This window comes from Prionailurus bengalensis, chromosome B2 (assembly GCF_016509475.1).
Source record: "Prionailurus bengalensis isolate Pbe53 chromosome B2, Fcat_Pben_1.1_paternal_pri, whole genome shotgun sequence".
Lineage (NCBI taxonomy): Eukaryota > Metazoa > Chordata > Mammalia > Carnivora > Felidae > Prionailurus > Prionailurus bengalensis.
Window position 1 is genome coordinate 114,901,573 of NC_057349.1, and position 72,089 is coordinate 114,973,661.

The 72,089-nt window shown below is 39.0% G+C and overlaps 1 protein-coding gene across 2 annotated transcripts; it reads right to left on the reverse strand.

Moving 5' to 3' along the window:
• Positions 1-3,970: 3,970 nt before the first annotated feature.
• Positions 3,971-48,827, reverse strand: SOGA3 (SOGA family member 3). 2 transcript variants are annotated; one of them, XM_043592284.1, is made up of 8 exons: positions 48,058-48,827; positions 44,946-46,141; positions 44,262-44,486; positions 42,076-42,234; positions 12,451-12,522; positions 5,712-6,887; positions 4,912-4,950; positions 4,191-4,281 (listed from the first exon to the last, which is right to left on the reverse strand). In XM_043592284.1, exons 2-7 carry the CDS (start codon positions 46,038-46,040, stop codon positions 4,939-4,941), a joined length of 2,739 nt encoding a protein of 912 aa, XP_043448219.1. In that variant the 5' UTR covers positions 46,041-46,141; positions 48,058-48,827; the 3' UTR covers positions 4,191-4,281; positions 4,912-4,938. The 2 variants fall into 2 exon arrangements, with proteins under 2 accessions (XP_043448218.1, XP_043448219.1); XM_043592283.1 differs by lacking the exon at positions 4,912-4,950 and having other exon boundaries at positions 3,971-4,281.
• Between the last annotated feature and the right edge of the window lie 23,262 nt (positions 48,828-72,089).

Consider the following 72,089-nt stretch of genomic DNA (forward strand, 5'->3'; position numbering starts at 1 on the left):
CAGTTTACAATGTTTGTTAAACAGACAAAGGATCTATGTAATCTGCTGCATTATCACATCTCTTGTGTATGCTTTCTCATCTTGGTTTGGATGGTAGAGTCAGTTGGCACTCATCATTCCCAGAGCGTTTGTAGTGCACCACATGGGAAGCTTTGTGGCAGAGATAACTGTATAAAAATCCACAAAATGGTAGATTGTCAGGGTGTATGTGTGGGGTCATCTTGAGGCTTTAACGGAGCGCATGCATGTGCCTATATCACCAGGTGTGTGCATGACCCTGCACATACACACTGCCCATGTTCATTTTCCTTTCTGTCATATATTATTCCTATTTGTCTACTCTGATTATGTATGTTGATTTTGAGAACCTGTATTTAGAGTTTTCTAACACTGCACCACTGTGGAATTAGAACCACTTTGTCATAGTGGCAAGGGCACATAATGAAACTTTAAGGTCTACTCAAACCTAGACAACTTTTGATTGTATATAATGGGTATCACATAGCTTACCCTAGCTTTGGTTTAAGCTGTGTGTACATATTTTAGATAACTCAAACATCTCAAGAAATGATTCTTCAGGGTTTAAGACAATACAAATACCTGGACTCAAAAATTCAGTTTCAGTTAGTGAGGTAGGGCCTCAATTTTAGAAACATACCAGGAATGCTGGTGTGCAGATAGGATTGAAAACCACTGATCTAGATACTTAGTTCTTGATCCTTCTTCTCACAATAAAGAAAGTTAAAATTCTCAAGCCTGTTTCTTAAAGCCACACAGTGTAGTTCATATCCATGATACTTCTGAAGTGAACATGTGCACTGCATATCATGCTTCATCAGAGGGACAATATTAACAATTTGGGTGGGACAATTATTTGAGATTATGACTCGTTTCCTCTTACTGCCAATGGAGCTTCTCCATCATTGTCACAACTTATAACACCTCCATTAACCACCAAATGTTCCATAAGTACCTGAGAATCATTGCTTTGGTGGATGTATCTGGCTTCAAAGGCAATAAACATTTCAGATACATTTCAGCCATTAAATATTTACTTTCAGTTCTGTTGACAAAATGGTCTCGCTGAGATGGCAGACTTGAGGCTTATCACGGATCTAACACACAGACTTTGATATTTAAAGTGGTTGTTTCCACTGAGATTTTTTTGTAAAGTAAACTTGAATGATTTGATCGAATCAGTGATTGAATGATTGATTAAATATAGCATGTACCTTATTTCATTTCTTCTTGTCATTAAGTTCTTTTTTTTTTTTTTAAGTTTATCCATTTATTTTGAGAGAGAGTGCATATGAGCAGGAGAGGGGCAGAGAGAGAGAGAGAGAAAAAGAACTCCAAGCAGACTCCGTGCTGTCAGTAAAGAGCCATACACAGAGCTTGATCTCATGGCTGTGAGATCTGAGTTAAGATCAAGAGTCAGATGCTTAACTGAGCCACCCAAGTGGCTCATGACGTTCTACCTAGCCTTTTGAAATTTGTTTCGTTTAATGTTTATCTATTTTTGAGAGACAGAGACAAGACAGAGAGTGAGTGGGGGAGGCACAGAAAGAGAGAGGGAGACACAGAATCTGAAGCAGGCTCCAGGCTCCCAGCTTTCAGCACAGAGCCTGATGTGGGGCTTAAACTCATGAACCATGAGATCATGACCTGAGCCAAAGTCAGGCGCTTAATTGACTGAGCCACCAGGCGTCCCATCTACCTAGCCTTTTGAATCTCTAAGATGAAAAGTCAGAAGTACATAGTGACAGATTCTGTTGACTACTCCTCACTCCAGATCTCTCTTCCTTCCAGAATAAAACAAAATAAAAACCAAAAAGAAATTTACAAACATGGAGATTAAGAGCAGTTATTTTTAGTACAATTCTGTGCTTTATAGAATTAAATGAAATTTAACATACAATTTTCAGTTCTCAATAAATGTTGGCTATTATTTATTATCATCATCTAGTTATTTGATTGTTAAAGTAAGATGTATTTATGTTCTCTTTCAGCATCATGTAGATAAAGGATTAGGAGCAGGCTCTGACCAGATCTGGCAAAGCTATTTCATGTAAATGGATTACCTTCACTGTTAGAAAGCTCTCTAGAGGAGGTCCCTTTCTTCAACTTACTATTTATTTTAATTATTAGTAATTTATACATATTGAGATTTCCCTTGTAAGTTTAAATATATATATATATATATATACATATATATATATCCATGTATTTTAAAAGGATGTGGTTTTTCACTTATTTTTTCTTTTTTTCCCTTTTTTTCTTAGTTTTTCTTTTCAAACTTTTATTTAAACCCTAGTGAGTTAACATGCAGGGCAATATTGGTTTGGGGAGTAGAATTTAGTGGTTCATCACTTTCATACAACACCCAGTGCTCATCATCACAAGTGTCCTCCTGAATACCTATCACCTATCTAGACCATCCCCCACTCACTTCCCTTCCTCAACTCTCAGTTTGTTTTCTATCTGTAAGAGTCTCTTATGGTTTATTTCCCTCTTTCTTCCCCCACCCCCCATATGCTCATCTATTCTGTTTCTTAAATTTCACAGATGAGTGAAATCATTTGGTATTTGCCTTTCTCAGACAGACTTATTTCACTTAGCATAATACACTCTAGTTCCATCCGTGTCATTGCAAATGGCAAGATTTCATCTTTTTGATGGCTAATATTCCATTCCATCTTCTTTACTCATTTATCAGTCAGTGGACACTTGCACCCCAAAGTTCAAAAGCAACATTATAAATAATAGCCAAACTATGGAAAGAACCCAAGTGTTCATCAACTGATGACTGAATAAGAGCAGTTATTTTAAACTGAATTGTCAACTATTGTGAAGTTTTTTCCCTTCTTCTTCCTCTTCTTCTTCTTTTTAATTAATACTCAAAGGGAAATGGAGGTACTGGGGGATGAGGATTCAGGAGATTGTTACTACAACCAATTTTCGTAGTAGAGCAAAAATTTTCCAATGTTATTCTTGATGCTGAAGTGCAAGATACCTCACTTTACCACAGATTTTCGTATTCACCAACCAACCTGCAAACATTTCTGAGTACATAACTTCCACGAATGTTGGTATTTCTGAATCTTGGTGGCAGTGGTGCATTCCAGCTTTCTATTGGGTAAATAGTCAATAAGATGGACAGAATAGGACATTTCAGATATATGGAACCTATCTGGGCCATTTTAAGGATGAGGAGAAAGGGGGATGTTCAGTTTCATCTGAGTTTATACTAGAGATCCACTCCCGCTGGAACTCTGCTACTGGCCTTGGATTGCGATTTAATGAAATTCTAGAGAATGACCATATTTTCCTTACTCAACTGTCTGCTATGGAAGCAGTTCTGTGTGGTAATCTATTTATTATAGAGGACAGAACTCCAGACAACACATCTAATCAGCAATGAATGTCCAAGTATAATAGGTAAAGGCAGAAATGGCTGTTTTGACTGGAACTGGTTAAATGCAGTAGGAGGGCTATAACCATTTTCTCAATGAACTAAGGCCTAATTCACTCTCATGCTTCTGAACACATCTTTTTAGACAGAATACCACCAGCATTGCAATAAACTATTGAGTTTCTGTGATGGTCACATTTCATTTGTTCACCATAGTTTTCATTGCCATTTACTGGATATCAAAACTAGTTAGTCTGATAGAATCTAGCAAAGTTACTTTATAAATCTGTCTATATTTTGAAATGTGACACCAACTCGTGAATGTCAGAGTCATTCTACTGACATTCAGTAGTCAGTACTGAATAGTCAACTACTGAGAAATAACTGACAGACTTAGTCAATTTTTACAACCATTCTTAGTCAACTACTGAGAAATAACTGACAGACTTAGTCAATTTTTACAACCATTCTTACGATTATTTATCAAGAAGAGTACAGCTTAACATGCAAAAGAAAAATATTACAATGACTTATATAAAAAAAGTCACAATTACGTCCTTACCTGAAATACTTTAATGCTTGGGCTTCTTATTGAATTTGGTAGTGGTAAGAGGTGTCTTTTTAAAGAAATAAGCAGTCTTCAGTGTTTTTATAGCATTGATTACTACAGAAATTATACTTCTTTTACTTCTTGTCTTGAAGGGTGAACAAAATAAACAAACTGAAAATACTACAATGAATGGTAAATGATGAAAGATTTACAGTACAAAAAACAGTGTAAAAAGGAAGACAAGTTTAAATATTGTTGTGTAAGAAAGTGATGAAAATAATACAAGAATGAGAATAAGTAAAATGATAGGCTGGAACATCTGGGAAGGTAAATGCAGAGACAAAGAGAAGAGTTAATTAATAATAATTTTTAAAACTTAAATTTATATTAACTAATCTAAGCATTCGTCCAATTTAAGATGAAGAACCCTCCCTTAAGCCTAGACTTACAAAATCTGAAACCTCTTATTATTATACACAGTGCTTTCTCCCACTCTGATCTCTATTTTTTCCCCCTGAAGGTACAATTGAAAACCCACATGCTCAACGTGTTCAAAAATCTGCTACAAGGAAACTAAAAACCAACTATTTGACATAATTAGAGAAAAAAAATAAGCTTTAACATTTCAAAATCCAACAAGTTGTATCATAAAACTTTTTCTTTCATAGCAAAGCAGAGCAACATGCAAGGTAAATAAGCAATAGGGTTGCAATTTTTCTAGTTGTGACTAACAGGCAGTTAATTTAATGTCATGCTTCTGTGTAGAGACTGATTTTTGAGTGTAAATCTCTTGCGTGTCTTAAAAGCCATGCATGCGCTTGTACTTCCGTGGCTTCTCCAATGGATACTGGACAGGAGGCTTGCCAGAGAGGTAGCAGTGCCTATGTTTTACAAATTCTCTTTTATGTGGTTAATTCTGACAAAATGCATGGGTCTTTGGCCACCATACCTGGCTAGAGCAGCTCAGTCCAATTCATCAGTTGTGCCTCTACAAATTAGGATGAAGGAAAAATGCTGGTTTTCCCTGTTCGGGAATAGTTATTACTATTTCTTTGAATTAGCGTTGTGTTAAAGCTAACGTAAAACACTCCTTCCCCAGTCCTGAGATTCTCAGCTAGAGAGCTGGCAGTGATGTGTTTCTAGAAATAATGATCATGTTACCACCATTCGTGGCAAAGGAGAGGCTTCCAGTTTTTCCTCTTGGTGGGGCTCTAGACACAATATCACCTCTCTTTACTGCGGGTTTGTACATCTGTCAGTAGTTATACAATACTCCTGGATATTTAGTAATGAAAAAAAAAATTACTTTAAACCCAACTTGAATCTTGGGTTTAATCTTGAACCTGCAAATCTACAGCTGAAGATTCCCATTTGGGATCTTCTTGCAGCTTGATCAGTTAGAATCAGTAGAGTAGTACCGAACATGCTGACAAATAATGATGTATCTTCAACGTCCTTTAATCTTGACACAAAAACTGAGGGGGTGTGTGCACATTTCCTTTTTAAACACAACAGCGGGGAGGTCGTTACTAAGTGACTGGGTTATGGAGACCTGAGGCCTGAAGAAGGACAGTGTGAGAAAACAGTGTGCTGTGGGGCCACCAAGCCCAGTGAGGCTCTGAGCGGGGGGAAGGGGGGGGGTCCCTAAAGCGGGGCATGGAGGTCGGTGCGCGGAGACGCCCCGCCAGGGACCACGAATCCGCGGACCTGCCTCGCCATCGCCGTGGCTCGCAATAGGCAGAACTGTACCTGACTCACGGATATGGGCTCCTCGGCGCCGCGGTCTTCCGCAGACTTGGGCACCTCCAGGCGGTCGATGAAGGTCTGCAGCTCCTTGCGGAAGGCTTTCATCTGCGCGTTGATGCGGTAGAGCAGCTCGTGCTCGCGGATGCGGCTGCCGTCGTCCTCCTCATCCATCAGTCCGAACAGGTCCCCGTTGGCCACGTAGATGCGGGCCTCGGTGATGATGGTGCTGGTGTCGGCGATGAGCCGGTCGATGGTCTTGCCCAGGCGCTCGGCCTCCGAGCGGATGTCCTTCATCTGCTGCCGGTCGGAGAAGCTCTTGGGCCAGGGCCCGGGCGCCGGGTAGAAGGAGCGGGTGGGCGTCAGGCAGCGGATGTTGCGCACCTCCTCCGAGTCGCTCTCGCCGCCGATGGGCCCTTCGCGCTTGCGGTGCGGCGGCCGCGAGTCGTCGTCGCTCTCCTTCTTGCCCGCGTCGCTCTCGGCGTCGCTGTCGCGGGGGCTGCCGCGGATGCCCAGGTGCGAGGCCAGGTCGTAGCGCTGCATGTTGGACATAAGCACGCGGTTCTCGTACTGCAGCTGCATGACCTTGCCGCTGAGCTCGTTGATCTGCAGGCGTGCCGCCTTCAGCTCCTCCTGCAGAGCCTCGGTCTTGGCGCTGTCGTGGTGCCGCGCGCTCTCGTGGCCGCCGGACTTGTACTTGTACTTGTTGAGCTCCGCCGTGATGCGCTTGTTCTGCTCCTCCAGGTCGGCCACGTTCCGCCGCAGCAGCTCCGTCTCGTCTTCCACCAGCTGCAGGTGCTGCCGCAGCTCCGACAGGGATTCGCTCTGCTCCCTCATGAGGGGGTTGGCCGAGCCGTTGAAGTCGTCCCCCCTCAGGTCGTCCAGTTCGGCCTTCAGGCCTCTGTTCTCCACCTCCAGTTCGACGATTTTCCTGCCCAGGATGTTGGCTTCTTCCTCCACCAGTCGCAGCCGCAGCTTGAGTTCAGCCTCCCTGGTGCTGGGAGGGCCCCCCGCTTCTCCTTTGGGCAGAGGACTGTCCAGATCCCCATAAAAGGATCTGTACTTCTGAAGCTCGTGTTCGAATCTGTCCTTTTCTTTATCAATCTTGGCCATCTTCTTTCTCATCAAAGCGGCTTCTTCCTTCACGAACTGCAGCTGGCATTTTAGATCTTCATTGTCCTCCTCATTTGAGGAAAAGAAGGGAAGAGGAATAGATCATTTTATGTAAATCGAGAAAACAAAGAGGACACCTGCAAAAATAATGGCTTTTTCTTGTAATTAAGATTCAACGAGAGAGAGACAAAGCGCGAGACAAAAGTAGATGACGTATACTTTCTACAAATCATTTAAAATTATTTGGTAGATAAAAAATTAGGACAATAGCACATCCTGGAAACAAACAGAGAAAGAAATATAAAAAGGGAAACACTGTGGTCATCACTATCCAGCGATTATCATATGTTGTAACTGCACACAACTGTTGGGATGTCATTTCAATAACGTTTGTTTCATATGTTTTACATGATATGAATTCCCCTGTCTATAAATATATGTGAAACCTATTCCCTGGAAGGAACGTGGACTTAACATGCGCTCACTGCCATTTACTGAGCACTGACTCTCAGCCATTTTCTGTAAAGTTCTTTATACATGTGACCTAATTTAATGTTAGTAAACTTACTAAGTGGTATTCATTGAAATACTTGGTTTAAAGATGTTCAATAACTTATTCAAGGTTACAGAGCTGGTAAGTGGCAAAAGACAAAGATGAAATTTGAATTCATTTCTGCCTGATTCTCAAGCTTATGATCACCCTAAATGGTCAACGAGGGTAATCTCTTCTTCCATCTTTATTCAAAGCAGAATTGCCTTTTAAAGGCGTTAAACTAAGGGAATTTTAACACCGGCCTGGCACGTCCAAGGAGAAACTGGACAGTGTTTCATCCAGATCACTTGAAAAGTAAAATGTATTCCCCATCAGCCTGAAATGGATAAAGTTGGTTCTGTCTGGTAAATGGACGGTAGCACAGGCTCAGAGCTAATATCAAAGCACATTTGTCCGTGGACACATCTCCCAGAGACAGTTTCCCAAAACTCTCTTCTAAGTACACACTTTGGGTCACTTATGTAACTTCTGTGGGTTTTGTTTTCCTCATGTTTAAATGGAAATAAAAATGCCTTCCTTTCCCAGCCATGAGTCAGCGGTGCTTGAGATGAGTTTTGCTAAAGTAGCAGCAACCACTGGTGGTGAAGGTGAGAATAATAAGCTTCTGCCAGAGATGCTCATTAAATATGAGATGAAAGAGATGAAAAGATGGAAAGAGATGAAAGAGATGAAAGAGATGGAGAGAGCAGGGCACAGGTCTCCTGTCCTCCCATCTGCTAATGAGAATTAGTACGGAAGGGTTGAGAGCTGCTGAGTGTGCAGAGCCTGACCATCCCATTCTTTATATTATTATGCCCTGACATTAGCCCTGTGAGGAAGGTGATCCAGGTCTACTTTATAGAAAAGGGAGATGAGCTTCAGAGAGGTTAGTAAACCAGTAAAGCACAAGTTAATAAGTGACAGAGCACATCTGTATTCTGACTGATTCCAAAACTCTTATTCTTTCCACTGTACATGTTGCCTCTAGAAAAGCAGCCCAAGAAAAGAAAATTAGGATATTGGGGCAAAATTAAAAAAAAAATTTAGATGTGTTGGCCTGTATGCTTTCCTCTAGAAGAGGTTTAGAAGAAAGGACAGAAGCACAGAGAAAAGACAAGAGAGAACCTCAGGAGCACAGCAAGAGAGAAGAATGAGAATGTATGTCACAGGAAGAGCTGACATGAGAATCCATTTCACAAGGGAAGAGAGAAGGTGCTTTGCAAGAGACTATGTGTTGGGCCCTCACACTAATTCAGTGAGGATAAAAGCAAGGACACATTACAATGTTTAATAGCACAGCAACAGGAGGAGCAAAGAGAACCCTGATGTTTCCAGCTTAGGTGTCTTGATGGATGAGGCCACTAATAACAGGGATAGAGAATGAGCCAAGAGGAGCAGGTATGAACACAATAGATCTAAGTGTATTAAACTGCTGTCTTTGAGGGATGTCAGTGGAGGGCCATCTAGTGGAAACATCTATCAACAGGCAAGTGGAATTTCAGGCCCAAGATGACAAAGATTATACTCTGACCCTGCAGAGACTTCAGGTCCGAAGGGGAGAACATGAGAATGCGTAGAGGTGACAGTTGAAGCTATGACAATGGCTTTGAAAGCAACCAAAGAGAGGAGGAAAAGAGAGACCCAGAAGAAATGGTTAAAGGTTTGGTGGGGGCAGGAGTCAAATATCATGTAAGAATTTGAAACGATGTTTGAATAGAAACGTGATGCAGCAGTATGCTTATCAAATATGATTTTATATAGACTAGGCTTTGTTAGGAAGTAAGAGTAGGGGAGACCTGGGGGTTAGGTTGAGCTACACGTATGATAGAACTCCTTGATTGCAAGGCAAGGCATTTATTTGCTAGTAAAAAAAAAAAAAAAAAGTAAAATGCTGCAGTTTGAATCTAACCCAAACAGCAGTGGATGTGATATAAGCCACAGATTGGAGCAGAGTAACACCTTACTAGGCTATGTTAAGCAAGTATAAAAAAGAAGGATATCTGATTTGTGTATATGTAAGCTCTCCTGCCCAAAGGAATGAAAACATAAATATTATTTTAAGACTTGGACATATACTACATGTAACAAAGTCACTATGAGGGAAGGAGAATGATGGGCAGGATAGTCACTATTTTTTATTTGTTTAAAAGAAATCTTCTCAAGATACAAAATGATAGTTTCTGCAGTGCTGAGAACTTAAGAACCCTGTATGCTAATGTGCCCTGCAGGCTCAGCCTGTAACCTAACTATTGTAGCTGCATTTGCAACTGAGCAGGGAAATACTGTATGTAAATGCTGAAAATGTTAAATCAGAGATGGTAGGGAAAGTGTCTGGCTGACAGTAACTGAGCAGTACATGCTTGCTCTCATTTTCCACAGTGAATGCTAGGCAAGAAACATTGTAACGCTTTGAAAGGAGCAGCACCGTTGCCTCTTATTTTTGTGTATGTTAAAGACATACTCTTGTTTTTAAAGTTGATTGATTTATTTATTTTGAGGCAGGGGGAGGGTCAGAGAGAGAGGGAGAGAGAAACCCAGAGTTTGCTCTGTCAGCATGGTGCCTGATGCAGGGCTCAATGTCACGAACCATGAGATCATGACATGAGCCGAAATCAAGAATTGGATGCTTAACCAACTGAGCCACCCCAGCACCCAAAGACTCACTCTTAAGAAAGCGCAAATGACCTGTGAAGAAGGGGAGCATAAAGATGATGAGGGGCCAAAAGAAGTGAGAGGAGTCTGGCTTTGACTCAGCCACTGCCAGAAGCTACATTACACTCTAAATGAATTACATGCATTAAACTCACTTAATTTGTACAAGAATGCTCTATTACCATCCCATTTTATAGATGAGGAAACAAAGGCATAGAAAGAATAAGTAACTTATCTAAGGCCATACAGCTGGCATGCTACTGTTCTTAATTGTCATGCAAAACCATTTCTCAGTAAAGTCACTGTGCTGCTGAAGGAGCATGTAAACAATTCATCAGAGAAGCTGAAGCAAATAAAAATGAAGTACAAAGCTGTACAAATAATAGGAGGTTGAACCATATGAAACTGCTTGGGTCAAAATCACAGCATGTTGACAATTTCATTTGGCATAACCTAGCAAAAGGGGACACAGGAGTATCCAAAAGTGCATATTGAACATGTGGCAGTGTCAGACACTAGATACACTGACAAGTTAAAGATGAATAACATGACCCATGACTACAATCTCCCCTGGCTAAGAATGGGAGCTGAATATGTAAACAAGAATTACAATAGAATGGGATGCTTGCAGTAATCTAAGAATCAATGGTCCTTAACCCTGACTGAGCAATAGAATGATCTGTGACTACTTTATAATTGAAATCTCCCACCCGAGACAGTTCCGACCAATCTGCTGGGGTGGGTTTTTAAAAACCCTACAGGTAATAATCTCTGAAAATAAATGAACCGGAAACACTAGCAGGGACTTCAAAGGCCACAACAGCATACTTAGGAATTTCCCAGGCATTTGGGCCATGACATAACAACTGGTGGACTGCAATGTTTCTTGACTGCTGTAAGATCCCAGGTCCCACTAACAAACTGATGAAAGCTGTGGATGTCTTTTACAGAAAGGTACCCAAGTGCACATGGAGTGGGAGGGTCATAGAGTTAGAAACAAACAAGTTAGAAACAAAAGAGTTAGAAACAGATAAGCATTCCTGGATAAGAGTATGGTTGAAAAAAATAAATAAACTTTAACACAGGAAGTATAAGAATAGGCCACATGTGGGTTTTTAAAAAAGCAAACTGCTGATTAAAGCTGACTTAGGATTTTAGAACAGGGAGAATATAGCCCCTTCTCCTTCAATGAGGTGGAGAGAATTGATGGCAACATGTGAAATGATCCTTAGCAAAATACATGGAGACAGGTGGCTAAAGTTATGGCAAAGACAGAGTGAGAAAGTTGTAGTGATAGAGCATATTTGCATTTATTAAGGAAACCATGAGAAAGATAGAAAGTGGAGTAATGATCTTAATATGAGACTGTCTGGGATTTTTGAACTGCTGAAGTCTATCAATGTCCTTGTGCCAGAACCAGGAGAAATATTAACCAAGAACAGAGCAGGAAGAGAGAAGAAAAGGAAAGATAAACATTCATTATGCTGTGCTTTAAAAAAATGGAGGTAAACTTTTTCAAATTTTGGATATTTAAACATTGCTTCAGGTAAAATTATTATCTAATGAGAAAATGCCTTGTAAGAATTTTTAAAAAAGGTATGCTATAGTATGAGATTCCAACTTATGCAATTAAAAGTCCATGACTAGCCAAGTGTTTTTAGAGAGCCATAATGTCACTTCTGCCCCCAAATATTTCCTCTTCTGGCTTAAAATCTCCTTCATTACATCCATTAGTACCTTCTGCTCACCCTGAAAGCAGAGCTTTCAGAGTCTTTTCAGAGTCTTTACTGTGGCTATATTTCTAAAGTTCTTAAGCCCATGTTGAATACATTTTTTAAAAGATTTTATTTTAAAGTAATCTCAGCGCCCTATGTGGAGTTCAAACCCACAACCCCAAACCCCAAGATCAAGAATCTCATGCCCCACTGAGTCAGCCAGACACCCCTGAATACATCTTTTAAGTTTTATTTTTATTCCTTTGTTTCCTTTTTTTTTTTTTTGCTTCTCTAATCACCGGCATAGATAATTACTTCCTTCTAGGGCTCTCATCACCAGCCTCTCTCTCCCCTCACCACCTCTTCCTACAACATTCCTTTCTTTACTCACTCCTAATGCTATAGGAACACCCATTCTATTGATTTTATTAATTATGAGTGAACAAGATTAGCCCCATGCGTACATTTCTCAAACACAGCAATACATAAGGTACAAATGGCATATTGCTATGTGCTTATTGTGTAAAAGCAATAATAGGGATGTTAGTTAGTGTTAACATTACACGCAACGATACTGAATGCTTTATACTGCCTGTATGTATAGTACATAATGGATGTAAACTTTCCTTTGCATGAGTGTATCTGGCTACCATGTCCACTTACAGACGAAGATCGTTATTATGTACATTTGCATAATACTTGATGTACCAGTTGAAATTTTACCTCCACATACCTCTGTGGGAGTCTGTTGAGTCTTTTTTTCGGATTTTGGCAAATCTTTGCTTCCTCTTCTTTTTAAGGATAGCTGAAACAAAGCAGGGATGTATTTAGTTTGGCGAACTATCATTTTAACTCCATGTTATGTTTTTAAGTGTCTAATGTCATGTGACCAAGCCAAGCCAAATAAAAAGTGTTAGTTCAATAATCATAAAGGAGGAAAAAACACCAAACCAGGTAGATTTTTTCTTTGGACTGGGAAATACTTCACAGTAGAAGAGTAAGTGGCAATCATCTAAATAATCTGAGGAAGGGCAGGAAATCTACCGTGGAGCTGCAGAGAACAACCTGGATAAAATTCAGACTGATGACCCAATATGCGATATATTCCAAATGAAAGCAAATCCTTGTTAGCATTCTACATCACCGAAGGGGGGAAAAAAAAAGAGGAATAGGGTATTTCCAGTCAAAGGCAGGTTTCTATAAGCTTGTAAAGACAAACTTTTACTGGGTTTGTGTAGAATTGGAACAATTTTACTCTTTCCTCACCACGCATCTACGCAAACAAATACAACACACAGATACTCATACAAACGTGTAGTATGTAGGGGATGGTTACAGTGAAATGGAGAGGACATGTTCTTTCTAAAGGAGCAGGCTGACTGGGTGACTCACTCGGTTAGGTGTCTCACTTTGATTTTGGCTCAGGTCGGGATCTTGCGGTTTGTGGGATCAAGCCCTGCATCAGGCTCCACGTTGATGGCACAGAGCCTGCTTGGGATTCTCTGTCCTCGCTCTCTGCCCTTTGCTCTCATGCCCCACTTGCATGCTCTCTCCCTTCTCTCTCTCAAAATAAATACATAAAGTTAAAAAAATAAATAAAGGAGCAGGCTGAGTGGGAATTAGCTCCAGCTGATTGGTACAATACAGGAATGTGGGCTTCTCCTAGAGTAGCTAGGAATCTGGATTTTGTATTGGTTGGCCCTAAATGAAATTCAGGCAAACAACACTTTGTAGGTCAAAAAATACATATCTAGTGCCAAATCCTTTCACGGAACAGCAATATATGATCTCTGGTACTCTGTTCCATTTCTCAGCACCAATATAATAAGAAGGGTCCTTCTGTATAAATAATAATCCATATGTATGAATACCTACCATATACCTAATATTGTACTGGATATCCAAATATCAATTAAATAGTACACTTATCAGGAAGCTCAGAATACACCATGGGAGACAGAGAAGCAAACAATTATACTGGTTGGTAAATGCCATGCTTTAGGTTCTGTGAAGCAGGGGCTTTGTCTTAGCGTGGCATCACCACTATTAGGATGGTACTTCATCACATGACAGAAATTGGGAAAAATATTTGCTGAACTAATGAACAAATATAAAATAGGAGGTTGAGAGGTCAAAGAGGAAGATGGGGACATAGAGCGAATATAAAGGCAGGAAAGGCTTCTCAAAAGAGGAGGCTTCATGAAATTTGCAAAGAACTTCAAATTACATTTTTCCCATGTTCCTTTCTAACCCATATCCAGTGTTCAATGTAGGCATATGTTCAGGCCCAGAAGGCAGAGGCTGCATTGCTGCAACTGTTTTCATTCAGTATGAAATTTAAACTACAGAGCCAAATGAATGGCCTGTGTGCTTATTTCCACTTCTTTACAGAAAGATGCTATGTTGCTTGTATAATCTTAGAAACAAAAGCTGTGGGGACTGATTCGCCATAACCAAAAGTGGTTTACAAACCAATCAGCAAAAACAGTCCCAAGAAAACCCAAGAATATAGCAAGCTGAACTAGGGAATCCTGGAACAGTCTGCGTAGGGGCTACCTACAAAGAAGCACTCAAATTCACTTTATTAAATATTGACTGAATACTTTTATTTTGAATATATTTTTATACATTTATTAGTGCTTACTAATGCACTTCATAAGGTACCTGTGATACAATAATAATAAAACCAGCATGATCACTGCTTATTATGAGGTTCCTAATTTACCTGGTAAATGGTCTTTTCGGTCTGCAATTTACAACAGTGTGATGAAAGCAATGATAATGTAAAGATGATATTAACTGTCATCGACTGAGCACGAATTCATGTCAAACACTTTACATACATTATATCAATTAATTCTTTTTTTTTTTAATTTTTTTTTCACCGTTTATTTATTTTTTTTGGTACAGAGAGAGACAGAGCATGAACGGGGGAGGGGCAGAGAGAGAGGGAGACACAGAATCGGAAACAGGCTCCAGGCTCTGAGCCATCAGCCCAGAGCCTGATGCGGGGCTCGAACTCACGGACCGCGAGATGGTGACCTGGCTGAAGTTGGACGCTTAACCGACTGCGCCACCCAGGCGCCCCTATCAATTAATTCTTAAAACATCCCTTCAATTTAACAAGCTCTCCAGGTGATCCTGAGGCATGATAAAGTTTGAGAAGCACTGGTCTGAAATCATTGCTTGATAAGTAGCAGAATCAGGTTTTGACCCAAGTCATTTTGATCTTTATTATACTAGATCATAAGGAGAAAGGCTTAAGTCATTCTGGGGAGGAGATGGTGTGGGGAGCTAAGGATAATTTCCAGAAAGAAGTAATATCTTATCTTGAATCTGGAAGAAGAGGAGTAAGCCAGTCAAAGAGAAGAGCGGAAAGGGTAGAGCAACGCCTTCCATGTGGAAAAACCATTTCTGGGAAACAATTCAGTATGTCTGTAACAAAATGTAAGGAGAATAAATGATGGTGATGGCATGAGTCAGATCTTGAAGGATACTGAATAGGGTTGTTTCAAGAAAAAAGCATCCATAATCAGACTGTCACAGAAGAAACATACACACAAAAGTAGAAGTTCCAATGGCCATGAGGTAAAGGGCCATCATACAAGGGAAATGAGGGGAGGTAGGTTCTAATTCTGAGAGCTTTTTGGAGGGGGTCTTTATTTTTCATTCATTCCATAGATATTTGTTGGGTTCTGGCATATAAATGATACTACATAGTTACACAAATATGACTGAGCAATATTTTATTCTCCTCCCCACCAAAGAGCTAACTTTATGATGGTTAAAAGCATGCAGATAATTAACTAAAACAGTAGACAGAATTAACTAAGGGCAATAAATGAAGAACAAAAGATCGAGAGGACAAAGAAGCAGATATGATCCCAGATCTGGAGAAATCAGAGGAAATCATCTAAGATGGCTGATCTTTGAAGGATGTACAAAATGTCAACAAACATAAAACCAAATAAAAGAAGAAGCAAAGAGTCAGGAGAAATAGGTGTGTCTTTATACATTCACTGCCTTTCTGACAAAAAGTAATGGATGCAGAGGCACTACAGAGGTGAGGCAGAAGAAGGCACTTACAGGGCTGAGGTCAGCTTGTGGAGCTGAGAAATTTAGACTTTATCCTGTGGGCAATGTTAAAATGAGCCCTCTAAATTAATATAGGAGAAATGCTGAAACCAGGCCACCGTTTCCTAAGAGGCATTTTCTATTTTACTTTTATTTGAATAGCAATCAAGCAAGGTGTCAAACCCACAGCCCTGAAAAAAGATTTCTTCCTGAATAAAGGTACACAGCCTTTAAGGCGCCTCTAGTTCAAGTACCTTTAATAATCACATTTAAATGTTCAATAAATATTTCATCATCTTTTCATATTCCAGCAAGTTTGTATTAACTTTCTGACTCCAATAAAACAAAGATGAGGCTCATCTGGATAGGGAAAGTTGGAGAAATAATGTAAATCCAGTCTCTTTCTTGTGAGTATAAATTTTCATCATCTCCCCCTCGTCATCTGGGCACCTCTTCAGGGAAGCAGTTTGGGATGCTAGAACTAAATCTCACATTTCATCTTTGCTCTCGAAGTAGGCGCTTCCTACTAGAGAAATATGTTGAAAGCATGTCTTGCCCATGTCTTAATTCTTTGCATTCCCTGCCCCAACTAGCCCAAAAGAGACTGCTGTTCTTTTTATCCATGTGAAGGCCAGGAATTCAAGACTTTTTCCCAAAAAGCATGTTTGCACAGCAATTATATAAAATGGGTTGTTTGTGTTCTAAACAAACAATTGTTTGTTTTGAGACTGCCCTTTTTTCTCGGTTGAAATTCGGTCCGCTTCTTAATAGGTAGCATCTTGATGTTCTCAGTGATTAAACAACCTGTCTGAAATGGCACTGAAAGACAGAGTATATATAAAAGTCTCCTATGTATTTGATAAAATTAAAGAGATCTATTTGTACAGTGATGAAATCAAGAAGGAAACCATAACTGTATTAATATCTAGGATTTATGAGCACTAAATGTCTGCTGTGCACATTTCTAATTGCTTAGTATGTAAGTACTCATTTGATCTTGCAACCGTCTTAGGAGTTTGGCACCATTATCTGAAGCACACCAAGGAAAAATCATCAGCTAGTAAGTGGTTGAATCCCGAGGTAAGTTATCCAGCTTCAGAGCTCTTGTTCTGAACAATGACGTTACAATGTTCCTCCAAAGGAAGAAAAGTACAGGGTTATATTATTTCTGAGCATATTCTTCTCTATGCTATTCCACCACTGCTGCATGGGCTTGGGGCACTAGTTTACATACATTACACACAATCAGTGTATTTTTCTATTTTTAACATAGGAGTCACCAGAAGTGACATACACACTCATTGATTCTCACAGTTGTCCTATACATATTGCGATTTAGGGCAACATTGGGAAGGAGACATGGGGATTACCAATTTAAGACTGGAGGAAAACTGAAAGAAGCAGGAACTTGGCTCTGCTATGGTCTGAATGTTTACGTACCCCCCCCCCGCCCCGCCCCCATCCAAATTCCTATCTTGAAATCCTCATGTCCAATGTGATGGCATTTGGAGATGGGGCCTTTGGGAGGTGCTTAGGTCATAAGGGGATGGATGGGTCATGGATGGGATTAGTGCCCTTACCAAAAGAGACTCAGAGAGCACCCCAGTCCTTTCTGTCCAGTGAGTATACAAGTCTGCAACCTAGAAGAGGGCCCTCACCTAGCCATGCAGGCATCCTGATATCAGACTTCCAGGATCCAGAACTGTGAGAAATAAATTTCTGTCATTTGTAAGCCACCCAGTATGTGGTGCTTTGTTATAGCAGCTGAAATGGACTAAAACAGGCTTCATCCCATTTTGAAGGGGAACAGGAGAGGCTCTAGGAGTCCTCCCTCCTTCCATCCTATTATATCCTGGATGCCTACCAGAGAGTCTGGCAGAGGATAGACTGGCAAGAGTGCCCAGAGATCTTGCTCACATTCTCCACCATCTCCCTTAAAAGGGTGAAGCAGGATCCCAAGCTCTATACGAAGACAGGATCTTGGGGCCCAAAAGGAATGTGGGTGAAAGAAGTGAGCTAGGATTATCTGGTCGTGCCATTCTGTGCAAAGTCTCCCAGCAGTTTTCCACCTCACTCAGTATCAGAGCCATGCTTTACTAAGGCACAGGAGACCTCAATTACACACTGAATTTATCCCGGTAATGTTTTAAAAAGACTTCACCAGACTTCAACCAAGACCAATTAAAATATTTCACTGTTGGGGCGCCTGGGTGGCGCAGTCGGTTAAGCGTCCGACTTCAGCCAGGTCACGATCTCGCGGTCCGTGAGTTCGAGCCCCGCGTCAGGCTCTGGGCTGATGGCTCAGAGCCTGGAGCCTGTTTCCGATTCTGTGTCTCCCTCTCTCTCTGCCCCCCCCCCCCCAACCCCGTTCATGCTCTGTCTCTCTCTGTCCCAAAAATAAATAAACGTTGAAAACCAACGCACACATGCACATAGCCACTAACCATACATCACACTCTGCTAACATTTAAAAAATATATATATATTTCACTGTTAGGCCCAGGCAATTTTTTTTTCCCCAAAGTTCCCACGGTGAGTACAGTGTGCTCTGAGAATCACTGTTCTGCTCCACGCAGACCCTCCGTCACCTCCTCCAAACAAGCTCTTCGGCCTCATCTGCAGCCACTCTCCTCCCCTGCTTTCCTTGCTCTAGTGTCACCAACATCCTTGCGGTTCCTCAGACATGCCAAGCATGCTCCAAAGAAGGGCCTTTCCTCTGCCTACAAGCACTCTTCCTTCCTACACTCCCATATCCACCCCAGCAACTCCTTCGGGGTCCCTAATCAGAGTCCTTCCCCAACCATTTCATACAAAAGAACAAATAACTCCATACAAAATACCTCCTCTAGTCTCTTGCTCCATGCACTGCTTGTCGTCCTAACCTCGCTTTATTTTTCTCCATAGCTCCTTTCACCATCTGACTTGTGTATTTGATTCATGCCTATCTCCTCATTCTGCAACATGAGCTCCACCCACGCAGGAACTATGTGTTGTTCCTTACAGCTCCGGCTCTTAGAAATATACCTGGAATGAAGTAGTTGCTCAGACAGTATCAACTGAATGCAGAGACGACCACTTAGACCTGGTTTCTTACACGCTTGTTTTCGAAGCATTCGAATCCAAGAAGTTGGTAGAAGGTTAAAACAAAGAAATAAAAGTCCAAAGTTCCATTTAAAGCTTATAAAAATAAAACTTTTCAATAGAAAAAACCTAAAGAGCAAAAATGTATGAGCTGAAAAGTATTTAAAATGGGACATACGATATACCTTCACGGCGCTCTAATATTTTTCTTGATTTTTACCAATCCCACTTTCCCCAGTGTCAAAAATTAAGATTTTGGCTCTCAAATTCATTTTGTAAAGGATACCTGATACCAACATTCTTTGGTTTTGTGGCCGATTTTGTGGTTTCTACTCAGCAGCTCCTCTCACACAGTTTGTCTTCTGGTGCTGACCTTCAAAGTCTCCAGAGCCTTGACTTCAAGCCCAGGTCTCCAAGTTGCTTTCTAAAGTGCCTTCTCTTTGCTCTCACTCATGGAAGGACCAAGTCAATGACTCTCCCACTCTTTCCCTTTTCCTCACCTTGGAGAAACACCAAGGTGAATATTCACCAATATTCACCAATGTGAATATTCTGATGTGAACTAAGTTATTTTCCGTGTTATCTAACCCACCAAGGGTTTACAAAAAATAGTCTGGAAATTTTCGGCATAAAGGCACCTAACCTTTGGGTTCCAACCACTGTCTATTATACGTTAGACTTAAGACTTACATTAGTGATTAAGGTTTTCCACAGTAAGACTGTTCACAAAACTAGTTGTATTTCTCCCTTTCCCATAGGCAGTCCATTTGCAATGTGCCCCATTAAGAGGCAGAGTCTCTTTCCGTGGCTCTTCAAACAGGGCTGGACTTGGGACTTGTTTGGAGTAATAAAATATGGCGGGAGTAAAATGTGGTAGGAGAGGTGACACTGACGCTACCCTCAAGAGATGCTTGCACACTCTGCTCACTGTATCTTGGACACACGCTGCCCCATGTGATAAGCCTGGGTGGAACAGTTTGCTGGACGGAAAGAGTCACATGGCCTAGTTATTCCCACTGACCTGGACGATAGTCAGCAAACTTCCAGAGGCAGAGCCTCTGAGCTGACCGTCAGCTGGCCAAAAGTCAATGCCAGGACCCAACTGAGACCACAATAATCCATATAGAGGACCATAGCATTATGGAAATAAATGGCTGTTGTTTTAAGCCACTAAATTTTGGGATGGTTTGTTACAAAGCAAAAGTGGATACGTTTATCAACTATGTTTCACCACTGGAATTGAAAAAGCCCCAGGTGATATTTATGAAAGAAAAAAAAATCCCTTATTCAAATTCCAGAAAAGCAAATGGCCCATGTAAAAGGTCAAGAAAAAGAGTAGAAGTGGGTTATCAAACACAGGAACTAATAAAGTTCAATGTACTTTCCTTGTTTTTATTTTTCCCCTGCCTTTGACAATATTTTGATTCCATAAAGTATTTTTTAATAAAACTGAGCTTTAAATAAATTGTTATAAAAGGTCACCTTTCAGTTCTATACTGCAGATGCTTCTTTTAATAAAAGTAGGTGTTCCATTAGCACCAAAGGTGTGATAGGAGTTAAACGCTAATAAAGTTCATCCTAACAGTCAAGTTTATTACACAGTCTGGCTCGGCACATTTCTGAAGTATTTTTTTCCATTTGAACTTAGCTTTTATTCTTCCTTTTAAGGAAGAAGTGATGTATAACATTTACAGTGCTTCCCTAGATCTAGGTTTCTTAAATATATCTGTCAATTCCACTAAAACTAAAGTTTCATCAAATTGTTTGTTCTTTTGTTTGTATAGCTTTCCCAGGCATGGGAAGAAAAATAACTTTAATTTTAAAAGACTTTCTACTTAAGCCAATTTACAGAATAGAAACATAAAGCATTTAAAGGAAGCTGTACCCAGACAATCCTTAATTGTAACGTAAGGATTAGATTTTGCAAATTTCTAATGATTGTTAGTTAAGAAGACCAGAATTCAGAAAAGAACAGAATGGAGAAGAGAGTAAAAGAAAGAAACCATTAATTCATTTATTCCAAGAAACAACGTTGGAAGATTCAGAAAAGGAAACCGATCAACAGTTTAAATTCGGAATTTGTTCCTATAAGATACTAATAAATTTAAAAAGCTGTGCACTTTTCATTCTTAGGAAAGATAGTGATCCCCTTCTGCATGTTGACACAGAGGTACGTGTCACAGAGGTGGAGAGATAGATCTGGCATACAGAAGTGTATATCATGGAGGCGGAGCCCCAGTTCTGCAGGAATAAATCAACCTTCTTCTGCCAGGAGGTTATCTCCTTTTCTATCCTACAAGCCCATTCCTATCTTCCGAGTTATGATGCTTCCAAACCTTGTGTTTTTCTTGTTGTTGTTGTTCATGTTTTTACCTCCAGTGAATGCCTAAATGAACACTTTTAAAAGCTGGAAAAGCTCCTTTTCTTGCTGTAAAACCTTAAACCAGTGCCAGATTTGTCTTAGTTATTTTATTTTTAAGTAAAAGAATCCAGTAAGTTTTCCTTTCCTTGACTCCTTCACCTTTCTCCCTTTGTGCTAAGGTAGATATCTACAGCAGAGGTCAGGTTGACTAGAGAGTTGTATAAATTCTTTATTGCTAGGGAATACTAATGAGTGAACTTTGTAGAGCATGCTAGGAAGCCAGGCTACCAATGAAAGAGAAACATTTGAATCTTTTTGTCTTTTTAAGAATCAGGATTATCTCAGGGCCACATGGCTTTGAATGGCTCTAGAGCTGCACAGTATCTTTCTTTCATGAAAGTCATGGTTTGGTACGAATAATTACTTTGGAACTCTTCTGCTTTTTTCCTAGCATATTGCTTGCTAATAGCGCTTCAATGTTTTTACATTGGAACTCACTTTCCATGATTACTAAGTACAGTGAAATTCAGGTAAGCCAGTAACTTGAAGAGCAAAATATTGATTTAATCCCAGAAAATTAATTTTGAATTTAATCCCAGAAATATTAGAGAGAGAGAAAGAGAGAGAGAGAGAGAGAGAGAGAGAGAGAGAGATGGAGGTTCATTATTTAATGGGATGTGGTTACTATAGAACCAGAGGAAGTGAACTTGGAAGGAAGTTGGAGTTCATATTGTAATAGTTGGGTCTTATAAAAAACTATTTTATGAAAAATATCCCTTTTAAAAGTTAGGTTTGGACCCAATAAGGGCATCTAGCTGGCTCAGTCGGTAGAGCATGTAACGCTTAATCTCAGGGTTGTGAGTTCAAGCCCACGTTGGGCATAGAACCAATAACTGCTTGTTATCCATTGCGTGCTTCATACCATATGATCAAAACAACTCCTGGATCCTTAGGAAGACTTAGTCTTTGTATTCTCTGAGCTACTGTAGGACCCCCAAGGGGCTCAAGGCTACTGTTGAGAGAGTTTCTTTTTTTTTTTTTTAACGTTTATTTATTTTTGAGACAGAGAGAGACAGAGCATGAATGGGGGAGGGTCACAGAGAGAGGGAGACACAGAATCTGAAACAGGCTCCAGGCTCTGAGCAGTCAGCACAGAGCCCAACGCGGGTCTCGAACTCATGGACCGCGAGATCGTGACCTGAGCCGAAGTCAGACGCTCAACCAACTGAGCCACCCAGGCGCCCCAAGAGAGTTTCTCATATAAGAAACTCCCACATCATTGTAGAAACCCTATTTTGGAGCAGGGTATAGGTTGTTAGTGGGTCTTCCAAATTATGATAGTAAATTGATCCCAAAGTAAGACCAGCTTGCTTTTAAAAAGCAGACAACATAATAATAAATGCTTCTCTGCTATTCGTATCATATATTACACTTGGATAGGAGCCATGCAAATGCCTCAGAAAGTCTCACACAAGCAATAGATTTAAGACACAAAGCTTTCCGAGTTGAGTTTATTTTTTTAAATCTGAAAGCCTGGTTAATCACTTTTGAAATAATATTTGTTAAAAAATTATTTTATGCCTTAAACCCTTAATCCACAATATAGTATACTTACTTAGTATACTTACTAAGCTATGAATATCTTCAGCAAATACAAAGCTTTATATTCACTTCTAATTTGCTATAGCTCATGAATTGATTTCTAAGCACCATTGCATTTGGCACCTAAAATGCATTTAGAAAATTATGGCTCTGTAGTGGTAGCAGGTCTTTATGGCCTTTTTCTATAATGACCCGAAGGGGGGAAACCTGCAGCCAGCATTTATAAGTTGAAATGATGATTTGTCCTCTCTTTTTTTTTTTTAATTTTTTTTTAACGTTTTATTTATTTTTGAGACAGAGAGAGACAGAGCATGAATGGGAGAGGGGCAGAGAGAGAGAGAGACACAGAATCAGAAACAGGCTCCAGGCTCTGAGCCATCAGCCCAGAGCCCGACGCGGGGCTTGAATTCACGGACCGCAAGATCGTGACCTGAGCTGAAGTCGGCCACTTAACCGACTGAGCCACCCAGGCGCCCCTGTCCTCTCTTTTTTATATGGCGTCTCAATAGCTTCTACCTTATTAATACAGAAGATTTTGTTCAGAATCTTGTGAGAAATATGCAGAAAGTGCATTACAATTGCCACTGAAGTGGCAGGATGCTAAGGGGTGAGTACTTAGGTACTTTAAAATGATTCTTTCTACACATTTAAGATATTTTATGATGAAATTTTAAAGGTCAGAATTCTCCATCATTCCTGAAATGTACTGAAAAAGAGCAGATGTAAATTTATGGAATAATTCCTACACTAGGTTAAAAGGTGACAGCCCATAGTTGTGCCTTAAAAATTTTGGAATGAGTTGCCAATTTTTAAAATGTGGACAATTTACATTTTAAAAATCAAGATCTCCAGTTGTGCTTGAAAAATCTGAAGGTCTGGTAAAGTTAGGTCTGATTATGGCATGACATCTTCGGGTTGGAACTAAATACTAAGACATACAATATCCAGTTTGCTCCATCACTCTTAACAAAGCAGCTTCCCTCATTTATATAACCTGCTTGGCCCTCCAGTGGCAGTGGACCTGGACCACTAACGTCACATATGTGAAAGGTGACTAAGAAAAGCAACCTGCCATTCAGCATCCTACAGGAATCCTTTATATACCACCTAGTCTTTTCTTGTGCTTTTCCAGGAGCTGGGCTTCTACAGGTGGCAAGTCACCCAATCCCTTTACAAATGGCTCTGATGGATAAAATGTCTGTATTTTGATCCCAAATCTACTTAAATTAAAAATCACTTAAAGTGATTCAAAGAATAAATCTACCTTTCCTTCTATATTAAATCCCCTCGAACATTAGAAGAGAGTGATCACATGTCAAGTATTTTCTTCTTCAGGTCATACATATTCAGTAAAACCTTGGTGTGCGAGCATAATTCATTCCAGAAACATGCTTGTAATCCAAAGCACTTGTATATCAAAGTGAATTTCAAGAACCATTGGTTCAGTTGTGATCATGTGACGTTTGGCCTCATGTACTACTCGTATTGAAAGACATGGCTCGTTTATCAAGTTAAAATTTATTAGAAATGTTTGCTAGTTGCAGAACACTCGCAGAACAAGTTACTTGCGATCCAAGATTTTACTCTGTGTGTGTCTGTGTGTATGTATCTATGTATGTGTGTATATATATACATACATAAATACTGCATGTATATACATATATATATATACACACATATATACATGTATATATATATACATATACATATATAAACACACTCTCCAGTTCTATTTTTTCATGTTTTTTTTTTTTTTTTTGAGAGAGAGACAGAGTGTGAGCGGGGGAGGGGCAGAGAGAGAGGGAGTCACAGAATCTAAAGTAGGATCCTGACTCTGAGCTGTCAGCACAGAGCCCCATGTGGGGCTCGAACCCACAAACCACGAGATCATGACCTGAGCCAAAGTTGGACGCTTAACCAACTGAGCCACCCAGGCGCCCCACTCCCCAGTTCTTTTAAGCATTCATCATATGACATGGTCTCACATACAGCTTTTGGTCAATGAAACTCCCTTCGCCTCTTTTTGTGTAAATAGCTATATTTCTATCCTTTTGTATTTGTGTAAATTAAAAAAAAAATCACATTATAGGACCTCCACATTTATTCATATAAATTTCATCTTATTAATGTGCACTCTCTTATGTTGACATCATTCTGATTGTCTTTGCCTGTATCTTTTTTTTTTAATTTTATTTATTTTTGAGACAGAGAGAGACAGAGCATGAACGGGGGAGGGTCAGAGAGAGGGAGAATCTGAATCTGAAACAGGCTCCAGGCTCTGAGCTGTCAGCACAGAGCCCGACGCAGGGCTCAAACTCACGGACCGCGAGATCATGACCTGAGCCGAAGTCAGCCGCTTAACCAACTGAGCCACCCAGGCGCCCCTGCCTGTATCTTTCTTGATTGCTACTAAGGAGGATTCCACTTAGATATGCTTTAGAGTATAATAGGTATTTATGACATAGTTGAAATAATGTGCAAACAAATGGCATAAGAAGAAAGACTAAGTTTAAAAAAAAGAAGACTGAGTTAATTTCTTTTAACGAATTTATGAAAACATGAAAATATTTATGACTAAAGCATGACAATCACAGTCTTTATAGTCTCTCTGATGTGCCAAGAAAATAAAAATCATGAATAAAGTATGATTACAAGAGTTTTCTCTGCAACTCTTAAATTGATTAAAAGAAAAATCTTGTTTCCATGGTTTAATTCAGTGACAATGAACTATTTCTGGGAACTGGCCCTTTTCCATTTTTAAGGACAGAGAAAGTAAGGGCAGAAGTAATTGGTTTAATAAAAAAAACACAGAGTATGTTTTAAAAAGCTTCATCCGAAGCCAGACATAATAGACATATATTGTAAGATTCCATTTATATGAAATGACTAGAAAAAGCAAATCAATAGATACAGGAAAAAACTGAACCCAAGCTCTTAAAATCAAATAATACATCCATGGAGTGTGTTTTGTGTTTATGTGTAGGTTCACATTCATAGAGCAAACGAGTATGAGTATGTGTGCATGTCCGTGTGCATATGTGAATATATGTATATATGTGTTGGAACATACATGTGTATATACGTATGTGTTTTAGGTCCTGGAAGGAATTCCAGCATATCTTAAACACTGCTCAGTGGATTATAAAACACAGGGACAAACAGAATCTCTGCAACTTCTATCTATATACCATACAATTTGAAACCTATTATAGACATCACTAGAGAACACATACTCATTGAAATGTTACAATCTGCTTTTACTTCATATTAAGAGGTACTGTAATATCCTTTGGAACTGTATTGTATTTGACCAAATTAGTTCATTTTAAAGTAATTTTGGAACAAATGGACAATCACTAGATTCCTGAAATTTGAATTTGAACAAAAACAAGGACCATACTCTAGGCTAAGTAAATCTACTTAGTCCCTTGATACAATCCTAAAGGATATACACATGTGGACATGCATCTTTTTTAGACATGAGAACAACTTAACAGCTACACACACAGTAGTGCCTTTATAAATAATAAATAAGTACCTTCCTAGGGGGAATACACGCATGAATATAAGAGCATGAGATATAAATGGAATAAAAATAAAATATTCCATATATTAAGGAAGTTATGGATAGGAATCACAGATGAACCAGATTCATTTCTTAAGGTATTATTATTTTTTAACTTTCTTTTTTCTCATGTTTATTTCTTTAGTTTTGAGAGAGAGAGACAGCACAAGTTGGGGAGGGGCAGAGAGAGAGAGGGAGACACAGAATCCAAAGCAGGCTCCAGGCTCCGAGCTGTCAGCACAGAGCCCAATGCGGGGCTTGAACCCACAAACTGTGAGATCATGACCTGAGCCACAGGCGGATGCTTAACAGACTAAGTGCCCCCTCAGGTATTATTTTTTAAAGAAAACTTACCATTTACATTGCTGGTCAATTAGAAAGAATTTAGGGTGAATATAAGGGTGCCTGGGTGGCTCAGTTGGTTAAGTGGCTGACTTTGGCTCAGTTCATGATCTTGGGGTTCATGGGTTCAAACCCATGGGTTTGAGCCCCACATCGTGCTATCTGCTGTCAGCATGGGGCCTACTTCAGACCCTCCTCTTCCCTCTCTCTCTCTCTCTCTCTCTCTCTCTCAAAAATAAATACAACAATAAAAAAAAGAATTTTGGCCAAATATAACACAAATTTGTCACTTTCTCTCTACTAAGATATACTTGAACACAAAGATAAAAATATAGATGCAGTAACACTGGTAACTGAGGTTAACAGTCAAGCATTTTCCAGAATCTGAGAAAAATTTCCTTCAACAGTAGCATCAGTGGAATTCAACAAAGAAACATAATGTATCTATGTGTAATCTTTACTGTCTGAAACAGAACTGGAAATGCAGACCAATCAAAACCAAACATCCCTGTTTCTTAAAAGGTTAAACACAAGTTTGCCATATGACTCAGCAATTCCACTTTCAGGTATATACCCAAGAGGAATGAAAACTTGTATTCACATAAGGATTTACACAAGAATATTCTACAAGCATTATTCATAATAGCTCAACCCAAATGTGCACCTACTGGTGAATGGATAAATAAAATATGGTGTCCATACAATACAATACTATTCAGCCAATTTTTAAAAAAAGGAATGGTACATCTGGGTGGCTCAGTCAGTTAAGCGTCTGACTCTTGGTTTCTGCTCAGGTCATGATCTCACAGTTTTGAGTTCGAGCCCCGCATCAGGCTCTGTGCTGATAGTGCGGAGTCTGCTTGTGATTCTCTGTCTCCCTCTCCCTCTGCCCTTACCTTTCTCTCTGTCTCACACCCTCTGTCTCTCCCTCAAAGTAAACAAATAAACTTTAAAAAGTAAAGAGGAATGAACTACTGATACATGATACGACATGGATGAATCTCAAAAACATTACGTGAAGTGAAAGCCAGATGTAATAGGCATATATTGTATGATTCCATTTATATGAAATGTCTAGAAAGGGCAAATCAATAGATACAGGAAGCAGATTCATGGTTGTCTGGAGTCGTAAGAGGGAGAGAAGGATGGGGTTTAACAGTAAGTGGGTATGAGAGATATTATGAGGTAATGAAAATGTTCTAAAACTAATTTATTGTAGTAATTGCATGCCTTGGAAAATTTACTTAAAGATCACTGAATTGCATAGTTGGAATGGTTTGATTATATGACATGTAAAAAACATGATTATATGACATGTAACAAACATGCCTCAAAAAAGTTATTAAAAAACAGACAACTAGCCAGCCAGCACTTCTATATCCCAACCCTACTTGCCCCAGCACATGCATAGATATTGCATAGGTACTGCTTTATCATGTATCTGGAGAAAGAGCTCGGCTCATTTGCAATCAGCAGCTCTCAGGCTGTTAAAACTGCAATACTCCAATACTCTAGCAGGGAAAGAGCTAGATGATTAATTGGGCAATGAATCATTAGATATATTTTTTTCTTTTTTTAAAAAAAATAATGTTTATTTTTTTTTGAGACAGAGACAGAGTGCGAGTGGGGGAGATGCAGAGAGACAGGGAGACACAGAACCTGAAGCAGGCTCCAGGCTCCAAGCTGTCAGCACAGAGCCCAACTCGGGGCTCGAACTCATGGACCAAGAGGTCATGACCTGAGCTGAGGTCAGCCGCCCAACCAACTGAGCCACCCAGGCGCCCCAGATGTATTCTTTCCCTACTCAGGGCTTCACGGGTAGAAACACAGGCAGAAAAGCCTTGGGAACACCCAAATTGGGGGTTGTTATTTTTCACATACTAAAGGTAAGAAAAGAACAACTACAAGATGCTTCAAATTTTTCTAAGATTCAAATTTTCCTCATAACATGCCTGAGCGCTACAGTAGTAGAATTTCTCATATTCCTTCAGAAAAGGCCAGAACTAGATAGATGTCTACCAGCCATCGGACGTTGGGTTTAGGGCTGTGCATATCAAGTTGTGCTATAGCTCTGGGTCTGAAAGCGAGCAGTGAGAGGAACGAAGCAAAAATTGCACAGTGAGTATCTGGAGCCAACGCTGAATTTACAAAGAAAGTTTGACATTCAACGATATTTTCTAAAAGGAAAAAGAAGTGGACAAGGAGATAAAAGTGCATTGGACAAAGGCATTTCAGTGGAGAAAGGATCTTTCAACAAACGGTGCTGGGGCGATTGGAGATCCGCATGCATGAATTCAGATGCCTAACTCACACCATACACAAGAGTTAACTCAAAATGGATCATAGGCCTGAATGTAATAGCCAAAAGTAGTAAAACTCTTAGAAAAACAGTAGTCATTTTCCTGCAGGTTAGACAGAGATTTCTTAGATATAACATGAAAAGCATAAGTGATATAAGAAAAACATTCATAAGTTGGACTTCATCAAAATAAAAACCTTTTGCACTGCAGATGGCATCATAAAGAAAGTGAAAAGACAAGCGACACAGAAAACATTGCAAATCACACATCTGATAAAAGACTTGTATCCAGAATATATGAAGTTTATATTAAAACTCAAGAATAAGTAGACAAACAATCCAACTAAAATGAACCAAAAATTGAATGGATATTACACAAAAGATGATACATGAATGGAACATAAGCACAGGAAAAGATGTTCAACATTATTAGAGAAACACAAATTTAAGCCACAATGACATGCCACATAAATAAACCTCAAAGGAAGAGCTGTAATAAAAAAGATAGACAATAAGATTTGGCCAGGGTGTTGACAAATTGAACCCTCCTCCTTTGCTAGTAAGAATGTAAAATGATGCAGCCACTTTGGAAAACAGTTTGGCAGTTTCTTTAAAAAGTTAAGCGTAACTGCATCGTATGACCCATAAATTCTCTTAGATACCTACCCAAGAGAAACCAAAACACAGGTCCACACAAAAACTTTTATGTGAATGTTCACAGTAGCATTATTCATAAAAATGGGGGGAAAAAACTAATGTCCATCGACTGATGAATGGATAAACAAAATGTGGTGTATGTATACATGTATATTCAAATATTATTTGGAAATAAAAAAGGAATCAAGTACTGATATACATTACAAGGTATGTGTAAACCTAAAAAACATTAGGCTAAGTGAAAGAAGCCAGATGCAAAAGGCCAAAACTTGTATGATTACAGTTGTATGAAATATTCAGAGAATACAAGGCTATAGATTTAGAAAACAGATTAGTGCTTGATTGCGGTTAGGAGTGAGAACAGGAGGTGACTGCAAGTGAGCACTATAGATCTTTTTGGGAGCAATAGAAATGTTCTAAAATTGTATTATGGAGATGGTTCCACAACCCTGCACATTTGCTAAAAAGCATTAAATTCTATACCTAAAATGAATTTATGGTATGTAAATTACATTTCAATAAAGCTGTATACAATAAAATATATTGGGGAAGGTAAGAGAAAGGTATTCAGTTAAAGAGAAAGGGGGGAAAAACCCAAAAAGTATATGTCTAAAAACTACTCTGGAAAACAGAAGATAGCTTTAGGAATATTGTATCCTTAATAAGATAATGAACATGGCCTCTATAAACTAAAAGTAGAAGACGATAGGGGAGATTAAGATCTGAAAAATAGGAAGGTGTTGGGAATAAGAAACCTCACAGAGAACACTCAGCTTCAATGCAAGAATCAAATTTTGCACTGGAGTCTTCAAACAGCACGACTGACATACCAGAAAATAAACTCCCTGATACTGAGAAAAAACTTGAGAAATTGTCCAAGGACACAGGTTAAAAGGACAAAAAGAAGGTGAATGGATGAGAAGATAGTCATAAGGGGCACAAAGTGAAGAAAATGTGAAGGAGAGAAAATAGAGTATGTGTGATTGACAAGCCTATACTACACGAACGCTCCTCTGAGATAATTAATAAATGTTAATTTTCAGATTAAAGAGTCCACAAAGACCATCACCTAGATATGTCCCGGCAATAATTTTGAACTGGTTATTCTCCTTAGCTATCCAGACTCATTCTTGCCCCTTCTCTGTCCTGCTCTGTGCTTCAGGAGGCTGCCCTCTGCATATATTTCTGCCCAGGCTCTCTTCCCTGCCACATGCCTTCTGGTTGAGTTTGGCCAATAGAAGGCACTGGCAGAAATGCTGAGCAATGAGGGTAGGAGGAGAGACAGTTCACAGTATCTCTCCTCACTCCCTCACTTTGTCAACACCATATCTTGCTGAGAACCCTCCAGAGGACAACTCCCACCGGGTAGCCCCTCCTCCACAGTTCCAGCTTACGCCAGCCCCTGTAACATCATTTCCTTGGCAGCATTTTTATATCTAGAGGTGGTGATGGTTTCTATGTGTTGCCAGTCTTCTCTGAATGCCTCACCAGCCCAAATTAAGAGCATGTTCCCTTAATCCTGCCCACACCACTGTGAGTAATCTTATTTACATGATCCATCTACTGGAGGATCCTGATTGATAGAAAGGGTAAAGACAAAATATCCATAAATATGTAGAGAGGAAACAATCTGACCCACAAAGGAATCAAAGTCAGACTAGTCTCATATTTCTTCACTCTAAAACAAATGCCAGAAGATAATGGAGCAGAGTATATGATGTGAAAAGAAAAAATTTTGACTCAGTAATGCCATCTTGTCATTCCTGTGTGAGGTCAAAAGTACAAAGGCTCTTTTCAAAAGTACAAAAACTCAGAAAAAGTATAACCTCTACAAACTTTTCCTGTTTAAGAAAAAAAAAGTCAAGATCATTACCTAATCAACTAAAGATTATTTAAAACTGAAGTTTCAGAAATTTAGTTGTAGTTTAAAATCATTGATAGTTAAGTATTGAAACTGAATGTATATTGTTTGAATTACATATGAAGCAAAAGACATTCTTTAAATTCAAACTATATACTGTAACAATAAATAATAGTAACAATCTTATCTTATAATCCTATGTTAACAAAGATCAGACAGTAATCCAAGGGGTTGGGCTAACTGAAGTAACTCTTAATTCCTTATTTTATTCTTGATTTTAGTAGTTGAGAAAATTGAGAATCATACATGTATTACCAAAAAAAAAAAAACCTCAAAAAACCCTTAGGGTTAATACTAGTGGAAGTAATAACAGAATAACTACCTTCCAAATCATTGTAGAACATAATTATTCTATTTTAAATGTAGCCATGTCTCTAAAGAAATGAACCTGAAAGCTGTATTTTATCCTTGAAAAACAATACTTTACATAAAACAGATCCTCTTGAATACACACAGGTGGCTACCATTTGATAAAGTTCAATGAAAATCTTTCTTCTATATGCGAGGGCGTGGTGGATACAACCACATACCAACATATTAGCCACTCATTATGCACTTGAATACAATAATCAATTGGGCTGTCTAGTTATTTCTGCTATTATTCAAGGTTGCTGGCCAATGTAATGGTAAGAACGCTTACTTTGTGAAGGAAAGAAAAAATAGTGTAGTTAATTTTATTAACCACTTACCACCATGATTAATTGGCTAGACAAATTGGAAATAACTGAGCTAGCCAGCAGATGAATATAGAATACTTTGAATTTTTAATTTTAAGCAGTTCTGAGTTGAATCACGCTGAATATAAATGACCCCATTAAGTGAAATACATAAGCATAAAATGGAAAATGTCAGGAGAGAAGCTAAATGACCTCTTTAAATGTCATCTTCAAATGCCATTTACCATCTGGATAAAGATCAGTTTAACTGACCCTGAAATGTAAAAATGGAATTAGAATGGAGACATCAAATAAGTGATTGTATTTCCATTAAAATGCAATGAAGTCTAAAATCTTCAAGATACAACTGAATTTTCAATTTGGAAAATACTTCCTAATATACAGCGAAATTGCATGGTATATTTACTCCAATGTAACACAAGTATTGGAAAACAAAGGAACCGAGTAAATTCTAATTTAAGAGCTAAAGATGAGCTCCCCTGACAGCAATCATATCTTCCTAAACACCTCTTCTCTTGGCCAAGCATTTACAGTTTTTGTATCTATAGCAGTCTTTGTGTGTGAATTAAATAGAAATACAGTTCTTAAATTCAGAGAGCATAGAATTTAGCTGTGGAGTCACTAAAACACACAAAGCAATCTAAAGTATCTTGAACCTGAATACAATAGCCCTCCTCTCTCTGCTAAGATGTTTCTCTGTAAGAAAAATATTTATAGAGCAGCAAAGGTAGGAGAGGCATTTATCCAGACAAATCAGTGGTCAGTCCCATTGGCGAGTGCCGGGGCAGACAGTGTAACTGCATTGTTTGCACCTCCCTTGAGACCTCTGCAAATGTAAGGTCCTGGATGGTGAAGCAGTAAGGACTAAGGACATGTCTTGTGGAAGACAGAACAGGATGCATAGAAGTTAGAATGGCTCTACAGTGAAGTGACCTATAAAGAGGAACTTCACGGTCATACACATTCATGGGGGAAGAGAAAGGAAAAGTGTTTCTAAGCCCATTGTAAAAGAATTAGACTCCTGGGTAAATCCAAAATTTCACTCTCATGGATTTAAACATTCTCTCTCAGAGTTAAGTTTTAATCAGCTCATCTAGAACTATGTGATAACAAGAACATCTGACGTCCACACGACCTTACGGTTTATAAAGCACGCCACAAATATTATCTTCTGTTGTCCTTGTGAATGGGTTGCCTAGGGAAAACATTTATTTTCCTTTAAGAGGTGGTTAAATTGAGAATCAGCTATTAAGTGACTTATCTGAAATAACACACGTATTAAGTCTATAAAAATAAGAGACAGCATCAACAGACCTGGAAACACATTTTTTAGACCTATGGTCCCAGTTTCTTTGTTCTCTCCAAAGACTTCCTTTCTTTCGGATAAAATAGAGTTTCCCTTTAGATACCTTGGAAGTCCTTGCTCCGTGCATTTTCTAAATGTGTGCTAGAGATTCAGGACTTGGAGATTCTAGGAGAATCGAGGTCTCTAAAGAAGGCATGTCATTTGTGGGTCAGGAAGATAGAAGTGGCTATGCGGAGGGGACTCTGAGTCCCAATAGTGCAGTTGTGCAGCACTGGCCGATGGAGACCATGGGCTTGGAGGCAGGGGGATCAGTATGGACCGTGCCAGCTTACTAGTGCCATTAGCCTTGTTGAGCTTTGAGTGTTTATCTCTAAAATGAAACTGTTAGCAACATAACTATACCTACAATATCTGGCACAGTGATTGGCACTCATCAATGGTAGCGGCGGCCCTGGGGTAATTTTCCTTAGTTCTCCAGTCAAATTAACTGCTAAATTGACTATCCCAACACTGAAGATTTAAAGCAAATAGTTTGGGAATGACAACACCTGCAGCCTTCTCTTACTCTCTAAAGCGGCATTTCATATTTTCGCACCAAAGGATACAGAAGTCAGATGCAGAGCTGAGGTCTAGGGTGTCAGAGTTGTCCTGTCATTTTTGAGCCCCTGTACTCATTCCCCATCCTGAGAAGCCTATAAGACCTTGTTTTAGGGAAGACTTGTTGTTTCTGGGGAATTACTGGGGTTTGGGAGAAGCATGGTAGAGGACTAGAAGTTTCCAAGAGATACCAGTATCAAGAGATCTCTAGTTCTGGAAGCAGAGTGAGGCTGGAGCTCCTTTGTAGCGTGTTTGTATTATACTAAGCCCCACAAAAAAAGCCTTGTTTCTGAGCCATAGTTCTTGTTCTCTCCACAAAACACCTCTCCTAACTACATTCTCTCATTCAAAATTATTTAGCGCTTATCAACTTTGTGTCAACAATTTCTGGTTGTTGTGGACACTATGATGAGTAAGACAAGATTCGGTTCTTACTCCCAAGGGATTTGCAGTCTAGAGTGGGAAAAAGATATATAAAAATTAAATATGGAATAACAGTTGTTATAGTATTACAGAAGAATGTGGTCTGATTACATGCCAGGTACTGAAGTGGATGTTGAGGGTGCCACAGTGAACAAAACAGGTGTTGGTCTCATCTACTTATAAGAGTTTCCCCTTCTGAGATCACAAACATCAAAGTATTCGGTACAGTAATGCATATGTGTAAATATTGTCAAAGTACACCTTCTATAAGTAATTAACTTCAGGTAGAGACTACCCTCATAGTTACACTGTTATCTTGTTATACGTAATATATATACACACTCAATAAATGTTTGCTAAGTTAAAGTCACATCAAAGGTTTGCTGAGACAGACAGCAGATGCTATTTTCTCCACCACTAGAAGCACAGCCCTTATCAGGCAGCCAAGGTTGCGGGGAGTGGTAGGGAATAGTGTTAACCACAGTCCCCAAAACTATAGGCATCACGGGAACCAGTTAGGTCACAGCTACACCCATCAGAGTCCCGTAAAGAAAAGACTAGGTTGTTTAATGGGGATCCGTTCTACATGAGGGTTTTTTCTGTCACACACATACAAAGGCCTAACGATCTCAAAGAGTTTTTTATTATGTTTTTGGAAACATAAAGACTTTCACCTTCAGAAAAATCATATTATTTCAATAATAGCAAAATAAAAACGTTTGGATGTTTCACTGATGACAGTACTCATTTAGTACAAAGTCTGTGTAATCAACACCCTGATATCTGTATTTTTGTATCCTCTGTGGTGTCTGTAGGCCATACTACAGTGGGTAATACGTTACTATTCAATAAATATCTGTTGGTTGAATAAATGAAAGAAAATAATTATAGTAATAAAATAATAGTAGTGAAACAGACTGGCATACCTGGCCATAAATAAAACTTACGGGGAGAACAGAGATGAGTAAATGACAAATCAGAAAATGACATTTTCACAGGAGCCTTTGAGAGTATTTAGTTTAACTTCAACATTTATGAAAAAAGAAACCGAAGCCTATAAATTTCAAGATATTTGCTCAAAGTCACAGTGTATGGGAAGTGGGCTTCAAAGTCAGTTTCTAGACTTCATGACATATGTGCTTTCTAACAAGCCACACTCAAATTCACAGCTAATGACAAGATGTCTAAATTTTATTTTCTGCAAAACTATAATTCTTAGTTTATTGATTCTATAAATGAAAATTGACAGTTGTTATGAAGGCTCAGCCATCCACTGGTTGTCCTGTGAGGTCTGTTTATGATTAATTTTGTTCATGATTGCTCTGAAGACCTTCTATGAAACTTGGTATTGCCTCCATATCCAGTCACAGTTAGGAAAGAGTTACTTTCAATATCTCTCTCCCTGCCTTGATTGCTCTTAAACTCAGAGCTGTTTCCCAGCAATGCATACCTCTTGGAGTAAGTGTTTCCTCATCTTCCCAGAATTCTTACTTGACCAAAATTTTAAACCCTGATTGCAACAGTTATGATTTTTTTGAGAACCATTTCAAATTCCTTTTTAAGGTAGGTGGGAGAAAGAAGTCAGAGAGGTGAACAACTCTTTAATACCTGTGTAGGTAAAGTAGCCCCATGGAGATATTTAAACATACATAAGCTGCTCATCTCTTACATGCAGATCACTCAAAGTCCAGCCTAGAGCCCCAGGACCCCTTTAAACTGGCAGAGTCCACGGCTGGAGACTTAGCTCTCATCAATATGGTTTATCAGCAAATGCAACAAACATTTCAACATGCATTTATTGAACATTTTCTGTGAAGCCATGCCATTGCAAACATTGAACTTAGTAAATATTTGAAATGGGAACCTAATATGTAACCAAAAGGAGATGCCTAATTAGGTAAGACATATTCATACAGTGCCCTACTGTTTTAAGAATGTGAAGTGCAAAATTCCAGCCAACACACAAACTGGCTGTAGGAAGAACCTTTACTTTCCAAGCTTTGAAACCCTTGTGCTCTTCACATAAATATACAGAAATTTGAAGTTTACAATAAAAGTTCTGTATGTCTCACAAAATACTCCACCAACATTGATTTTCTTATCTGTGTATACTACTTTGCTTTTGCTGGGAGCCTGGCATCTGGGTGAGAGAAAAGAGCTATTTACACAGGACCGAGTCCTGGGAATCACTTCACTGTGCATACAGCTGCATATGCAATTTCATGAAAAAAAAAATCCAACGGAGTTTATGAGTCCTAAATAAATACGACTTTGAAAATACAGTCACGACATACAGTAACCTGGAAAATGAACTTTCCTTTGTTTACCTGGCATATTATTTTTTGCTTTTAATTTAGTCTGTATTATTCATTCCTGTGTTATTCAACAAACTACCACCTCTGAAAAGATGTGACTAAAGTAATAGTGTTTAATTGATACATTTAAAAATATTTATGGTAATTTCATTTAAAAAGGTCAATGACTGTTCTTCTATTTTTCAAATTATAACTCACAGAACCAGGGGAAAAATATTTGAATGCCAAAGAAATTCCCCCTTAAAGGGCTGCGTCTTTGCTGATTTGTCACCCAGCTTTTTTTTTTTTTGCACTTTATAACTTAGATAAACATGCCCTATCAAAACCAAGTAAAGTTATACTCAATTCATTATTTTACATAAGAAAATAAATAGGCAATGGTAAATGTGCAAGACAAGCATTTGTTTATTAAAGTGTTCTGTCCATAAAGAGAGTCTGAGCAGACATATTCTTTTCAAAAAGAGAGAGAGAGAGAGAGAGAGAGAGAGAGAGAGGCTACTGTTGAAATTTATGGTACCAATTATTTTTGTGTTCTAGAATGAGAGTTCATTGTAATAGATAGGATATATTAACCAAGTACACAGAAAATAAATGTCCCAAGATAGATAGTGCTATTGCAGTAGGCAAGTTAAGAGCCCTCTAGAGCAAAGACCAGGAAAAGTTAAGAAGATTACTTTAAGACTTGCATGAGGTTAAGGGACAAAACATTACAAAGAGTATAGATTCTTAAAGTAAAAAGATCAAATAAACATTTGTCATCATTATCACAGTTAGTCTTTCTTCCTTTCCATCTTCAAAGGTCTCTACTGGTTATTTTTTTCCCTCAAATGTCTGTCATCAATGCTTTTCCAAGTGTCAGATCTTAAAGGTGACGTGAGAAGACCCCTCCCTTCGAAGAGAACAGTGTTTCAAAGCTCTCAAAGCAAAGTTTCTTCCTACAGCAGAAGGACTTCATGAAGGACAGTGACCTCCCATTAACTGTAGCAGAGACCCATGCCACACAGAGCTTTCTCCATATCCTTCCTCACTTTATGCTATTTGTACATTAACCTGTCCAGGAATTCAAACTGCAAGCTATTCATAATTTCCATGAAAAAACTTTTGCAAAAACCAGTCTCTGAGTGTTTGTGATGCTGAAATACCATCATTTTTGCCAGGTTATATAAAAGAAAGGCATTTTTCTACTGCAAGAAAGCATAGAGCTAGTAGCAATCAATGTTTTGTAATCGGATGAAAATACCATTAAGATTCTAAGGCAGCATCCTAAGAGGTCCCTCTTGTTTGCAGTTGGCAGACAACCAACTGTTTCAATACAAGCAATGAGTTGCAGTAGACTCAACTAATTATGTCTATCCTGCCTCTACACAACTCTTCTTACCCCCCAGTGCCTACTCCGTACTCTCAGAGGAAGAAGATAAGCAGATGGATGTGAGCAGGTGCACAGGACCTTGTGCAACCACTAGCCTTGAGAGCAATCGGTCAAAACCCTTGAAGCCAATTAAACTCTTAGTAAATGGTTTCCAAACTCCAGCAGATGGCCTATTGGTCCCAGTTGCGCAGTTCAACATCTATATGACTCCATATAAGAAACTAAAAACTGGGAGTTAGAGGATTGCTTCTCTCAAGTATATCCTACTTACCATTTTATAATTTACTCCATAACTTTTGTCTTTTCTTCATAATGCAAAGCTTGGCCTGATTCTATTTTCTTCACTGATTAGAATGCCACAAAGGGATGACAGTTGTGTGTTTAACCCTATCCAAGGACTTGAATATGTTTTCATTTTACAACCAAGGAAGCAGATGATTAACTGAAGCTGTCACAATTATACGAGGCCAAGTTAGGCTTCAAACTCACACCTCCTACCCCACAAAGTGAGCCACTTATTACTGAAACTCAGTTTCAATATTCATCTTCTTGGCAGATAACAAAGTTACCATTACAAACATCCCATTTTAATGAAACATTTTTGATTTCCAAATAAAACTACCTTTTCTATTCCTGACACTTTTCTAGACACTATGAATGTCAACTCAGATAAATGATTACAGAACTTTCCTGCCAGGATACTTTCCATTTTTCCTTTATTACATTTAGAATCCCCCAGATATTTATCTTCCACTCTCTTGTCCTTCCTCTCTATTTCTATGTTTTCCTGACTGCCACCCACCTTCTCAAGCTGGGAATGCTAGTTTAGAGCCCATCTTTTTAATAAAAGGTTACTTTAAATGCTGACATCCCGAATATATGTTCCTACATTCTTTATACTTTTCTTGTTGTAGTTTCCAATTAGGGATTGGAGTTTGGCTTTTATAACTCCAAGAGAATGTGAGTTTCCTTTTTGGCATGAACTTATACCCACATTGCTTGGTGCTGTAAGACTGTTTTCCCAAATCAGAGTTAGAGCCCTGAAGGAGGAAATAGTTATAAGGCAAAGCATAGGGAACAGAATCAAGGAAATGTATTTTTATAATGATTTTCCTGAGGACATTCTCAGGTTCCACCCCTTCTCCTTGGTAGCCAGATTATTTTGGCTTTATCTACAATGGAAGCGGTCCCATCTGTCTGGCTAATGGACAGCAGTCTATCGGCATTTCCCCCTTTTCTGGAAACAGAATAAAATCAGAAAGCTCTTATACCATTCTTAAATCCAACTTTCCAGATCTTCACTAAAAAACATTTACATGATATCAAATCACAAAGTATTTCTCTTTTATACTTAGTAATCAAATGAAGTTTGTTCTGACTTGAAGCCTAATGGAACTGACAATGAACTTTCTCTTTGCTTTCCTATAAGAAGAAAGAACTTTCTCTTTCCTTTGTTTAATTGCTATGGTTGAATTGTATCTCCTCAATTCACATGCTGAAGCTGTAACCCTAAGTATATCAGAATGTGACCTTATTTGGAGATAGGGTTTTACAGAAGCAATCAATCTACAATGTACAACCTAAAATTAGGTAGGCCATAATCTACAACGACTGGCGTCCAGAAAAGGGGAAATTTGGACATAGATATAGGGAGAATGCAGTGTGAACATAAAGATGACCATCTACAAGGAGACAGGCCTGGAACAGATCCTTTCCACACAGCCTTCAGAAGGAGTAAACCCTACCTACACCTTGATTTTGGACTTTCAGCTTCCAAAACAGTGAGGAAAACAAATTTCTATTGTTTATACCACACAACGTGTCGTGGTGTTTTTTTACGGTAGCCCTAGCAAACTAACATAGTCACCTACTTCATTTTTTTTTTCCTGCAAATTAAACTTTCATTTTTTGACACACTTCAACTCTACATTATTCTTTAAGAAACATATATTTGTACATATATAATTTCATATTTGATCTCTTAACTTCGGGAAAAAAAATCTGTGCTACTCTTTAAAGATAATGTTCTGGATTTGATGATAAAAGTCATGATAGCTTCAGGAGATGTTGAGAATCATTAAAACAACATTTTACAACTGAATAAACTGAGGCAAGTTAGAAACCTTTTAAAATCGCTCCATTGGTTATTGGTGAAGATAGTCACATGGCTCCCAGCTTCCATATTGGAGCATACAACCATCCTTAGGCATTAACCAAGAATTATATATCATGAAAATAGTTTTTCCCTAATTTGTCATGTTAAAAAATGTTTAAAATCAGGATAATATAACAACAAGTAGAAACTTAGATCACAAAATAGTTTACCCCACTGAAACCATCTTCTACAAATTCCTGACATATTTTATTTAAGTTTATGTCTTTAGAGAGAGAGATGGGGAAGGAAGGGGCAGTGAGAGAGGGAGAGAGAGAATCTCAAGCAGGCTTCTCACTCTCAGCACAGAGTCCGACTCAGGACTTGATCCCACAAACCCGTGAGATCATGGCTTTAGCCAAGATGATCAAGAGTATGTCATTTAACCGACTGAGCCACGCAGGCGTGCCCTTGACCTTAAGCAGACTTGATTATTTTCACTGTTACATGGTAAATATATATTTATACCATTTTGACATAAGCATAGCAATGAAAGGTGCAATATCTCATTTAGTCCATGGAAAGATTCAGATTTTCATTTAAATTCTTCACAGTTAAGCAGAGGAAAATGTCCAGAGGACCACATGTGTATCAGCTAATGCTCAATAATAGCTTCCACAAATGCACTGCATTCTCAGACGGTTTTCAAATAATATTATTTTAATTCAAATTGCTACTAATCACAAAGCTAATTACTTCTTCATAAATCTTTTCTGTGTCTTTTCTCCTCCAATTTATTTCCTTTGATACTAGTTTTGTTCTTTGAGAAGATCTAGGAGAAATATGGTAGAAACTTCAAACACCTAATGTGGAAGAGAACTCTTGACTCTTCTATACCAAAGAGAAACAACTAAGATGAACTGGCTAATGTTACAATGAAATAGATTTCAACTCAAAACAAAGAAAACCTTTAAACAGAGATACACTGTGACAGAATTGGATACTGCAAAAGATCTTAAAGGTTAGTCGCAAGAGATGTTTTAAGCATTAGATCATTTGGGGGCTTTGTTATAAAGAGGATTGAAGCAATGATTTGACTCAATTCGATTCAATGGTTTTTTATGGTCTTTTTACCCCAAAAGTCTGTGGTTCTATGAACTCATTAATAATCACAGTACCAGTTCTTCCTCTCAACTAACACAAGGCTTAGTCCTTCATACTTTTGACATCCTGCATGTCTGGTATAGCTGTGTAACTTCTTTAACACAAATTTGGATGACAGGATGAAACCTCAGTCAGAGCTCATATATTTTACACAAGAGGCAGGCCTGAGGTCAGTTTTCCTTTGCTAATTATTAATTAGTATGAAATCATGTATCTGTTAGCATATTGGGTGAGAACAATGAACTGTTCTATAATCATTAAAAAACAGAACTATTTTAACAGTCATTTTAGTCCTGGGGATTCTTTTGTAAAGAACTACATATATATGGGGGCACCTGGGTGGCTCAGTTGGTTAGGTGTCCCACTCTTGATTTTGGTTCAGGTCATGATCTCATGGATCCTTCCCCCTCCCCTGCTCACATTTTCTCTCTCCCCCTCTCAAAATAAATAAATAAACTTAAAAAAAAAGCTAAATATATATGTTGCATACCATGAGATAATCAAATACTAACCTCCTTCATTTTTTCCAGTTCATTCTGTAAAGCTTGTTTTGCAATCTCAACTTCTATAAGCTGTTGCCTCAGTTTTTCGTTTTCATCTTCTGTTGTGGTTCGCTTTTCTTCTACATTTTCCAATTCATGGTGAAGTCTCACAGATACATCCTTTGCAACCTAAATTGAAGAGTTTTAACAATAAAATATAGTTAAAGACAGTACAATAAGTGAGCTAAACTTATACTCACATTAAAAGTACTAAAAGCCAATACACAAATAGTTTCTATACTATACCAGGCATCTTTCCAGATGCTTTACATATAAGTCATTCACATATATAAATTATTTAACCCTCACAACAATCCCATGAGATAAGTACTATTATTATTCCTATTTCACAGGTGAGGAAAGTGAGTCTCAGAGATGTGAAGTAATACGCTCAAGGTCACACAGCTAACAAGTGGTCAAATAGTCTGGCTCTCCACTCTGTTTCCTCAACCTCTATACTACACCATGGTAATAGATGTTCAATCGTGCTTTATCATGTGTATAGAAATTTCACATATCTCCTCTAATTCTACAACAAAACAAGATGTTTCCATTATCACTCATTTTAAATACTGGAAAACGGGGGTGCCTGGGTGGCTTAGTCAGTTAAGTGTCTGACTTCAGCTCAAGTCATGATCTCGCAGTCCCTGAGTTTGAGCCCCGAGTGGAGGGCTCTGGGCTGACAGCTCAGAGTCTGGAGCCTGCTTTGCATTCTGTGTATTCCTCTCTCTCTGCACCTCCCCTGGTCTTTCTCTCTCTCTCAAAAATGAGTAAACATTAAGGAGTTTTTCTTTTAAAAACTAGAAAACAAAGTTTTCTAGTGGGAGTGGGACCTGAATTTTAATCCTATAATGTCAGGTGCTTACTTTTAAGGAATATGTCAGTCCTTGAGATTAAGTTTTTGTTTTTGTTTTTTGATAACAGTGTACCTTTTTGCCTTTTGTTTTGAGATTATCTTGGAAATTTAGGGTTTGGAACAAAACCCTATGGTGTAGTATGATGTAGTGGCTCAGGACATAGACTGTGGTTTTATACTGGGTGAGGAGACAGCTTGGCCACCTATTAGCCTATATCCATGGGTAGGGACTGGGCACTTATAACCTCTGTAAAAGGTTCAGCTACTGTATAAGATGATGATAGGATTACTAATCCTAACCTCATGGGTGCTTTTTTTTTTTTTTTAATCTTGAGCTAACATTTAGATAGATAACTAATGTTAATGTATACAACAATGCTTCCCACCGTGCTTGGGACATAGTGAGCACTCAACAAATGATAGGAAAAGAAAAAGAAAAAACAAAAAGAACTAATACAATGACTTTCATTAAATGTTTTCTCACATCTTTCTTTAAAACATAGGAAAATTGCACTTGATTTTTATATATTGATGAGGTTAACATAATTAAAATTATGTTTGGTGGTCCAAGGTTATGAAGATAACATTGGGTTTGCATTGTCAATGGATCTGCCTACAGTCAAACTGAACTGAACAGACCTCATCTACTTACAAAACTTATTTCAAGGTTAAAATTTCTCCACTGGGGGAAATTCTAAAGGAACAACTTCACATTAAAAAGGAGGTTCTTTCACTTACTGCACTCTTTACTTCTCCAAAAGGGGCGGCAAGTGGGACAGATTTCTTTTCAGGGAGTTAGCAAAGTGGTGAGTACAGAAAGGAAGGAGGTTAGGGAGACTTGCGGAGAGAGACCTTAACTCCGATATCGTCCCAATGCTGTTCCTATTCTGGGCTTTAATTCCTCTCTCCGCAGGAGTCTATATCCCGCTGCTCTCGATTTCACCTGGCCTTTACTTGGAAGACAGCCTCTGGAGGCCAGGTCGACGCCAGAGCCTGCGCTCTGCCACACCCGCGTTTCTGCTGGGGGGGAGGGGAGACGCCCTCTAGCACCGTCTCTGGAAGAGTCGCCGGGACTCCCTAGAAACCTCCCAGAGCTCGCTCTCCGCGAGGCATTCCACACACCCTAGACCCCTCAGACCCACTGGTCTGTTCTTTCCCTTCCCCTGCCCGGAACCTGATACTTTGTGGTCAGCGCTGCGAAACTCCGTGTCTTTGCCAATGACCACTGAAGGCCTTTCATAGCAAAGAGGTCCCCACTTGCTGCCCCTACCCCGCGCCTCCCCGCCCCAGCGCTGCAGACCTTGAGGTCCTGCTCCAGGCTGCGCAACAGCTCCCCGTCGATTTCCCCTGTCTGTGCGTAGCGGAGTCTTTTGCGCTCGGCTTTGCGGAGGCGGTACTGCAGGATCCGGCAGTTTTTGTTGGCTCTCTCCAACTCGTGGCGCATTTCCTGCAGTTGACAGGCATCCTCCTCGAAGAAAGTGTCCCTCATCTCGTCCATCTCGGTCCTCAGCTCATCAATCTCGTTCTGAAGCGGTGACAGGCCGCGGGTCATAATTAACCTCGCCCCCCGGCACTCGGACATGTAAAGTGTGCACCCCATGCCAACTCCAAATTCTCCGTTTTATTGCCCCCTCTCCATAAGACTGGAGTGTCAGAGCTGCATGAAGAAGAAACTATAAAAACGGGCCTTCTTTGGGCCTTCCCCAGCTCTCCTACTCAACCTCTCTCCATGAAAAAGTGGGACAACCCATGATAATTAGAGAAACGAAGGACCAAATTTGGATTTAAATTAAACCTAAGGCTACTGATACTCGGCTGCTTTAAATCTGGAAAAGGCCTAGGAACCCCCTCCTCTCATTTCCTGTTCCCTTCCCTCTTTAAGGCTCCCTAACATGTTAACAGCCTCTCACCCTCGCGAGACACGCCCTAATCCTCCAAAGCCCACACCTCCCCTCCCCCAGCCGGGTTCCCCCACCCTTCTCACCTTGAGAGTCTCGTTTTCCTCTCGGAGCTTCTCCATTTCCTCTTGCATTTCTTCCTGCTCCTGGAGCTGCTGCGGGTGCGGCTGCGACGAAGGAGGCGCCGCCGCCTGCATGCCCCCTCCAGTTGCGCTGCCCTCTGCGCTCTGCTGGGGGCCCTCCGCTGCCGCCGCCATTGGGGAGACGGAAGGGACTGCAAGAGGCTCGCAAATGGCAGGGGCGCCAGAGACCGGGGAGCTGCGGGTGCTGCTGCCGCCGTTCTTAGTGTGCATCTGAGCCGCGGCTGCCGCCGCTGCCGCCCGCTCTTTCTTGAGGTGGAACTGGATGAGCTCAGACTGCAGACATCCTTCCTTCCAGTAGCTCCCTCCGCCACCGCTGCCACCCCCCACAACACCGCTTCCGGAGTTTCTGCTGCCGGGGCCTAGGGTTTTGCCCGCAGAGGAGGATGGTGAAGGGGAGGCCCCCTCCCCGCCACTGCCGCCCCTCTGCTGAGCTCGTACGCCTTTCCCTCGCCAGCCCCTGGGCGGCGGCGGCGGCGGCTGCGGAGCGCCCCCCTCCCTTTCCCCGGAGCCGCTGCCGGCTCCTCCTCCTTCCCCACCCCCTCCTCCTCCTTCCCCTAGCGGAGGGGGTTCCCCGAGTTTAGCGGACACGGGCTCTAGCTCCCGGGGAGGCTCCTCCGTCGGGCCAGGCCTCCTGCCACCCACCGGGGCCAGGGTCGCCGCGGGGGCCGCTTCAGCACCAGCCGCGAGATGGACAGCTCCCGGCACGGCCCCTTTGGGCGCCAGGGGCGCAGCCTTCTCCGCCCCGCCTCCGCCTCCGCGGGCGCTGGCCGGAGGCACCGAGCGGCTCCCGGTCTTGTTGCCTTGCTGCTGCTGCAGCTGCTGCAGTCGAACAGAATTGAGTTTAGTGCCGGTCCCCACGGGGGACCGGGTGGTCGTAGTTGTCTGCCGGACCGAATTGTCCCTTAGTCTAGCAGGTGATTGTGCACGCTGCTGCTTTCTGCTGCTGCCCTCTGGGTGCAGGCGAGCCTCAGTGGCAGAGGTGGCGGCAGAAGCTGTAGCTGTGGCAGGGGCAGCGCCCCCCGTCGGTGGCTGACTCATGGCGGTCTAGGAAGAATCTATCAGATGAGTTTTAGAATGGTCCATCACCAGATCATTCTCATTCTCTTCCCTCCTCAAGTCCTCCAACCTTCCTTTCTAATCTGGGGTAGAAACAAAAGAAGGGAAGCACACAACATGTCTGCATTGTTACAGAGCAAAGGGTGATTTCCCTAGAAAAGAGAAATGCTAGAAAATAATGAGATTTTAAAAGCACTTAATAGAAACCCCGACTTCAGAAATAGGTGCAGAATTGTCAATTCTCATTTTGCCCAGGGAGGCGCCATCTCCATTTAATTCCATCTCAGTAAAATGGTGATGATCTGAAAGCAGCTTAATGTAACATTCTCATGGTTGCAGGTTCTGGCAACGCTGAGATATGGATCAGAAAGGAATTGGTAGGAAGGGAGATTTAGGGGAGAAAAAGGTTAGGGGATAAAGTCAGGCAAAAGCTTCAGAAGGAAAAGGAGGTGTCCACATGTTAATGGTGAATCCCCTTTTTTAACTTTGGATTTCCTCCTTATTCAATCTGTATTTTAAAGCCTAGTTTAGTAGAAAATGTTTTATTTAATTATTATTCTCAATTAGAGGAAAAGGGTCATGATGTAGGCTTCTAGAGAAAATTTTCCGTGGATATGTGGTACTTTTCTCAGACACCTTTAACTCTTCATGTTGTTCTTGGTTAGAGAAATGCACCCATTTTCCTTTAGACTAGAGCTAAAATAAAAGTAATGAATGACTTTAAATCAACTTCAGTTTCAAGAAAGTAATGGCATTGAGAATCACCTATATGGTGTAGTTATTAGTACCCCTAAAGGTATTCTTCTTTAAGCTTTGGCAAATAATTAAAAAATATGTATACTTTTGGAAAGGTTCATTGGTGGCTCTGCACAATTTCTTAAATTATAGGTGATGACATCTATATTTATCCAAATTTTATAGTTTTTGTGAGTCATTTTAGTTTTAAGTGTAATTGCTAAATAGAAAATATTTTCATTCTTAAGCATCTTATTACATGTTATATATCATAGATAAAGTTGTACTTTTAAAGTGCCCAGTTCCTTCTATGGAGACAAATTCTGAGACAGAATGACCCTGCACCCCAGAAACCTGGTGCATCCTCACTCATGGTGGTAAGATAAACCCTTATTTTATATATTTTTTACAAGATAAATCCATCACTGGCTTTTAAAATCTGGAAAATAGCAAGCCATTGCTTTATGAGGTTCTTCTTCCTAGTGATCCAACCACCTAGTTAGTCAGTTTGGTGCTTTTTCCTTAGAAATATCGTCTCTCTCTAACACACTGAAAAGAGTATGACTAGGCAGAAAGTTCTGCTTTAAAAAATTCCTCCGATGAGGAGAGGAGATGCTTGCCAGTTACTTTACTAGCATTATTCCTGTTATGGCCTATTTTAAGTATCATAACTTAGTCAACATGCATCAATTCCTCATTTTATGAAGAAATATTACTGGAAGTTTCCTTCTCCACCTGTCTTTCTTTTTCAGGGTCTCCTTCCAACTCCATTTGAAAAATAATAGTGAATAAAGAAGACATTAGGGGGAGAAAAGTTATCCACCAACTTATTTTCTATATGTTCTCTGGAGCCTCATGCTCCTAGAATGTCTGGCCTAGTTCATGGTCATGGGTCACACTAATATGGACCACCTAAACAAGTTATATTGCCAAAGCAACCTTATTTTTGTTTTGTATTAGGCATAATCACTCCGGAGCTGAGAGCCATCAGACAACGTTTAAACTCGGTTCTCAGACAGCTTTAACCCAGGAGAAAGCTCAGGTTCCAGGAACTCGTCTCCCACAATCAAAGGTACCACGCTGTCACGTGGTTCTCACAAAGTGACAAGATGCTGTGCCCCTTCAAGGCTTCCCCTGTGGAAATAGCCGACCACGCAACCCCGGATGAGCACAAACCAAAAATTTTAATCTCAAATTTTATCTGCCCACCGACCCACCCCATCTCTCATCCCCACCCTTTTAGAAATCCAGAAGAACTGCTCACTTCTCAGCAGACGCGATGTTTCGAAGTTGATGCAAATCAACAGCGCTTTCCTTCTGTTCTTCCGGCGACCTCAGGGTTTATTTTTATGCCTTTTAAAGACAAGGAAAGTTTAACTTCGTGGTATTATATGCGACTTTCTGGCTGAGCACGACTTTGGGCTGTCTTGCCTCAGTTCCACACCCAATTCTCCAAACAATGGCGTTAACGTGCAGACTCGGTGGCCCCCAGAGCCGGTTACTTCCCGCGGCCCGTGACTCGGTTGGAGCTGCGGCTCCGAGCAGGCGAACACGAGAGGTACCAAGCCGTGCCAGACGCTCCCCAGGAAGTGCACTGATATTCATGAGCTGACCTCACCGGACTGGGCAGGGGAGAGGGCGGGATTGCAAGGGAGGATAGCTTAGAAGTAACCAAAGAGAGGCTACTTTCAAGAGGAAAGAGAAGAAGGCGGGGACGGGCCGGGGGCGGAGGATGGTAGGGGAGGTGGCAGGAAGACAAACAGGCCGGAGCCACACCCGAGATGGAAGATCCGTGGCTGCGCTCTAAGTCCGTGCTGCGTTCTCATATCCCGTACTTGGCAGAAGATTCCAAAACCGCTCGAAATCGGATGCACTGGTTTTCTGCAAAGCTTTGTCCTGGACCGATCAATCTTCATCAATTATTTACTTGAGCTCTTTTCTCAGGGAGGCGTATTCGAACAGCCTTCCTGGCGTGACTGACGTCTCCTGATGCAGCTGCGAGGAGCTGGCGGACGGCTGCTGGGAGTTCTCTTTGTTCGCTCACTTCAATTCCGGTAGAGCTCTCCACGCGGTGCACCCTCCCCACCCCCAGCCCGGGCGGAGTCATCACACATCGCTTTCCCCAGTAGATAATGGTTGCCAGACCCACCGTCCCACAGACAAAGGGCTCTTGTGATGCCTCGACCAATTTAGTACAAACCGACTAAATATCCCTTTACAGAGATCGTTTACAGACGGGTTTGTCCTCGGTACATTTCCTTCTCTCCTTTATTGAGTTCTAATTTCAACTGTGAATACAAGGCGTAATTGCTAGCATCCATAATCTTTACCGTAGTGCATGTGATTAACGGGAATCATCCAATGTGTTTATAAAATGTGAGATTAAAGGCAATTCATGGGGAAAGGAGGTAATTCAGAATATATGTCTTTACAATGTACACTAATCCATACTGTTCCACAGTAATATTTTTAAAAATCCGAATAGAAATTCTTTTCCTGTTTTTTTTTTTGGGGGGGGGGATGGTTGGCATGAAGATCTCCCTCCTACCTCAAAGGATTCCATTGTGAACTTGGTGATTCTCATCTTCAAGGAGAATAAAAGTAAACACTGCTTTAGAAAGGGTATTTTTTTGTTTTAAAATTTTCCCATATTCATATGTGATTTTGTAGGTATAAGGAGCTCAAATATGTTGAACTAATAATTTTTTATGCTAACATGAATTTTAGTATAAGACATTTCATTTTCTGAGCGTAACATCTAGCACTAAAAATAAAATAAAAACAATTTAGGAATAGTTTGCATACAAGTAACATAATTACAGCAAAATAAAAAGATGTTCAAGTCCTGGTGATTAGTATCTCCAGCCATCTATAAGACAAATGTAGTATCAGGACAAAAACATTCATGTATTTATCTGCTCTAGAATAGAGAAGTCCTTAGTATATGCTGGGCACTGTCCAAGGTGCTAAGTATGCAAAGATTAAAACAAGAAACGAGGCTCCAGCATATTGAAAGGAATTAGGATAATTTCCATATAATCCTTTGAGTACTTTCTGAAAGTGGAAATGCAGTATCTGTGACATCTATAATGAATAGTTCAGACCTCAACTAGGGTACTAAATATAAAGGGAAAAAAAGCAAAGTAAAATGCAATCACAATTTATTTGGAATTTATAGTAGACAATTTGTCATTATGTACCCAAACTTGAGTTGTAGTTTCCTTAAGAAATACCAAGATCATTCAACCAAACTGGATAAATTGGATAAAAATATTTTTTCACATTAATCTTTACAAATAAAATAATATCATTAAAATTTTTTTAATGTTTATTTGTGAGAGAGAGAGATGGAGCATGAGTGGGGAGGGGGCAGAGAAAGAGGGGGACACAGAATCCAAATCTGAGCTGTCAGCACAGAGCCTGACAAAGGGCTTGAACTCATGGACCATGAGATCATGACCTGAGCCGAAGTCGCATGCTTAACTGACTGAGCCACCCAGGCGTCCTGGTGAAGGTAATTATTATCACAATGCATGGCACATGTACTAATCCTAACAAATTATAAGTGATAACTACTATGTGCCTAGCACTGTAAGCTCTCATTAAATGTTAACTATTATTGTTGTTCGTATTTTCAGGATATTATTACATTAGTTTACACAAATTCTCCCATTCTTGAATTTCTTAAGGACACTTGGTTAGTCTTGGGTTATTTTATAATTGTCCATCCAAGGTAATGTAATATTATATGTTAACTATAATTATACTAAAAATTAATTGTAAATGTAGTAAATGTTTTCAAATAATACTCTTGTTTCTCTCATTATCTCTAGCACATAGTTAGTACAGGGGCTGGATTTTTATTCGTAGGCTTCAAGTGACAGAAGAAAGGTGATATTTTCAGATCCATCCTCTGTTTTTAGAAAGTACTTTACCTTGGAGATATGCTATTGTCTTGACCTTTACTGACATATGTATGCAGTCACAAGTCACATTTGTTCTCTGGACTACATTTCAGATAATGATTTATGAATCCTAGACTCCTTGCATTGTAAACATCATGATTCACATTTTTCCTTCTAAACAGATTATCCACCATATTATATATTGTGTTTAGTCTAATTTCTAGTCTACAATTTCTCAAAGTAAATATATGCATGTTGTAACTTAACATTGTGACCAAAAACTAGTAGTTTAATTCATATCTTGGATTCAGGCTGCTTTGTGAATGGCAGAAATTGCTACTCTACAATAATGCTTTAGTTACTCATGCATTTGCTGTTGTGTAAGTTTGCAGTTAGGTATTGCATACTCAAAATTCTGTTGCATTACTTCTATAAATGCTCATGAATATTCACCCTTGGTAATTCAAACCAGTGTCTAGGCACTCATCATAGCCAAAATGCTGTCAGATGTCTGATTTCAACATAGCCGCATTGTCAATCTTAATCTCAGTGGAAAATGTTAAGAAGTCTGCTAGTTATTATGCAAATGCTATACATATTTAAAATCACCATTAAATTTCCCCTAATATCAAAATCATTCATTTTTATAACAATGTCTTAATAACTCTTTACCTCACTCCTAAATCCTTCTTCATCAATAATTAAACTGACCTAATATAAATATAGTAGGCTAATTCTCATTATGCCAAACCAACAAGAATGGCATCCTAAACTACCTTACACTTCATTAGGAAATTTTAGTTCAAGTTTTTCTTTTCTACTTCCTACCTTCCCCCATGCTGTCTAAAAAGAGTATCTAAGTGTCTTCCTCTGCATAGACATAATAGAGAAAAGATTCTACTAATGGCAAATGGATTTGCTCTTTTTTTATGTTATTATATGCTGACTATTTGTTAAATAAGCTGCAAAAGTAATATTTTAACATTTATTTGATCCAGTTATAGAAAAATAAGGAAAATCCCACCTATATTTTATGTTCTAGTATCCAGTTTTTTGTTGTTCTTAAATGTCAGTGAGGTTTTTATTCAATGTCTAGTCACTAACGTTTTGGATATTATAATATGCTATGCAAAAATCAGGGCATTCTTTTATCTGATGAGCCTAGATTGCTTTGACTTGATGTATTCTTCACTCAATGGGGTTTTTTAAAATGAGATTATTTATAAGATGTAGATTGGATATAAGGGAAAACATAATGGATACTTCAATAACTTGGGGTTGGATACCAGGCTGGAGCTTTCCACACACTTTGTAAAAAAAATCAAGTTACCATCGACAATAGTATTAAAAAGATAAGAGAACAGAGTGATCATTGGAACGCAGAAAAAGAATTTTGTGTAGAGCATGCCACTTGAGAACAGTGATTTTCTTTTTCTTCTTCTTTTTCTTTTCTTTTCTTTCTCTTTTTCTTTTTTTTCTTTTCTTTTTCTTTTTTGTTTTTAGAGAGACAGAGCACGAGCTGGGGGGACAGGCAGAGGGAGAGAGAGAATCTTAAGCAGGTTCCACACTCAACATGGAACCTGACACCACAGGGCCCAATCCCACAACACTAGGATTATGACCAGAGCTGAAATCAAGAGTCGATGCTCAACCAACTGAGCTGCCCAGGTGCTCCTCCCACTGCCCCCTCCCCCCTTTTTTAAAGAGGAGAACAGTGATTTTTCTATTGGGTGACATAGTCAGCTCATGATGACCTGACTCTCCTCCTTGCCTCTGGTCTTCTGCTGGGGCTCTCCTTGGTTGAACCAATTAAATCCAGAGGACTATGGAAGTATTTGATGTGATCCACTCATGCCTGCTTCTCCTGGTTGGAGAGCAAATTCAAAGTAGTAAATATAAGATTCAGCACAGAGTAAAATAAGTCAGACAGAGCAAGAAAAATACCATATGATTTCATTTGTACATGGAATCTAAAAAAAAAAAAAAACGAAACAGAAATTGAGTCATAAATAGAACAAACTGTTGGTTGAAGGAGGGGGTAAAATGGGAAAATAGGCAAAAAAGGTGAAGGGGATTGGGAGGTATAAACTTCTAGATATAAAATAAATAAGTCACCAGAATGAAAAGTACAATATTGAGAATATAGTCAATGATATTGTAAAAGTTTTGTATGGTACAGATGGTAACTACACTTTATCATAGTGAGCACTTTGTCATGTATGTAATTGTCAAATTACTAATGCTGTACACCTGAAACTAATCAAATATCATATGCCAGCTATACTTCAATTAAAATAAAAGGGATATGATGGGAATGCAAGATGGTGCAGCCACTCTGGAAAACAGTATGGAGGTGCCTCAAAAAACTAAAAATAGAACTACCCTACGACCCAGCAATTGCACTACTAGGCATTTATCCAAGGGATACAGGTGTGCTGTTTCGAAGGGACACATGCACCCCCATGTTTATAGCAGCACTATCAACAATAGCCAAAGTATGGAAAGAGTCCAAATGCCCATCGATAGATGAATGGGTAAAGAAGCTGTGGTATATCTATACAATGGAGTATTACTCGGCAATCCAAAAGAATGAAATCTTGCCATTTGCAACTACGTGGATGGAACTGGAGGGTACTATGCTAAGTGAAATTGGTCAGTCAGAGAAAGACAAAAATCATATGACCTCACTCATATGAGGACTTTAAGAGACCAAACAGATGAACATAAGGGAAGGGAATCAAAAATAATATAAAAACAGGGAGGGGGACAAAACAAAAGAGACTCATAAATATGGAGAACAAACTGAGGGTTGCTGGAGGGGTTTTGGGAGGGGGGATGGGCTAAATGGGTAAGGGGCACTAAGGAATCTACTCCTGAAATCATTGTTGCACTATATGCTAATTTGGATGTAAATTTTAAAAAATAAAAAACAAAACAAGTTAAAATTAAAAATAAATAAATAAATAGATAGATAGATATGCAGCAAGTAAGCTGCATATCTCTCTCTCACTCAAAAATGGGTGAACAGGGGCTCCGCAGTCGGTTAAGCCTCCGACTTCAGCCAGGTCACGATCTCGCGGTCCGTGAGTTCGAGCCCCCTGTTGGGCTCTGGGCTGATGGCTCAGAGCCTGGAGCCTGTTTCCGATTCTGTGTCTCCCTCTCTCTCTGCCCCTCCCCCGTTCATGCTCTGTCTCTCTCTGTCCCAAAAATAAATAAACATTGAAAAAAAAATTTAAAAAAAAATGGATGAACATTAAAAAATAAAGTTTAAATATCAATATCTCATAAGGGATGTTAACTCACTTTGAATCATGGTTATTCTTTTTTTAAAAAATGTTTATTTATTTTTGAGGGAGTGCATACATTGGGAAGGGGCAGAGAGAGAGGGAGATACAGAATCCGAAGCAGGCTCCAGGCTCTGAGCTGTTGGCACAGAGCTGGAAGTGGGGCTTGAAATCATGGACCATGAGATCAAGACCTGAGCTGAAGTTGGATGCTTAACCAACGGAGTCACCCAGGCGCCCCTGTATCATGGTTATTCTTGACCCTCACACTTCACATACAAAAATCAAACTGCTATAATTCAAAAAGCAAATTGTAGGATTTTGATTGGCATTCTCTGAACTATTAATTCTCTATTAATTCGTTATAAAAATGTTTAAGATACTGAGTCCTCCTATTAACATTTGTGAATATCAATCTATTGGTTGACATAGGCCTAATATAATTTTTCTGAATAAGAGTTCATCATTTTCTTTAAAAAGGTATGCATTTCTTATTTGGTGTATTGAGATACATATTACCTATTTTGTAGGTATAATGATACATATCTTTTTAAATAATATTTTCTATTGGGGCACCTGGGTAGCTCAGTCATTTAAGTTTCCAACTTCGGCTCGGGTCATGATCTCACCATTCAGTGAGATAATTTTTTGTGGATACACTATATCAAGATGAGAATGTTCTCATTTATTCCAAATTTAGTAATATTCCATCATCACTATTTTTATTCAATATTGTACCAGAAGTCCTAACAAGTATAATAAGATGAAAAAAAAATAAATTTAAGGCAAAAGGATTGGAAAGAAGAAAATTGTATTCATTATTTTTACATAATATAATCATCTAATAAAAAATGGAAATGATAGAAGAATACAGCAAGACGTGTGCATATAAGGTTATTACACAAAAGTCTATTGCTATTCTATACACTAACAACACACAATTTTAAAATGTGCTTATAGATGGAGCTAGGGAGTATTATGTTAAGTGAAATAAGTCGGTCAGAGAAAGACAAATACCATATGATTTCACTCATATGTGAAATTTAAGAAACGAAACATATTAGCAAAGGGCGGGAGGCGGGGGAAGGAGAGAGTGGCAAATCAAGAAATAGACTCTTAACTAGAGAGAATAAACTGATTGTTACCAGAAAGAAGGTAGATGGAGGGTTGGGTTAAATGGGTCATAGGCATTAAGGAGTGTACTTGTGATGAGCACTGAGTGTTGTATGGAAGTGTTGAATCACTATTATATACACCAGAAACCAAAATTACACGGTACATTAACTAACTGGAATTTAAATAAAAACGTTTTTAAAATATGCTTAAAAAGAACACACTTTTAATAATAGCATAAAAATATCAAATACTTAGGAACAAATCTAATAAAGCATGTATAAGCTTTTTGGGAAAACAAAAAATTATTCATATTCAGAAAGACAATCTAATTAAATAAAAAGATGTACTAAGTTATTGTAAAGGTAAAATTAATATCATAAAATTATAATCTTTTCAATTGATTAATGTGCAATTCCAATGAAAATGACAATAGAGAAAATTCATTACCAGTGTTGAAAGTAATATCTCAAAATGTATGCTTTTTCTGAAAACGGAAATTTTAAGATTTCTATCACATATGAAAAATATGAGTTTGTGAGAAACAGTAATTTTAATTTTTTTTTTCAACGTTTATTTATTTTTGGGACAGAGAGAGACAGAGCATGAATGGGGGAGGGGCAGAGAGAGAGGGAGACACAGAATCGGAAACAGGCTCCAGGCTCTGAGCCATCAGCCCAGAGCCTGACGCGGGGCTCGAACTCACGGACCGCAAGATCGTGACCTGGCTGAAGTCGGATGCTTAACCGACTGCGCCACCCAGGCGCCCCGAGAAACAGTAATTTTAAAATCTTTGAGTTCTTGATCATATTGTTGCTTATTTGCTGCATATCTTTTTTATTTATTTATTTATTTATTTATTTTTAATTTTAACTTGTTTTGTTTTTTATTTTTTAAAATTTACATCCAAATTAGCATATAGTGCAACAATGATTTCAGGAGTAGATTCCTTAGTGCCCCTTACCCATTTAGCCCATCCCCCCTCCCAAAACCCCTCCAGCAACCCTCAGTTTGTTCTCCATATTTATGAGTCTCTTTTGTTTTGTCCCCCTCCCTGTTTTTATATTATTTTTGATTCCCTTCCCTTATGTTCATCTGTTTGGTCTCTTAAAGTCCTCATATGAGTGAGGTCATATGATTTTTGTCTTTCTCTGACTGACCAATTTCACTTAGCATAGTACCCTCCAGTTCCATCCACGTAGTTGCAAATGGCAAGATTTCATTCTTTTGGATTGCCGAGTAATACTCCATTGTATAGATATACCACAGCTTCTTTACCCATTCATCTATCGATGGGCATTTGGACTCTTTCCATACTTTGGCTATTGTTGATAGTGCTGCTATAAACATGGGGGTGCATGTGTCCCTTCGAAACAGCACACCTGTATCCCTTGGATAAATGCCTAGTAGTGCAATTGCTGGGTCGTAGGGTAGTTCTATTTTTAGTTTTTTGAGGCACCTCCATACTGTTTTCCAGAGTGGCTGCACCAGTTTGCATTCCCACCAACAATGCAAAAGAGATCCTCTTTCTCTACCTCCTTGCCAACATCTGTTGTTGCCTGAATTGTTAATGTCAGCCATTCTGACCGGTGTGAGGTGGTATCTCATTGTGGTCTTGATTTGTATTTCCCCGATGATGAGTGATGTTGAGCATTTTTTCATGTGTCGGTTGGCCATCTGGATGTCTTCTTTGGAGAAGTGTCTATTCATGTCTTTTGCTGATTTCTTCACTGGATAATTTGTTTTTTGGGTGTTGAGTTTGATAAGTTCTTTACAGATTTTGGATACTAACCCTTTATCTGATATGTGGTTTGCAAATATTTTTTCCCATTCTGTCGGGTACCTTTTAGTTTTGTTGATTGTTTCCTTCACTGTGCAGAAGCTTTTATTTTGATGATGTCCCAGTAGTTCCTTTTTTGATTTTGTTTCCCTTGCCTCTGGAGACATGTTGAGTAAGAAGTTGCTGTGGCCAAGATCAAAGAGATTTTTGCCTGCTTTCTCCTCAAGGATTTTGATGGCTTCCTGTCTTACATTGCGGTCTTTTATCCATTTTGAGTTTATTTTTGTGTATGGTGTAAGAAAGTGGTCCAGGTTCATTCTTCTGCATGTCACTGTCCAGTTTCCCAGCACCACTTGCTGAAAAGACTATCTTTATTCCATTGGATATTCTTCCTGCTTTGTCAAAGATTAATTGGCCATACATTTGTGGGTTCATTTCTGGGTTCTCTATTCTGTTCCATTGATCTGAATGTCTGTTCTTGTGCCAGTACCATACTGTCTTGATGATGACAGCTTTGCAATATAGCTTGAAGTCTGGGATTGTGATGCCTCCAGCTTTGGTTTTCTTTTTCCAAATTGCTTTGGTTATTCCGGGCCTTTTCTGGTTCCATACAAATTTTAGGATTGTTTGTTCTAGCTCCGTGAAGAATGCTGGTGTTATTTTATAGGTATTGCACAGAATATGTAGATTGCCTTGAGTAGTATTGACATTTTAGCAATATTTGTTCTTCCTACCCAGGGCCATGGAATCTTTTTCCATTTCTTTGTGTCTTCTTCAATTTCTTTCATAAGCTTTCTATAGTTTTCAGTGTATAGATTTTTCACCTCGTTGGTTATATTTATTCCTAGGTATTTTATGCTTTTTGGTGCAACTGAAAATGGACTGATTCCTGGATTTCTCTTTCTCTTGCTTCATTGTTGGTGTATAGGAATGAAACCGATTTCTGTGCATTGATTTTATATCCTGCAACTTTGCTGAATTCATGAATCAGTTCTAGCAGATTTTTGGTGGAATATTTTGGGTTTTCCATATAGAGTATCATGTCATCTGTGAAGAGTGAAAGTTTGACTTCCCTCTGGCCGATTTGGATGCCTTTTATTTTTTGTGTTGTCTGATTGCAGAGGCTAAAACTTCCAATACTATGTTGAATAACAGTGGCAAGAGTGGGCATCCCTGTCTTGTTCCTGACCTTAGGGGGAAAGCTTTCAGTTTTTCCCCATTGAGGATGATATTAGCATTGGGTCATTCATATATGGCTTTTATGATCTCAAAGTATGATCCTTCTATCCCTACTTTCTTGAGGGTTTTTATCAAGAAAGGATGCTGTATTTTGTCAAATGCTTTCTCTGCATCTATTGAGAGGATCATATGATTCTTGTCCTTTCTTTTATTGATGTGATGAATCAAGTTAATTGTTTTGTGGATATTGAACCAGCCCTGCATCCCAGGTATAAATCCCACTTGGTAGTGGTGAATAACTTTTTTAATGTATTGTTGGATCTGTTGGCTAATATCTTGTTGAGGATTTTTGCATCCATGTTCATCAGGGAAATTGGTCTATACTTCTCCTTTTTTGTGGGGTCTCTGTGTGGTTTTGGATCAAGGTAATGCTGGCCACATAGAAAGACTTTGGAAGTTTTCCTTCCATTTCTATTTTTTGGAACAGCTTCAAGAGAATAGGTGTTAACTCTTCCTTAAATGTTTGGTAGAATTCCCCTGGAAAGCCATCTGGCCCTGGGCTCTTGTTTTTTGGCAGATTTTTGATTACGAATTCAATTTCCTTACTGGTTATGGGCCTGTTCAAATTTTCTATTTCTTCCTGTTTCAGTTTTGGTAGTGTGTATGTTTCTAGGAAGTTGTCTATTTCTTCCAGATTGCCCATTTTATTGTCATATAATTGCTCATAATATTCTCTTATTATTGTTTTTATTTCTGTTGTGTTGGTTGTGATCTCTCCTCTTTCATTCTTGATTTTACTTATTTGGGTCCTTTCCTTTTTCTTCTTGATCAAACTGGCTAGTGGTTTATCAATTTTGTTAATTCTTTCAAAGAACCAGCTTCTGGTTTCATTGATTTGTTCTGTATTTTTTGGTTTTGATAGCATTAATTTCTGCTCTAATCTTTATTATTTCCTGTCTTCTGCTGGTTTTGGGTTTTATTTGTTGTTCTTTTTCCAGTTCCTTAAGGTGTAAGGTTAGGTTGTGTATCTGAGATCTTCCTTTTTTAGGAAGGCCTGGATTGCTATGTACTTTCCTCTTATGACCGTCTTTCCTGCGTCCCAGAATTTTGGGGTGTGGAGTTATCATTTTCATTGACTTCCACACACTTTTTAATTTACTCTTTAACTGCTTGGTTAGACCATTCATTCTTTAGTAGGGTGTTCTTCAGTCTCCAAGTATTTGTTACCTTTCCAAATTTTTTCTTGTGGTTGATTTCAAGTTTCATAGTGTTGTGGTCTGAAAATAGGCACGGTATGATCTTGATCTTTTTGTACTTACTTAGGGCCGATTTGTGTCCCACTATATGGTCTCTTCTGGAGAACGTTCCATGTGCACTGAAGAATAATGTATATTCTGCTGCTTTAGAATGAAATGTTCTGAATGTATCTGTTCAGTCCATCTGGTCCAGTGTGTCATTCAAAGCCATTGTTTCCTTGTTGAGTTTTTGATTAGATGATCTGTCCATTGTTGTGAGTGGGGTGTTGAAGTCTTCTACTATTATGGTATTACTATTGATGAGTTTCTTTATGTTTGTGATTAGTTGATTTATATATTTGGGTTCTCCCACATTTGGCGCATAAATGTTTACAATTGTTAGGTCTTCTTCGTGGATAGTCCCCTTGATTATGATATAATGCTCTCTGAATCTCTTGATACAGTCTTTATTTTAAACTCTAGATTGTCTGATATAAGTACGGGTACTCTGGCTTTCTTTTGTTGACCATTAGCATGATAGATGGTTCTGCATCCCCTTATTTTCAATCTGAAGGTGTCTTTAGGTCTAAAGTGTGTCTCTTGTAAACAACTTATAGATGGATCTTGTTTTCTTATCCATTCTGCCACCCTATGTCTTTTGATTGGCGCATTTCATCCATTGATGTTTAGAGTGAGTACTGAAAGATATGAATTTATTGCCATTATGATGCTTGCAGAATTGGAGGTTCTGGTGGTGTTCTCTGGTCCTTTTTAATCTTTGCTGCTTTTATACTATATATATATATATACGTATATATATATATATATGTATATATATATATATATGTATATATATATATGTATATGTATATATATATACATATATATATATAATCTTTTCTCCGCTAAGAGATTCCCCCTTATAATTTCTTGCAGAGCTGGTTTAGTGGTCAGAAAGTCCTTTAATTTTTGTTTGTCTGGGAAACTTTTTATCTCTCCTTCTATTTTGAATGACAGCCTTGCTGGATAAAGAATTCTTGGCTGCATATTTTTCTGATTCAGCACATTGAATATATCCTGCCATTCTTTTCTGGCCTGCCAAGTTTCTGTGGATAGGTCTGCTGCAAACCTGATCTGTCTTCCTTTGTAGGTTGGGGACTTTTTTTCTTTTGCTGCTTTTATGATTCTCTCCTTGCCTGAGTATTTTGTGAATTTGACTATGCTATGCCTTGTTGATGGTCGGTTTTTGTTGAATCTAATGGGAGTCCTCTGTGCTTCCTGGATTTTGATGTCTGTGTCTTTCCTCAGGTTAGGAAAGTTTTCAACTATGATTTGCTCACATAATCCTTCTTCCCCTATTTGTCTCTCTTTCTCTTCTGGGACCCCTATGATTCTGATGTTGTTCCTTTTTAATGAGTCACTGATTTCTCTAATTCTTAAATTGTGCTCTTTTGCCTTAATCTCCCTCTTTTTTTTCCTGCTTCATTATTCTCTATAAGTTTGTCCTCTCTATCACTGATTCTCTGTTCTGCCTTGTCCATCCTTGCCACGGCTGCATCCATCTGTGATTGCAGCTCAATTATAGCATTTTTAATTTCATCCTGGCTATTTTTTACTTTTTTTATCTCTGCAGAAAGGGATTCTAATTTATTTTTGACTCCAGCTAGTATTCTTATTATCGTGATTCTAAATTCTGGTTCATACATCTTGCTTGTATCTGTGTTGGTTAAATCCCTGGCTGTCGTTTCCTTGTGCTCTTTCTTTTGGGATTAATTCCTTCATTTTTTCATTTTGAAGGGAGAAAAGGAATTAATGAGGTAGAAAAATTGAAATTAAAGAAAACTACAATTTAAAAAATATTAAAATTAAACATTAATAATTAAAAACACATACACACAAAAATATAATAAATGATGCTAGATCCCAGGTGTGTTTGGTCTGGGTGTTGAAAGTGGTTTGGCAGATTAGAGAAACGAAAAAGAAAAAAAGGGGGGGTTAAAAGGAAATCATTTGAGAATTTGAAAAAATGAATACACTAAAGTAGACTAAAATGAGATGATGTGGGTAAAATAGAATTTGAAGAAATATACACAAAAGTAGAGAATATAGTAGAGAAAAATTAAAGAAAAATATGTTTAATAAAAATTAGAAAGAAATATGAGTTTTTTCATCTTCTGTATTTAAGAAAAAACGAAAAGAAATGAAAAAGAGAAAAAAGTAAAAAAAGAAGAAAAGAAAAGAAAAAAATAGTTTGAAAAATTTAAAAGTGAATACACTGTATTAGACTGAAATAAAATGATGGGAGTAAGATAGAATTTGAAAAAATTTACATAAAAGCAAAAAATATAGTAATAAAAATAAATAAAAATGTTTTTAAAGGAAATTGAGGGTAAAAATGAAGTTTTTCTCTTTCGTCATGCAAGAAAAAGAAAAGAAATGAAAAAGAGAAGAAAAGAAAAATAAAGAAAAAAGGAAATTGTTTGAAAATTTGAAAAGGTGAGTACACTGAAGTAGACTAAAATAAAATGATGTAAGTAATGTAGAATTTGAAAAAAATTACACAAAAATAAAAAATATAGTAATAAAAATTAAAGACAGATATTTTTAATAAAAATTGAAAATAAAATTGAGTTCTTTCTCTTTCTCTATTCAAGAAAAAGAAACGAATTGTAAAAGAGAAAAAGGAAAAAGAGAAAAAGAAAGAAAAAAAATTGAATAGATGAACCTGCTAACAGATTGAAGTGGGACCTAAATTGCTTCGTTTTCCCCTAGAGGTCAGTCCACGTAGCTCTTTATAGTCCATGAATTAAGCGGATGGCGACGTTTGTGTTCTTGAAGAGCGAAGTTGGCCCAGTTGGGTGGGGCTTGGTGTAACAGCTCTGCTCTCCACTAGATGGCGCTGCTAGCCTACTGGGGTGTATTGTTGTGGGGCTCCTAGGTGTGCATGCACATGTGTGGGAGTGGTGAAAATGGTGCCACCCACCTACCCAGTCTGTTCTCCCAGATCAGCAATCATGCACATGTCCTCTGTCTTCAGCTCTCGTCCACTCCCTGCTTTTCCACTCTCTGTGACCAGGCCCCAGGCAGTACCGCTCTCCCAAGTTTTGTCTCAGATGCAACTTTTTCCCCGGCCCCTTACTTCCGAAAGACTGCGGCGGCTTTGATCTGGTCCGCCCCTCTGCAGGAGGGTCTCACTGAGCAACGGATGAATGAGCAATGGCTGAATATCGGCTGCACCCAGGTACGCCTGCTGGACCCTGCTGTTGCCAGTGCCCCGAGACTGCGGCCAGGCGCCAGCCTGCCCCCCAAAAAGATCGCAAGACAGTGTAGCATCACAGTTTCAGGGATTATGGAAAATCACAACACACATCTGGCACCAGGCTTCACCCTCAATGACCTTGCCCCAGCACTGGTGAATGTGGCTGCCTTCAGGGGTCTGCTGGGACCAGGTGGCTTCAACAGTCTCTACCAAATGTCCTGCCAGCAGTGGAACCCCTTTTCCCTGGGTGACCCGAGAACCTCCTGGACCCAACTCTGTTCCTGGGGATTCACCTTTCCCACCAGAGCACCGCCAGGTATTGAGCTGAGGAGTTGCAGCCTTTGTGCTCCCCTTGTTTACAGTCTTAATGAAATTTAAACCCTCTCCTTTCTCCTTTCTCCCTTTTTAGTTTAGTCCTGGTGGCTGTTTCCAATTTTCCACTTTCTCTCCAGCTGCTTTTGGGGAGGGGTGTTTTTCCCGTATTCTCCCCTCTCCCCAGTCTCTGTCCTCTCTTCACCCACAAAAGGGGTTCCCGACCTTTCATGGCTTCTTGCTCCCCAAGTTCAGCTCTTTGTGTCGCATACCTGCTGAATTCTGTGGTTCAGGTTGTGCAGATTGTTGTGTTAATCTTCCAATAAGTTTTCTAGGTATGTAGGATGGTTTAGTGTTTGTCTGGCTGTATTCCACAGACGCGAGAGGCACAAAAAGCTTCCAAGCTGTTCAGCCATCTTGGCTCCTCCCCCTCAACTTTCTTTATAAAGGCAGGTATTACTATTATCTCTATGCTGTTTTAATTACTATGAATTCAAGACCATTTATATATGGTAGGGCATATCCCCTCTTATTTATTTACATATTTTCTTGTCTATTTCCATTTTCTCCTTCATGGCAACTTTTAGAATTAGCTCATCAAGTTTTTTGGAAACTTTCTTGATTATCTGACTTTATACATTTATTTGAGATAATTAAAGTCTCCCTAATACTAGAGTATTTTTATATAAGAACATAATCTACCCACTGATTTTGACTTTTTAAAATTGATCCTAGGGGTGCCTGGGTGGCTCAGTCAGTTAAGCATCTGACTTTGGCTCAGGTGAACACACAGTTCATGAGTTTGAGCCCTGAATCGGGCTCTGTGCTCACAGCTCAGAGCATGGAGCCTGCTTCAAATTCTTTGTCTCCCTCTCTGTCCCTCCCTTGCTCATGCTCTGTCTCCCTCTCTCCCAAAAATAAATAAATGTCAACAAAATTAAAAATAAGTAAAATTGATCCTTAACGATGTTTCCTTTCTTTTCTTTTCTATTTTTTTTGTTATAGTCTTGCACTTTTATTTACTTTTATTTTTCAGGTATTTCAACTATTGAAATAGCAAATTTTCAACTATACTTTCTAATTATGTATTATTATGTATGAAAACTACAATTTTTTGATTTTTGTCTCTGCAATGCAGGTGAATAATCTTGTAAATTCTATTTGTTTTTGCATTTACTACTTTAAGTTTCTTTTAGAAATGAAGACTGAAAGCCTTTTGGATTTCCTTTTGAAATGAAGAATATATAATTGTTACACAAATGAATAATTTAAAAAAGAAGGGCAAAGGGAACTATTATGTTCCCTGAATCTACCCATTAAAGTGACTAAATTTTATGTATCTTGAGCTAGTCCATGTGAGTGTAAAACAATTTTCCTCACTTTAATTTTTTTCTTTCCTGTCCTTTTTTGGCTTTTTCTTTTTCTTTTGCATGAAAAAGTATAAGAAAAAATTATATGTCAATTTATATTATTATGGTAATCTCAAAGCTTGATTAAGCAACTAAAGTATGCCTTACTCAAAGTGAAAACATCAACATTGTGCAATGATTTCTTTATGATTTGTGAGTCTCAGCTTCTTTAAAAGGCAAAAACTTCACTCTAGGAATGTCATTGATGGTCTGAACAACCTAATGAATACTTCATTTGAAATACACACACATACACACACACACACACATCCCACATTAACCTATACCTCTGATGTGTGAAGTGCAGAATCAGCAAAACAGTAAACTGGTGACATTCATTTTAGATGAAATGCTCCATTTTAACCAAGAGCATCTTTTCAGGAGAAGACAACTAGCAGAACAGTAGGTTTTAGTGATTTCTAAAAATATGCTGCCTTTGCAGAATGCCTCAAACTTGACAGTGTTTTCATACATTGCTATTTTTAAATCTTTATCACAAAGTGATAGTGGTTTAAATTAGAAATATTTCAGGGACGTCTGGGTGGTTCAGTCTGTTAAGTATCCTACTCTTGATTTTGGCTCATGTCATGATCTCACAGTTGGTAAACTGGAGTCCATGTTGGGCTCTGTGCTGGCATCGTGGAGCCTGCTTGGGATTCTCTATGTCCTTCTCTCTCTGCCCCACCCCCTTTCAAATAAATAAACACTAAAAAAAGAAATATTTCAGAGAAAAAAATTTAGCACAACATGCAGTGCTGGATAAAAGGAATCTTTACATCTGAACACTACCAAGGGCTACTTAATATTTTCCTGTAAAAAAATTGAATTTTATGTTCAGATTATTATAGTCTATTGCTGATGTGGAACTGATGATACGGTTTTGAGCAGAGTTGATCAAAATCAATTAAGACAGTGTCTTCAGAAGGAAATGAAATGAAGCATCTGTAAGGGGAGCAACTGAAAGGGAGGAGGCAGATATTCTAGGTGAGGGACAGGATGGAATATTGGAAGTATGAGTGAAAGTGCAGATAGAAAGGAGGAAGCAGATGGGAGAGAAAGCTCAGAAAAAATAAAATGGATTACTTGATTGATGATTAGACAGGCACAGAGAAGGAAGTTCAAAACTAAGTTGAAGGACATGTTTCTATCACTTATAAAAAGTTACATAAGTCAAGGATACCGTTTCTTTTTCAAAGGACTGTAAAGAGAATGAAGTCTCATTGGAAAAAATTTGCTCTAAATTTCCCCAACAAGAGTGCTTAATACTGTTCTCTCCATACTATGCTTAAGATAATTTAACTGTTGTAGAAGAGACAGTATTCACAAGATATTTAGTTTTAAACCAGGTGATAAAATTATGTATTGTGAAGCACATTTAAAAAATATGTTGGGGACCCTGGGTGGCTTAGTCGGTTAAGCAACCAACTTCAGCTCAAGTCATGATCTCAGGGCTCAGGAGTTTGAGACCCACATCCAGCTCTGTGCTGGCAATGTGGGGCCTGCTTGGGATTCTCTCTCTCCCTCTCTCTCTCTGCCTCTTCCCCATTTGCTTCCCACCACCCTTCAAAATAAATAAATAAATAAACTTAAAAAAATAAAGAATATGTTGTGTATATAAGTATGCTTAGTAAAATGGGAAACGTGTTGACTTCCCCCCCCCCAAAAAACCCCAGATCCTCACACATCTCATAACTCATAGAAATTGTACAAAATATGTGCAAAGAGTACAATTGCTTGATTTAAAGTCTAAGAACTAAAATTCTAGAACAAGTATTTGACTGAGTCTCTTGAACATTTGGTGGATTCGAATTTTGGGCTAAGATAGATAGTTGACAGATAGATAATAGATAAATAGATAATTAGATAGATAGATAGATAGATGATAGATACATAGATATATGACACACATGTATACACACACACATATACACAGTTTATTTATATACACATACCATATGTATGTTATATATATATTATACACACACACACACACACACACACTCCAAAGGATGAAGTTTTCTGTACTTTTTGGAAGACCCCTTACCCTCCCATACTTCTTTTCTAGAATCATTTTAATGTATTGTAAGCTATTTGATAATATTCAGCATATTTTATAACTTTCTCACAATATTTATGTAGTGTTTCTAAAGTTCAGAGAAAATTAAATAAGATGAAGCTCCTGCTTTTAAATTTACACTCCAGAATATAACTAATGTACACGTCTCAGAAAGCATCAATGTGCAGCGCCTGGGTGGCTCAGTCGGTTAAGCGTCCGACTTCGGCTCAGGTCATGATCTCGTGGTTTGTGAGTTCGAGCCCCCTGTTAGGCTCTGTGCTGACAGCTCAGAGCCTGGAGCCTGTTTCAGATTCTGTGTCTCCCCTTCTTTCTGCCCCTCCCCTGTTCGTGCTCTGTTTCTCTCTGTTTCTCAATAATAAATAAACATTAAAAAAAAAAAAAAGAAAGCATCAATGTAAGTGCAGATCAGGCTCGTGCTGATTTTATGCAGGTGCTGAGGAAGCTCGCCGGAAAGGCACTTGGGTTAGGCACAGTATCATGGATCAGTAAGATTCAAGCTGGCCTGGAAAGAACCGCAGGCTTGACCTGTTTCTTGAATTCCCCTGGCTGACACGATCTCTTTCCACTTTAATCCTGATATGTCCTTCTTTTCATTTTGCCACTTAGCGCCTATTGCAAATCTCTTACATGTCAGCTGTGGAAGGGTAACAACACTCACTGAACTCTCAGCAAATGGCTCTTGAGAACCAGGGCCATGTTTTGCTCATAGTTACATCCCTGCTGTACCTCTGTACCTATTCAATATTCCTTGCTCACAAAGGTAATTTATTCATAAACATTTGCATGTTGAAATTATATTGTTTTATTATCCCAAATGTATATATTATTTTTCTCAGATGGATTGTTAGAAATGTGTGAGGAATCTTACATATTTTTATTCTTCTACTTTCTAGCTCAGGGCTTTGAAAATTATGAATTCTTCATAAATATTCTCAGTTGAATGAATGTGTTGTGCGTGGCAGATGGATCAAAACAAAGAAAGTAGGAGATACAGACAAAGGCAGGAAAAGAGCCAAACTGAAAGATGTAGAATCTTCCTGTTAAGGGGAAATTGGTATCTTCAGCAGTTCTCCAATATCAGTTAGGAGAAACGCCATCTTTCCAGTAATTTAGTTCAAATCTTTGACCGTTCTCTGTCTCCTCATATGCCATCTCAAGCAATCAGGTAGTCCTGTCAACTCTAAATACAACACAAATTCTAAATGGACCCATTTCTTACCACTGCAGTCCAAGGGAAAATCATAACTTACCCGAAAGTATCTCCCTGCTTCTATCTTTGTTCTCTTGCTTATATGAGTAATGTCCACTCGGTGACCAGAGTAACCTTTTCAGTTATAATTCAGACCATGTTACTCCTCTGCTCAGCCCTTAAAATGGCTTGCTATCTCTCCCAGAGCAAAATATGCATATAGGGCATACATGTGGCCTGGGCAGCCCTTCATGATCTGGATCCCTTGCTCTCTCTGTCTTGCTCTCCTCCCATTCTCCCTCTACACTGGCCTCCTTGCTCTTCCTTGGACACTAAAACACACCAAAGACTCACGACTTTTGAAGCATTATTTCCACTCCAACAAGAAAGCTCTTCCCCAAAATAGTCTCTTGCTTCATCTCCGTATCTCCTCTGGTCTTTTTCAAATGTCGTCTTTCCTGACTGTCCCAATATTCTGACTTCTTTATACAAAAAATATATGCCTATTCAACAATCTCAATCCTTTCTGTTGTGCTTTAGTTTTTTTCTTCACAACACTATTTCCATGTAACAGATTCTGTATTAATTGATCTGTTCCCTGTCTGCCTCCCTGCTCTAGAATGAGAGCTCCAAGATGATAGGGTTTTGGCTTTTTCCACTTCCACTCAGGGCAGAGGATGATAGTAAGGCATTCAAAAATGTTTTTACTTATGGAATAAATGAATGAATTAATAAAAAAATAGATGCTTGAATAATAAAGAAAGAGCTGATGGAGGTTTCAAATGCCAGGACAGAGTTTTGGCAACAGGGATACACTATGGATATTTGAGGAAGGAAGTAGAGGTTACCTACAGTCAGAGAGAGAACAAATCAGGAAGACAGAGAATAAGGGAGGGGTTGCTGTCATCCAATCTGAGGTCCCTGGAATCTGATTCAGGAGAATGGTTATGGAAATGGAGAAAAAGTAATGAATTCAAATGGAACAACAAGTGAGTTGGCTAAATTAACTATAGGGGGTGATTAGACGTAGCATTTCATAGACACGCCTAATGCTGTGACCTTAGAGAGCTGTTGTACCACTGCCCACAAGGAGAAGTTGGAGGCGATGGCGTTGCTGTTATGGAGGAAGGGCTATGGCTTACGGATAGTTTTTTAAAAATCATTTTGAACCCATAGTACTCTCTATTGCAATGAGTTGGAGAAGAGTGAATGAAAACAAAATTTTACCATCATAAAGGACTTTTTCAAACCATGTTTTATTTTGTGTTTTATATTGCTCCTCCACATATCAGACAGCTGTACTTTGACCCGTATACCAATTCCCAGAGGGGTGAGTCTGTACTGCTCCAAGTTAATTTAGGGTATGCTCCTGCTGGGTCTGAAAGAGTCATAAAACTAAGAGATGAGTCCTTAGGTTCTCCCTGGTCTTACCACCCTGCCAGTGTGCCCATTTTAGGACTCTGCTTTTATAGACAGCACGTTGGCATAATGGATTCTCAAGGTCTCACGTTTTTCCCCCTGAGGTACAGAAATAGAAAGAGAGAGAGGAAGATCCCAATTTGTTTACTGCTTTGCACTGAAACCCTAATAACTTTTGCTATTTTGTTTAGTCTTAAATTTCTGAGAATGTAAGAAATATATGTCTACTCTATTAGTTTATAAGGGAGGAATCAAGACCATTATAAATTAATGGAATAAAGGCATACCACTCACTGAACCTTCAAAACTATTGAAATGCCCAGTAGCATAATGTCTGGAAGGACTGAGCCATCTAGTCTTGTAAGACCAAAGTGATGGCTGTAAGAGGTAACATCCATTCACAAAGTGCTTGGCACTTCTCGGGGGGGGGGGGGCATATCCCTTTAAGATTCTACTTACTCCTAAAGGATCATAAGTATTTTAACTTACTCTCCTATTTCATATTTTGTTTTCTTTGCATTTTTCTCTTTTGGTATTATTACATACCATGGGAGTGAGACTTGAACAGATATGCGGGTAAGGACTTAAACCACTTGGCTACACTTTTGCGTGGATAAAGTAAGCCACCACCTTGATTAGTAAGAATTCTTTTGGTCAAAGTGACGATAACTCAATTCAAACTATCTGGGGCAAAAAGGTGTATTTATTGGAGGAACACTTTGTGGTCAAATGTGGTTAAAGCAGTGTGACTAATCAACCTCTGGGAGGGCAGGGCTGACACCGACGCCAGGAACAGCTGGAACTGGGGACACAAACACTACCAGGACTCAGTCTTGGCCCTTGGCTCTGTTTCTCTGCTTTTCATTTTTTCCTATTTGAGACCAGCTTCCTGTCCCATTTCCCCAGCGCCTGTATCCCACTGCTTGGTGCTCCTTGTACCAGGGAAGCACTAGCTGGCTTTTCCTAATTCTAGTTTGAAAAAAAATCCCAGGAAAGGATTCTAAGTTGCTCTTTTATTCTCTGATTGCTCTAGGCTTCCCCCTGCTGTACTCATCCAGGGCCAAGAGGCCATGATGTGGGGTTCTGCAAGAGAACCAGAGTCCTCTGGCTATTTCATAGATGAGGAAACATAGATGAAGCACAAGGATAAGGGACTTGTCCAAGGTAGCTCAGCTAGCACAATATTATTTGATCAGTGTTTGTAGAAGTTATTAAATAAATATGAATTATAATTGCAATCATTGAAAAAAAAGCCGTATTGAAAGAGGCTGAAACAGCAGCAAAACCAAGGGGGAGCAGACTACATTTACTAGGTTTTTTAGTACCATCTAGTGGTAATCTAGAGAATTTCATCATTGTTCATATTTCACAGTACGAACAGAGGAAATTGTATTTTGCTGAAGGTAATCTTTAAAAAGGCACTCTATAGGCAATATATTTATAATCAAATATTTGCATATTTTGTGGGCCCAGTAAGAGAGCAGCATACATTTAAAGGATTTTTTCCAATTAATATTCAAGAAACTAGTTTTCTAGCACTAATGCTGACAATTATTTTGAAATTTAAAAAAATTGGGAGAAATTTTCTTGCAGAAAATGGGCATTTGCTCTCAGATGCAATATAAAATGAGTCAGATTTCAAGGTTTGTGACAGTGTGGTATGTGAACCCTCTTTCTGGGAAGTAAATAGTTGCTACCAAGAATGAAGTAAAAAGACAAGCCTTCCTTGGGGGCCTTCCTGAGGACGTGTTCACTTATCCCTCAGGCAGCACTGGAACTCCTCTGTGGTTTGCTGCTAGGATAGGAGAGAGGGAGCCACAGGGCACAGAGCTGGACAGTCAACCTGCTTGTGAATCCACCTGTCCTCTCTGGTCCTACCAATAATTTTGATACAATGCAGCCACACTGTTCTCTTTTATAAATGTGTGATTTTCAATAATATAGTTCTGGATTTAAAAAAATCTTTCTCTTTTTTAAATGTTTATTTATTTATTTTGAAAGAGAGAGAGAGAGGGGGGAGGGGGAGAGAGAATGCAAGTGTGTGTGGGGAGGGGCAGAGAGAAGGAGACTGAGAATCCCAAACAGACTCCACACTGTCAGTGCAGAGCCTGACGCAGGGCTCCATCCCATACACCATGAGATCATGACCTGAGCCAAAATCATCAGTCAGGCACTTAACCAACTCAACCACCCAAGCACACCCTGGCATTTTAAATTTCTACATATTACAGCACAATTTTAAGGTAAGGGAAACCTGATAGCCTGATGTAAGCGTATTGACCATTTGACTGAATATTTTTAAGATTACATTTAGTTAATCATTTGATTATTTTTTAGTATAAACTTACACTTCTATTGTGGAAATGATATTTCACAGTGCATGTGATCACTGAATTTGTTCCTGGAGTGTAACAAGAGATTTTACATATTTTTAGAGATTCACCAAGCTCTATAAGTTCTATAAGACTGAAATCAAGCTAATATTCATGACTTTCTAGTTATTTGATGAGGTCATTCAAATCTTGATATGCTCCACAAGGGGAAAAATCATGAGAAAGTATGTAACTTGAACATGATGTTTTCCTACCTTGAGGTGACAAGATTTCATCCTATGTGGAAATATTATCATACCCTTCCCCCAGGTAAAAAAAAACAAAAAAAACAAAAAAAACTGCTACTCCAGCTTCTTAATTAGTTTAATTTTTAATTCCTGTATCAACCACCAGCATGGGAGCAGTTTTTAGTGTCATTGGGAAACTAAGTGCTAATGAAGCAATTGATTGAGTAGTAAGATTTAAAATTAGATACACTTTAAGTGTTAATCACATTTGTATGGAAGCATAAGTTTGTTTGTTTTTTTTCAAATGGAGTCTCAAAACATGAAATGTATACCTCTAATCATTAACGTACTTCTTTAGGATAAATTTGTGGGTGATATATTTTACTAGTATGTCTGGAACATTATTGAAACCATTTGGCTTTTTAGTTAGTAATTTTATTTTATTTATTTTTAAAATGTTTATTTATTTTTGAGAGAGAGAGAGAGCGAGCAGAAGAGGGGCAGAGAGAGAGGGAGACACAGAATCCAAAACAGGCTCCAGGTTCTGAGCTGTCAGCACAGAGCCTGACATGGGA

Excerpts from the sequence above, each read along its gene's own strand:
- SOGA3 (XM_043592283.1), bottom strand. The coding sequence starts at position 46,040 with ATGAGTCAGCCACCGACGGGGGGCGCTGCCCCTGCCACAGCTACAGCT. Across the intron at positions 42,235-44,261 it reads GCCTGGAGCAGGACCTCAAG|GTTGCAAAGGATGTATCTGT; the intron begins GTCTGCAGCGCT and ends TCTTCAATTTAG. Across the intron at positions 6,888-12,450 it reads CTCAACAGACTCCCACAGAG|GAGGACAATGAAGATCTAAA; the intron begins GTATGTGGAGGT and ends TCCTCAAATGAG.